At 43.6% G+C, this 72,089-nt stretch overlaps 1 long non-coding RNA gene across 1 annotated transcript; it reads left to right on the top strand.

Annotated features, from left to right (window-relative positions):
* The first annotated feature begins 17,659 nt into the window (after positions 1–17,659).
* On the top strand, positions 17,660–60,721 carry LOC146833230 (uncharacterized). The gene is made up of 3 exons (XR_014960545.1): positions 17,660–17,760; positions 26,276–26,402; positions 60,597–60,721. It is a non-coding gene; the product is annotated as an uncharacterized LOC146833230 (long non-coding RNA).
* Positions 60,722–72,089: the final 11,368 nt, after the last annotated feature.

Below are 72,089 nucleotides of genomic sequence, written 5' to 3'. Positions count from 1 at the left end.
ACAATGGCTGGAAATTAGAGTCCCACCCCCGGGCACAAGTTCTGGGGTGCCACCTCCAATTTCCAGAGAGGGCAGTCCTGTTGTTTCACAGCAGCCAATACCAACAACAATTTTACCGGTAACAACAATAACAACTGGATTACAACAATCAGCCAGAACTCGGGAATTGTGTTGGTTTCAATATGCAGATCTTAAGTCCAGTGCAGAGGCTAAGACAAAAGAGGTCGAGAAAGTGGCAGCACCAATGGCCATTCAGAGGATTTTCCAGGGCTATCTGGATGACCCAAGAGAGGTCTATGGGGAAAAAAAACCACTGGTGTATTGGTATGGGACGATGTGCCAATGGCGAGAGCTAAGGAGGCCGGCAATAAAGTATCGGACTTGTTGGTAGCCAGTGTGTTTGCTGAGCATGTGTTCAGTGCAACTAGTGCAGTTGTCACAGTGAGGAGGACCTGTCCCTCCCCTCAACATGTGGAGAACATTGACGATGACTAAAACCAACTCTTTATAGCACACAACTTCACCTTTCCTGAAATACCACAGGAGGAGGATGAGGGTGATTGGTCATACTCAAGTGTGTTGGATCATGATTACCAACTTCTGTGTGAACCACCTGAGCTTGAGGATGAACTCTACTTCCTTGACTGAGAGTATGCTACCCCTGAAATGTTTAATTATTTATTGTCAAACTACACTGTCCAAAAAAAAGATACAGCGAGTAGAACATTGTTTGTGTCTGACTTATGCAGCCCCACCATTTTTAGGCAGATGTATGGCCGGATTGGAGTTGGACTAGTGTGCAATAAAGAATCCTTCCCATTTTTCTTTCAGAACATTGGGCTGCCCCAATAAAGATCATTTCATTTACGAGACTGCCAACTTCCAATGTTTTGCTTGCATCGAAGAGAAGATACAGTTGTGTACCTACTACCGAGCTTGGATTGGAACAGGTAACTAACTATTGCACCAATGACGGATATATTACTGAGTGTTTGCTAGTGATGATTCATGTAGTGGCAGACATTGAGAGAGGGTGTTTAACTAATAATTTGTAAACTTGATTTAGAGGGTCTGTCATGTTTGGGGCCTGATTGGGGATAATTTGTTCTGAAGGTGATTTGCCCTTTCATACTTAGAGAGATTTACTTGTAGGGTCCACTCCTTTTTTCTGGTTCTTGAGAGACCAGAACAGTCACTTTAGTTAACAAACACAAATCTACACACAAAAATCAGATTCTGTTTATCTTCTTGTTCTTAAACAGAAGTGCACTACAGGTCTTGGGACGGAGATGGACCAATTTGTTACTCTGAGTCAGGAGGAGGGTGGAAGGACTCAGGGCTGGACGGACTCGGGGCTTGACTACCTCAACAGCCAGAAGAAGGAAGATATCAAGTCTATCAACTTCAAAGGGAAACCAACATGATGATGACTCTGAGGCCTACTAAGCTCTATGAACTGGAGAGAGGGTGCATTGATTTGGGAAATGCTGCTGGGTGTGTGTGCTGGCTCAAATGTGATACTCCTCTTATGTGATTGTGATCGGGGGCTGTTGCTTGTAACTAGAGACAGACTTGTGATACCACATCATCATCACATGATGCACGGCCTCTGCTAAATGTTATAATAACAGTTGTGAGATTGATCAGCCCCGTACATGCAGTTACTTGTTTGTGATTGTAAATTACTCCCACTTCTCAGCTAATCAATCTGCCATGGCTTATCAAAATAATTGATTGCAACAGCCTATGATCTTGCTGTGTCTTTGAGTCTTGGTAGTCGGTACACTCATGAAGCTTACCTTTTGCCTTTCTCCTTGACTCTGCAATATCGTTTCTGTTTTACAATCTGCAGGCCTCTTCTCCTACATGAAAGGCGAAAGCTCCATAACACTCCTGCTTACTGGACCGGTTCAGCCAGGCACCCAAGACAGACATTCCAACAAGAATGCAGATCCACCGCCTAATGTGGCAATACAGTATCATTTTTCTTTCAACAAACACAATTTTTAGAACTGTATAGGCTCACTAATTATAGAGGGAGCCATGCTGCACACATTTTTGCAAGGGTTGTACAGTAAACTTTAACAGTGACTTTTTGAACCCCCCATCTGTGGTGCCAGGTCCAAAATCCTCATACCTTTGTGACTCTGACTCCTTTTTTGACCTCTCAGAACACCCATCTCCTTGCTTCTCAAATGTTTCCTCCTAGTACGCCAACTTTGTTAGTTCACCAACCCATTTTCAAGCCTTCTGAGTGACCACAAACACTGTTCCTATTTGGTCTCCTTTTGCATTCTCTCAGTCACCTAAGTGCTTCTGTCAGTGTTTAGTATCAAGTGGCTGGTTGAATGCACAGTGGTGGGGTATCCAGGCACTTATAACTCTGTACGGCCCCTCTCAGCACACCCAGACTACACACCTCCATAATTTATATTTTTCAAAACTAGATGACAGAACATTTAGATCTATAATAACTTGGATCTCTGTGGCTGAAGGGCTGTTTGCCATGGATTTCAGTGAACTGTGCAATACTCATTTCTTCCTTTCCTTCCACAACAGATTGATGTTGATGTGCTGCTCATCGTCGCCATGATGAATATTGTTGTTGTGGAGAGTTTTTCTGTCACACCTTTCCCAAAATCCCCTTTCCCATCCATTCATCAGCTCCCTAACTCTCTTGCCGTGGGCTGTGTGATTTATTGAGGTGACTAAATATACACCGTAAATGGATCACACACTTGGTGGGACGGATGTGGTGAAAGCAACACCAACTCAATCTGGAACCTTTTATTAGCTTCGAAATATACCCCAGCCCAGCCCCCCACCCATGCATAAAAGGGGCTTCGATGTAGAACATCATTGGTCAACATTATCACTTAGACCTTGTGTTGCATAAACGCGAAACCTTGTTTATCTTTTTTTTTTTTTATATATCCTCATTCGCCACCAATCTCACTTCACATGCACACTCAAGTTGTCTATACCCACACTCAGCAAGCTGAGAGGCGTAGGCGCCTGGAAATGGAGAAACCCGCCTACCGGTACGAGAAATCTTGCTTGGGTGCAAATGAAGAAGCCAGCTGAGATAACTCTTTTACCAAGCTCCAGGAGCTAGATGGCCCTCGTCTTAAAACTACCAGTACCAGACTGGAGATATCCAACATAGCCCAAAGAGTATTGAGGCAGCATAATCATAGGACTCAGAGGGGGGAAAAAAACCCTCAAACAATTGACTCTGGGCCCCATCTCGTTTGCAGAATATTCCAGAATGTTCTCTTCTCCTTGCTGGCTGATATCATAAGACCCAGCTTGGAGACTGCCAAGACTGAAGTCTGCCATTCTAAGAAGGGGGGGGGGGGAAGGGTCTGTCCATTTTATACAAATTTGTCTCCTAGCTAGGAGGATGGCGTAGAAAAGCAGCTTTGTTGCAGGGCCTTTCACATTATCTGTCAAGCCAAGCCAAAAATAATCACTGGTAAATCTATGGTGACAGGGCTCCCCAGAGTATCAGCTAGAAATTTTCCAATGCTGTACCAAAAAGATACCAAGGCTGGACACTCTTTGAATATGTGGATATCAGAAGCTGAGGACAGCCCTCATTTCTTGCAACAGACAGGTGAGCCTTTGTTGATTTTGTAAAGTTTTAGTGGGGAGAAGTAAGCCCTACGAATAGTAAACAGGTGATTCCTTTTTAACCATGCCGATTTTACTATTTCATATAAGATCTTAAATGAGCTCTGCCATAATGTATCGCAGTCCTCTGCTGGTAAAGAGCCTCCCCACACTTCCTCGGCAAGTTTGAATTCGCCGTCCACTGCTTCCAATATGGCTTGATACAAAAAAGAAACTTCATTCTTCCTAGAGGGCCTGGTCACAAGCTGCTGTTCCAGGAAATAATCTCCTCCTAGTAAGCTTCCACTGGTTGTTTGTGAGTGTGACTGAACCCAGCTTACCAACTGAAGATATTTGAATTTAGAGTGACCCACACCAACCCTATCCCTAAGTTGCTCCTATGCTACAACAGTGCCACCAGGGGTCAAATCCCCCCAGACTGCCAGACCGGCTTCCCAACTTATCCCTCAGACATTCTGTAGCGCCAGGGGAGTCCCAGAGCGGGGCCAGGCTGGAGAAGTACCCAAGAGTAGCTGCACTCCTTAATTTTGCCCATGTTTTGCCTAGACCCTGGAGAACCTTTAACTTAACTTTTTTTTTTTAAACTTGGAATCGCCAAATTTGAACAAAAAACCCTCCACCGGTAAATGTGCACCCCTAAGCATAGCTAAAAACATCCCTCCTGCGCCAGTGTTAACCGGCATTTTCAAAAACATGCGTGAGTGTGAAAGTTGGAAGGCCCATGCATAAAGCTGGATATCTGGCAAAGCGAGACCTTCCTTCTCTCTCCTGTACCTTAGCTTTTTCCAAGCAGTCCTAGAAGATTTGTATCCCCAAACAAACGAGTTGATATTCCTCTGAATTTTATCAATGAAGGATTTCTCAAAATGGAGGGGAATACAATTAAAAACAAAAGAAATTTTCGGGAGTATTGACATTTTGACCAAATTAACTCTGCCAATGATAGACAATGGGAGTGAGGCCCAAGATTTCATTAGCCTCTGACACTCCCTTGCCACCATAGTCAGATTGGTCTCAGCGATCTTAGTAATGTCATGCAAAATATTTACCCCCAAATACCTCATTCTAGGACTTATCTGGTGCTGATCCTGGGTTACCTCCAGATTCCAGACCATGACCTCCATCTTTGCAGCATTGATTTCATAGCCCGAAACCAGTCCGAACTCCTGAGCTAGACTGATGACAGCTGGAAATGCTGTATTTAAGTTAGCTGTAAGGATTAAGATGTCATCAGCATAGAGGGCTACCTTCCTCTCCCACTCTCCGTATTTGAAAGACTGGATGTTAGGGTCGTCCCTGAGCCATTGAGCGAATGACTCAATATATAAATCAAAAAGGAGAGGGGAGAGTGGGCAGCCCTGTCTAGTCCCCGTAGAGATCTTAAAGGAGCCAGTGATATTGCCATTTACAAGAAGTCTGGCTGATCGATTCTGGTAGATAGACTGTATTGTGCAACAGAATTTTTCGCCAAGGTTACATTTTTTCAAGACCTCCGACATGTAGATCCAGTTCACTCTGTTGAAGGCCTTGGTGGCATCCAGGGTCATAGCTGCCAGCGGGATAGAGTATGCAGAAGCCAAATCGATTGCACCGATTAAATCATATGTAAGGGGTGAAACCTGTCGACCATTGACAAAACCTTTCTGATCTAAATGCAATAAGTCTCCTGCCACAAGTCCCAAACTTGCTGCCAGATTTGAAGTGAAGATTTTATAATCTGCATTCAGGAGAGATATGGATCTATACGACTCACAATTAGATGGCGCTTTCCCTGATTTCAAGATCAGGACTATAGTGGCATCGTTCCAAGAAGCTGGAAGATTTAGACCTTCTTGTAATAACTGATTGATGAGGGACGTCATAATGGGGACAATCTTGCCACTCATCCCTCTATATATCACGGCTGGGAGCCCATCCGGACCCGCAGCCTTCCCATTCCTACAGCATGAGATAGCGTCCCTTACCTCAGCCTCAGAGAAAGCCCGATCTTGATGTTGCTGCTGATCTGGGTTAAGGGAGGGAAGAGGACTACCTCCAAGCCACCTCTGTGCGTTATGGCTGTCAACTCAGCCATCCTCATGATAGATATCTTGGAAAAAGACATGAAAGTCATCGCGAATTCCCTCCTCCGTAGAATGAGTACCATCGTCGTTTATGATTTCCTTAATATATCTCCTTGCTCGGTCTGATTTGCGCTTCCATGCGAGGAGCTTACCTGCCCCTTCCCCATACTCGAAGTGGGAGATCTTACTAACCTCCCATCTTTGAGTAAGCCTAATGTTCAGGATATTTTCTAACTGGGCCTTTAAGCTGTTGACCTTGGCCTGTTGCTGTTGCTGGATTTCAATGGAAACTTGACTCGATAAATCCACTTCCGCATCTTTCAACCCGATTTCAATATCCGAGATCTCTTCTTTGTATTTTTTATTTCTATAACCGGACCTGCTGGTGATTTGACCTCGCAAGAACGCTTTTAGAGAATCCCAAACTATGGTTATTGGAGATGTGCCAGAGTTCACTTCCAAAAACCATTCCACTTCTTGTGAGAGAAAGGAGATCTCCTCTTCCTCTAAAAGTAGGGCACGGTCAGAAGACCATGTCCTAATGGAACTGGATACTGAACATTCCAACCCCAGAAGAACTCCAAAGTGGTCTGAGAGATGGGGTGCCAAGTATGAAATATTCTTAACCTTACCTCTCAGCGAATAGCTGATCAGAACAAAATCTATTCTTGATTGGTGTCGGTATTTATAGTTTCGGTATGAGACACCTAGCTGCTGACCTTATCTGTTTCTCCAGATATCCGATAAAGTAAACTTCTTCATTGCTCCAATTAAATTATCCCGAGATTTAGACAGGACCAAGACTCGATTATTTGTAGTTTTATCCAGTGCAGGATTCAAAACGATATTAAAATCTCCTGCCAGAACCATCGGTTCCAGGAAGTCTAGCAAAAGAGAGAAAATAAACTTAAGACTAGAGGGGTCATCGTGATTGGGACCATAATATCCAACCAAGGTGAGCAAGGTCTCCATTATAACAACTTTAAACAGGGACCCACCTAGCTGAGATAAGATCTGAGCCCTGGCTGATTTCTTAAATAAAATTAAGACCCCTCTAATATTTGCTGACTGACTAGTGCATGCATACGAGCCAACCCAAATTAGGCGTTTGAAAAGAGAGGTTGTCTCTTCCTCAAGTAGATGGGTTTCCTGGCGGACAACGACCTGCGCAGGAGAATCCCGTAAATATTGTATAATCTTGTCTCTTCTCAGTCTAGTGCGCAGGCCGTTGACGTTCCAGGAAAGAATCTTGATAGAGCTCATGGTGGCTAGGAACTTCGCCTATCCATAAAAAAAAAAATTGAAACACCAGCATCAGCACCCAGATCGTCACCATTCCAGCGCCCTAATCATTCAAGTTAAAATTGGTGACATCAAAAATAGTGGGAATGAGGATTATTTTTATTTTTTCCGCCTGCTGCACCCACCCCCACCCCTTGTGCCCCTGCCAACTCACCCCCCACCCTTGAGGAACCCTGACCCCAATCATCCGGACAGATGGAGTCCAGATAGTTGGACCCCGGAGGTACCCGCCCACCCTTCTCCTTCCTTACGAAAAGGAAAAAAGCAAAAAATACTAAGATAAAAGGGAAAAACCTATCCTATCCTAACTGAACTGCAACCAAATGAGAAGGGGGTGAAAGGTTATATTGGCCTAAAAAATGTAAATTTTCCCCTTTTAACCCATATTATGTGTATATATATATTTTTTTGCTATATAAACGGTTTCCCCATTTTTTAATTTTTTAATATGCAAACTCTAACTTTGTCTAACCATAACAGTAAATATGCCACTCCAGATTCCCCGCTGAGCCATGCCCAATCATTCTGCTGCTGTTCTGCCTCCCATACTCATGCTCCAAACCGTCTCCTATGCGGCCCTTTGCTGGTGCTACTCAACCACTAAGCAACTCAACCTTCGAACAATCTGATATTTCCTGTAAGCTAGAAGGAGTAAGCTTAGGGAAAACTAGGGAAGCCAAAAGAGGCACACAGAAGGGGATCCCTGACCAACTCACTAAGCCTCACCCTTCTCCATATTGGCAAGCAATTCCTCTGCCTCCTGCACTGATCTCACGTTATGCATTTTATTTTTAAACATAATCCTCAGCGAGGCGGGAAATTTAAGTTAGGCCACGGCCCCTAGCCTCTTAAAATCCTCCAGCTTCCTACCCAGCTTCCATTTCCTGTCTAGCGTTGCTCGAGCCAGGTCTGATCGAATTTGAAATAAAAAGTTTTTTGCCTTCAGCGACTTATACTTGAGAGATTAAGAATTTTCTCCTTCAGCGACTAAGTATGAAAGTTTATAAGGATCTTCCTTGGTTTGGGTCTGTTCGGGTTCCTTCTAAAAGGATCTCTATGTATTCTCTGAATGTCTCTCCTCAGCAGCGCGTCCTACCTGGGACTGAAGCTGGGGACCCCCGCAGACCGCGAAACCATCTTGAGCCTGAGCCTGCTCCGGCACCTGCCCCTGGGACTCAGGAGACTCTGGTTCCCCCTGCAAACGCACTCTGGGGGTTTCCTCCTCGCCACCCCTGTCGCTTCCAGAAGCGCCTTGGAACATGGCTCCACAACTAGTGCTGCCTCTTCCCCAGTTGACCCGGAGGAGACCGCGAGCCGCTGCTCTGCGGCCCCTCCGAATCCATTGCTGCCGCCTCCCACCGCGACGGACGGGAAGCCGAAACTGGGCTGGGACCGAGGCTGGGTCCAAAACACATCCGCGGCGAGGCGCGATTGGAACGATGAAACCAGCAGAAATTAGACGAGGCAAGCGGGGCAGCTCAACACATCGGACCGGAAAAGAAAATCCTTTCTAAAACCAGCAAGAAGGCATAGAGGCGAACGGGACCTCTGCGTGCAGCGGCAGCTCAGCAAGCTGCTGCCATGTTCTCCTCTCCACTGGACTCCACTCCTGACTGAGTCCACTTTTCTGACTCAATGATTTCGTAACTTTAGATTTAATTAAGTAGCTCCCCATTGCTCCTGAGAAGCTACTATTGCTTGTTTTTGTTATAATATCAGGTATTCTTTTCTTTGTTGTGTCATGGTAGTATTAGTTTGGTCTCAGTCTGTGTAAAGCTATGATATAAATATGTAACACATTAACTCTGTTCTTTTTTCCATTTAGTTGCCTGTGATGGATAATCCTTTTTGTTAATCCTACAGATGGAACTCACCTAGGTAGGAGTGGGCCCTCGCTTGTTGTGATGCCTTCCCTGTTAGTGTACTAGCCTTCTACTACTACCACCACCAATAAAAAGGCACCTTGGGTAACCCTGCAGTTAGTTTTGGAAGCTATAAAGAGGTATCAGCCATTGGTTTATCTATTCAGTTAGAAGAACTATTGAGTGCATTGAACTAGTTTAGTTAGAAAATAAGGAGCTTCTATTGAGATTTTACTTTCCTTCCCTGTTTATCTAGGTTGTTGTAGGCAATATAGGCAATGGCAGCAAATCCTACTCCCTAATGGTCAATATTATAGTTACAGGGGGCAGTTTGATATGGGTATAACTAACTACAAATAACTGGTATGCTTATACGGTGATAAGAAAGATTAAAAAATAGGCTGCTTAAAATACCCAGCAGTGAAAAGTAAAACACAAAAAAAGGCAATGTACAATACCTTTTCCCTTTACTTGTTTTTGAGAATAAAATCCCACCCTCTCTACCCTCAACAACCCCTCTCTCCGAAAAAATCCCCCCATCTCCAACCAATTTCCAAAGTAAACTCAAAGTCCAAAGTAACTCCCAGCTTCCTCCCCAATCCCCACCATCTCCTCCCACAACAAAAGTCTCTTGCACCAAAATAAAAAGTAAAGAAGAGCTAGAAGAGGGTTTCTTCAAGCGGGTCCCGAGCTAATCAAGCTTTTTCTCCATGTGTGCCATCCTACGGCCCAGGTGCGCCGATTGCTTCAGGGCACTGTGCTGAAAATGGCAGTCTGAGCGGGTGGGCGTGACAGTAGTGGTTGTTGGACAGGCTGCTGCAGCCGGCAGTGGCAATGTTGCAGGGAGGCTCGAGGTACTTGGCTACTGGCTGTAGGAACTGGGGCCCGGGGAAGCGGAAGATGTCTCAGGCTCCTTCTCCTCTTTCTCTGGAGCCACCGGCCGTTAATATTCTAGACGGTTGGCCTCCAACCTCTGCTGCCGCAGCTGGGCTGCACTGTCCTGGCATCTGGGTGGTCCTGCAGTAGTAGCTATCAAGAAGAAAAGACAAATTGTAAACAGTGCTCTTTGCAAACACTTGTTTAAAATCATAGTGGCACAGTAGCAGTACATTGCAGGCCCCTTTGGGTCACTGGAAATTGTTGTGATTACTAATCACAGTGATATATTTTATCCACAAATGCCTCACATAAAAGCAATGTCTGCCTGAAACCAATTAAGGCAGACTAACAGCACACCAGATTTAAAAAATCTGTTATTTTCCTTTTAACTGATTTCCTAGTAAAAAAGTAAACAGACACTGTGTGGAAAATAAAAATTTCCTCTCATTAATGAGAAAGGTATTATGCACTACGGAGTGCAAGTGTTCCTGTGCTAAATTAATGCAGGCATACTAGCAAGCTCTCTGTAGTCTGCAGCTGGGGCAGCTTTAATGGAGATGTATCTTATCTTAATTCCAAAGGCCCTGCTCTTCTTCAAATGCCTTTCAATTCTACCCTCACTGTAAAGAGGCAGGTGAATAATAATGATGGTACGTCACACATGTCTCGTATAAAATGCGGATACCCTGTCTGCTGTAAGTAGATAATGGGAAAAAAGATGCACTGCAGCACAGAAAAGGGAACAAGATGTATAGATTGCATTTGTCACGTTCATCCCAGAGTATCCCATCCACAAAACTTGAAATCGGGCACTTAGTCCTACTTTACTCCCTGGCCTTGACCACTGCCACAAACTATTTCCAACAAATGTGTTTGCTTGGCAGTCAGGAAAGGAACCCTAAATTACTCTCTATTGCACAGTAAGTTAGAGGGATTAGGCAGGGTAGGTAGAGGTTTTGCTATAGAATGGTGGAGTGTCACTTATCATTATCATGTATCTAAGCTTTGGCATATTCAGTCTCTGTACTTTAGGAATGTTGAAAGGGAAAAATTTGAAGTCATAAATCCATTAAAGTCCGGGCCCCTTCATATACCGCCATAAAAAATGGTTGCCCAGAGATTTTTTATTTGTGTATCATTAGAGAAGTAATTTAGCTTGGGTAGACATTGCTAATCCGGGCCAAATTTTTCTGGATGACATTTTTAAAATGGTGGCTGTGTTGCAGTGATGATGTAATATTTCAGGAACCATAAGACCTATTTACTTAATTTTAGTATTAAAACATTGGTTTTGGGGGTCAAGTAGTCTTCTAGAAACAGAAATCACTCTTTAGAGCAACCCTGCCATCATTTTTCAAAATGGCAGCTCTATAATGTGCTTTATCCATCATATTGATAATTTATTTCGATATTGTTTTTGTTTCAGGTTTTCCGTAGATTCAAATTCGTAAACATGAGCGAAGCAGGTGGTAGCAGAAGATTTTTACCTCCTGACAGTTTTGCAAACTGCAAAATCTGAGTGTTCCAATATTTTACCATTGTAACAAGTACTACAAGTCATATACAATTTAAAAAAATAACAAAGGCATGAAAAAAATTCCTAAAAAAAATAACAGAAACCCAGTGAATCATAAGACTGAGTCTTAAGAGAACGGTACGACAACCAAACCCAATACCCATCTACTTAGCAGATTGATGGCTACCCCTCATCCACCACCAACTGATCAGAAAGCAGAGCATCTTCAATGTTCTGTGGTTTAGCCAGAACAAGGGCCAAAGGAATTGACGAAAGAACATTGTACAGAGTGTAGGAAAGTGCCTCTTTTTGCATGGTTACCCCACCACATTTTGGCTGAGATCTGATGCAACCTGACTTGATGTGCCCTGGGTCCCTGCTAATCAGGTTCCCAGAGCCTGTGTTCTTTCCCAAGACTGTACCTTTGAAAGCACAGTTGGCACATTTCTGACCACAGGTAAGCCCTTTGTAAAAGGTACCAAGTGCACTGTGACCAGGGAAGCCCTCTAAGGGCTGCAGCATTTTTGTGCCGCCCTTAGAGGCCCTGTAGCTTAAAACCCACACACTGCCTTGGTAGGCGGTGTGTTTTGATGCAGAGAAAAGTGAAGTCGACATGGCACACATCACTGTGTGCCATGCCTGGAACCCACTGCCTGAGGTCTAGGTAAGTCACCACTCTAGCAGGGTGCACTAGCCCTAAGGTGAGGGTAGAGTTGCATGAGCCTTGTACCCCTACAGTGTCTAAGACCATTCTTAGACATTGTAAGTGTAGTAAATCCATAAAGAGTATATGGTCTGGGATTTGGTCATTAAGAACTCCAAAGCTCCATAATGGCTTTACTAAACATTAAGAAGTTTGGTAGCAAACGTATCAGCACATTAAACCCACACTGATGCCAATGTTGGATTTTATGTAAAATGCACTCAGAGGGTATCTTAGAGATGCCCCCTGAAAATCAACCAGCCCTAGTGTGGTGCCTGAATGGCCGCCCGCCATTTTCCACCACCAGACAGGTTTCTGGACCCCCTCCGCTCTCTGGGTCCAGAAACAAAGCCCATCCTGGGCAGAGGTGTCATGCCTCCTCCCCAGGATGGGCTGGGTCCATGAAAGGGGAAGCTTCAAAGGCCAGTCACCTTTGGAAGCTGCCCCCTGCAACTGGCTCTACCGGTTCTGGCCCCCACTTTGGATGGGAGAATCTATGGGAAAACCAAGCTAGGAAGAGAGATGTGCCCACCTTTGCCATCCCAACCCCTGAGTTGGGGAGGCGAGGTGAAGCACACATCTCAGTCCCCTCCATCTTGATGATGAGAGGACACAGCCAATTTGGAAGAGGCTCATGCCTCCTCCCACTGGAGGGTGGTGTAATAGGAGGTATAGTCACCCCAAGGAAGGGACCTATTGGCCCCGAATGGTAAACAACGTTTACCGTGAAACTTTGTCCCCTCAAGGAATCACAACGCGGTCATTACAATGACCGCATACCATTACTCCGCATACCATTACTCCGCAAGTCGGAACAACGACTTGGGGGGGGGGGGGGGTTGGGGGGGGGAGAATGTGTCCGCAAAGACTTGAGTTGGAATAGTAAATTATACTATTCCAACATCCAGCGCCCCCCTGCGCAAGTCGTTGTTCAGACTTGCGGAGTAATGGTATGCGGAATCACAACGTGGTCGTTGTAACGACCGCGTTGTGATTCCCTGCGGGGAAAAAGACTGCGGGATCACGAGATAGATTCACCCCGAACTGCTCACCACTTTAACACCTCTAAATCTAGTATTTAGGGGACACCCTGACCCTTGCCTCCTCAGACTCCAGGAAGGACCGAAGAGCCATGCTGACCAAGGAAGAAGAAAAGGACACCAACTGCTTTGGCCTCAGCCCTACCGGCCTGTCCCGTCTACGACCTACCTACAGCAAGAACACTGGCGAGTGCAGCAGCTAGCAACACCCAGAACCTGGAGGACCTGCCCTGCAACCATCTTACCGAATGTCTTCTGTGAGCACTGGATTTGCTCAAACAATGGCTTACCTCCAAAATCCGGATTCCGGCGAGACTGCTATTCTGCACTACTCTGCACCCAACGCCCGAGTTTGAGAGGCCCAAAACCACAAGGATGTCTCCCCATCTATCCTGACTTGTGATCACAACCTCCCTCAAGCCTTCAAACGACGCCTGCAGCCTCAACTTGTAGGGTCCCCCCCGACTGCAACCTGAGCTGGTAAAAAAAAACAAAAAAACAGACGACAGAAGACACCCTTGCACCCGACACCCCATGGCCTTGGGTGGCCTAACCAATGGTGTCAATACATCCCCCTAGATTCCAACACACCTGTCCAGCTGGTAGTCTCCTTCAGTAGGTCTCCCTTGCCGAGCCTGCAGCAGCTTTGCAAAACCGAAGGTCTCCACTGAAAAGCACAGGGTCCCCCACATCCTCTTTGCACCCTGCACCCGGCCGCCCAAGTGCCGCTGGTGGTGCAGTTCCTGTGCTCGTCCTTGGCCCCTGCAGTGCTGACCTTAACCCCCAGGAGCTTTGCTCCCACACCCGACTTGCCTGCTTGCCTGCAGTCCCTAAGCGAAGGCCCCTTGGCCCCTTTGGCTAACAGTGGGCCCTTGCACTCTGCACCCGGCCGCCCCAGTGCCACTGGTGGTGCAATTTGAGTGTTTACCTGGACCTTAGGGAATCTTGGTCCTAACCCCTGAAACTCAAACATGTAAGTCATTTAGTTAACTGTAAACCATTTAAAAAAAAATGTTGCCATAGGAACCAATGTTACAAGTTTTGTTCCTAAAAAATGTCTGTTGACTTACTGTTTTGTATGAAAAGAAAGTAACTATGCTTTAACCTACGAATTGTCGTACTTAACTGTAAGTGACCAACTCTAGTATATGATATCTCAGCATATCACCAAGTACTGAAAATAATGGGAAAGTAATCTTTCTGTATTTTGAACTGCACTCACACATTATGCAGTCGTAATTGCAACAAGATAGACTGGTTTAAGTGTTAAAGGCCTGAAGGAACAGCTGTGCATAATCTCAAAGGACATGTACATAGGAAATGTCAAGACTAAGCCCAAATCCCATTGGGGTGTAACAAGTGGCTCCAGGGGAAGCATGAGCCAAATCTTTTATAAAACGCATCACAACCAGTAAATTAAAGACTGTTGGTTCACCAAATACACGAAGGCCAAAAGGGTCATTAAATAAGCTTTTACTGTGCCACTGCAAGGTACAAACAAAAGAACATCTGAACACCTGGCTCAGATGGAGTATGTTGGGCTGTGTACCAGGCAACTTATTTGTGCAAAGGATTCTGGCAGCTGCATGGATGAAATCCCCCTCATTTGGCAAGTCAAAAGCATTCAATTTCTAACCATAAGTCAGCCAAATATCCTGTACTCTCTCTCTCAATATCTAAACGAAGTTGGAGAGGCATTGCTAATGCTGGGCTTCCTGGGGTCTGAGATTCCACTAAAATCAACTGGGGTCGCTTTGGTGGCAGGAAGGCGTTGAAAGTCACTACATCAGTACCAATGAAGGGAATTTTCTGTGTGGGGAAAAGTGGCGTTTTCGCTCATTGAAAATCCCAAGGAGTTCCGGAGTATAGCCGGAGGTGGTGTTTGACTGCGGCAAAGCCTACCTGTAGGACCCAGTCATTGAGGTGTGTAAATGTGTGAATCCCTAACCAGTACTTTAATGAACATCCAAGAGGCAGAGGTGAGTCCGAAAGGGAGCTAAGTAAATTGAAAAGTGTTCTTGGCCTACCTTGAATCACAGATATATCTGCAGGACTGGCTTATGGAAATACATGTTCTGCAATTCCTTGGTCCAGAGTTGGAAGGACCTCAAGTATCTGATAGTACTGGTGTCATTGCAGAGGTATAGATGTATTAGGTGGCATAACAAACAGTTGCACCTTTGTTATTTCCTAGCACAACCTGGGCCTGGAGCGGGCCACTTTAGGTTTGGGGGTCAGAGACTGGCATCTGGACCAAATCCTGAGCCAGTTGATTTGGTGTTAGCAGGGAAGGAACCAGCATGCATTTTGGTGCCAGTGTAGAACCCAGGAATAGTGCTAGGGTTACACAGCAGGTCCTGAGCAGGGCCAGTGGCATTGAGGGTGAATTCCCCACCTGAAGTCCAATATGAGATCCCTGTCATTCCATGGGGCCTGTAGGTGCACGGAGGAAGCTGGAATATTGAGATCTGTAGCACGACATCTTTGAAGGATTATAACAGCTCAAGGAATTTGCTGGGATTGGGTCAGATTTTGGCAACGTCCCGTGCAATCTTGGGCTTGTTGCCCTTGTGGATTCTTGCTAGATTTTGAGTAGAGATGGGGTTCGGTTCTGCCTGACCGCCTTGCGCTTATGTCTAGACTTTGACTCACTACAAGACTTCCACGGGGACAATGACCTATAAGGGATGTGTTTTGGTACCTAAAATGGCACTTCATCAGTCTCCTTTCCCATGACCATATTGTTACATTCGGCCCTTTTTAATGGCTGGTGCCTCTCTTGGACACTATTACTCTACATTATGCAAACAAACCCTCCCTGATATTTGCTGGAGTCAATCATACCCACTATGCTATAGCTTGGGTGATTACAGGGTACCCTTCAAGCCATAGCCTTTTTTTCCTAGTGCAAGCAATCTCCACTGGGCTCCGAAAGTTAGAGGGGGTCCTTCCTCATGCCCCTACTTGTTTCCTCACAAACCACTCCAAGGTCCCTCTCTATTCCCCTTGACAATCTACATCATACTAGAGCTCTGCTGCTCACAGTGAGCCCTTAAAGACCTGATTACTTCTTTCCTAGCCTAGAGTCAGGGACCTTTGCTTCTTTCCTAGTCTAGAGTCCGGTATCTTTGCTTCTTTCCTAGCCTAGAGTCAGGGACCTTCCCTAGTCTCTTTTTACCATGGATCTACCTCCGTGCCCTTGCCTGTTTCATTCGACTGTCGAAATGTCACACCTAGGGCTGTAGTGATTGCACTGACTCTCAACATGAACCTCCCCTTTGTCTCGCAAAACTAGTCACTTTCTAGACCTGTATGATTGCACTGAGCTGTAAAGGCACCTCTCCCTTATCTGCCACGTTCAACAATCTGCACTCCATTAGGGCTCCCAAACTACACTGGTCCCTCCATGCCAATGATCTGTTTTGTCCTAATGTTAACAGTCTCCACCAGGGCCTCATTATTTTCAATTATCCCATCTCAATTGCCCCTGCCTCTTCATCCATGTAGTCTGTATTCATTACTTGTCTCTAGCGGTTACACTGACCCCTCCTTGTCCATCTTCTTTCTCCCCGCAATCACATTTTGGCATTTTTGATTCCATTAGGGCGGCCCTTCGACATCTTTCATCTGCCTGAGTCAACCAGCTCCTCCATGGCTCTGCTGGTGACACACTACATCCTCTGCAGTCTTCTTTTTCCCTGCTCTTATCTGCCTTTCCCAGGCACTTGCAGGAGACATATAGTCCTAGAAGACCACATGCTGTCTCAGTTACAGAATGGGTGGAGTTCCTCCGGCTTCCATTTAAACCTCACACAGAACAGAACAACACATTCCTCTTCCATGGAGCGGGGTGTTGTCTCTGATCCTATTGCTGATACTGTCCCTACCTGACCTTTTTATAAAGAGCTCGACATGGTCCCTCTGCTCTTCTGGTGGTGCAGCTACAGGCTGTATACATAGGAAAGGAAACCGCAGTACAATTAACCCCTGTAGACAAGGGCATTTTCCTGCTTCTCCTGTGGGCAGCTGAAGCTCTTCTAACAGGATTAAAGGTTCTGTACTCTCCTCCACTAGAGTCAGAGTATTGTGTCTCTGCTCCTCTGGATGCTACTCTCAATTCTCAAGTAGACCACAAGGTTCCTAGACAGTCATTTCCCTTAGGGTTGCCATGTTGCATTGTGTTAAGATTGGAACATCCCACTTGCGCCACAGAAGTGATCAACTTTTCTTGATTTGATTGAGGAAGATTCTTTGGTTGGAAAGGTTGGGATTCACATGTTGTTGGAGAAGTTTTGAGTAACACAGCTTGAGAAGATGCTCTCTTGAAAGTAAATAAACCTGTCGGAGTAAATCAATGCTTCAGATTACTGTAAATGTCAACAAGATTGAGACAAAATATGTTTTACCTCAAGGTGTGAATCTATGGGCCGCATACTTACCACTAATCGGGGTCTTCTTTTTGTCTGCATGTTACTTCCAGTGGCCCACAAATTTTGTCCTGGTGCCTGTGTACACTGCTGGACTGAAGAAGTCAGAACTTTGAAAAAGTATGCAGAGCTTAGGGGCACTGATCAACCTGGCTCCCCACCCTAAAATGAGAATTTGCGAAGGGCTGCAGTGCACGAGGAATGGATGTGGAGGTGCACAGTTTCTATTTGTCTTCTTTTAGTCCAAATAGAATGCATCCAAAAGAAAAGAAAGAATTTCAGGAAGGGCCTGGATATCGGAAACCCTTCAGCTTTGCAAATATGCAGTATTAACAGTAAGGAACATCCAAATGCACAATGTGTCAATCACCCACTGAGTATGGTATTTAGATTTTAATATTTTAAAATTATTGGCCACATACCCACCTTGGTATTCACAATGTTACCTTATTAGGCACCTACTGTATGACAGATTACTTGTGAATGGGATTTGTCATACCTAGTAGAGGGAAGAAGGAGGAAACTATTCCAAATCTTTGGTGCCAGATATATATCAGTTCTCCCATTCTATTGCTGCATCTTCTTTACATTATACTCTGTTGTAAAGGAAAGTTGTATGTTGCATTAATACTTGATCCAGCTGCACATGGGTGGCATGAAGCAAATATCCTGTGCACTGTTGGGTACTATTTTGGAAGGCTAAGATTCATTTGATGCGTGGATGGTTATGTGAGCACCACCTGAAATGAGAAGATGCTGTCCTCTTCCTTTATATTATTCCCATTCTCTGAGAAATTACTAGGTAACATTTCCTCTCTCATTAAGCATGAGGATACAGAAAGGGAGGATGTAAGACACCCACATGCACACCCACACACTATCACCCTGAAATCTCATACCACTGTGCCATGGCCCCCTTCTTGGCTGCAAACTGACACCTCTTGGCGATGCCGGGCAACCCATATGTAGACACTCTCTCCAAGATTCCCCAGCTACTGCTGCACATGCCTAATTTCCAGAACGGGGGCACACTGTACACAGTGCATACAAGAATGCCTTTACTAAGCAATCTCCCAAGTCATTGAGATTGCACAGGCCACTTTGACAAGCCAATTTATAATGGCCAAGCCTGTGCCTGGATAGCACGTCTCGATTGATCCCTGAAATGCTATTAAATTCTGGAGTGAATTTGTTAAACAAATGTTATAGCTTAAGATATACATTCCTAGTGCCCACTTTGTCCGTATTTATACTCTTTATTAATGGTCCTAGGATGGTAGCTGTATTACTATATAGATTAATTTATTGAATGTACTGAACCGAGGCTGTAAATGTTAAAAATAACCTCTTTTCTTCACCTTAAGGAGTTTGTAATTCTCTGTGTTTAGTTATGCTACCTTCAATAACTTAAGAGCAATATTAAGGGACAATATAGGTTGCTAAATAGTTATCTTTGTATTTCTCTCATGTTAAATTTGTATATTTAAATATAAAAAGGCAAAATGGTGGCAGACAAATGGTAACATAACGTGCATTTGTAAAGCGCACATTCACCCAGAGGCATCTTGGTGCTGAATAACAGATGTTCAGTGTTGCCCAACTCAGTGGTACTAGTTTTATCAACCTCAGATGGATGAAAGGCTGAGTGTACCGATTGGGATTTGAACCTGTGACCATGAGATCAAACACAGGCCCTTGCAGTTGCAGTGCTGAATAACAGATGTTCAGTGTTACCCAACTCAGTGGTACTAGTTTTATCAACCTCAGATGGATGAAAGGCTGAGTGGACCGATTGGGATTTGAACCTGTGACCATGAGATCGAACACAGGCCCCTGCAGTGGACGCATTAGTCCACTGAGCCACCAGACCCTGCAGTAATGTGTGACCACAAAGTGAGTGCAGCTATAATAAAGTTGAAAGAGAGGGGACCAGGGACACAACTTTATGATAGGAGAGAAAGGAACAAGGCTGTAATGAGAAGGAAGCAGCATGCAAGCCGAATTAGAGGATGGAGCGAGAATAAAGCTGAACAAGAAAGAGAAGTGAAACACCCTCTGGGTGACAACTAGGTGGGAGGTGCAGGATGGTTGTGATCAGGCAGCAAGGACCCAAGAGGAAGAGGGAGTGCCTTCCTACACACTAAGTGAGAAGGGATAAAGGTACAGTATATATGAGCGTGACCAAGTCACAAGCCAGTTAACAGAGAAGCAAAGCACAGATCAGTTGAAAATGGACAAGTAAAGGATGATGAGAGAAGTACTAATAGATAACTGATGTGAAAGTGTCACAAACCACAAGATGTTTGCAAAATTAGAGGGAAGCTTGGTGGTAAACTTAAAAAAAGGTTCTTGAAGGATAAGGAAGGGAACAGGCGAAAGAAAGAAGACTGGGACAGACAATAGGGTATTTGAGGAGAGCCTGGGCAAGATGGATGAGAGAGAAGCAGTAAAGTATAAGCCAGAACATAGAGAAGATTGAATTGACACAAAAAGCTTTGTGCTAGCCAGAGCTGAGAGCCAGATGAGAGAGTGGAGCAAAGCATGTGCTAGATGAGCTAGGAAGCCAAGGCCAAAGTCAGATGAGAGAGGGGCATGAGGCACAAATAAAGAGGATTGATAGAGATGAGGACTAAGAGAAAGGGGCACAGTTAAACATAGTCGACAGAATGAAACAAGGTGCAAGCAGAATGAGGGAGGGAAGTGAGACTGTAAAAGAAGGGATAAAGAGACCAGCCATAAGAAATTAAGGATCAATGCCAAAGCCAGGTGAGAAAGCCGATCAAAGTTCAGAATGGATGAGAGGGGGAGAATCAAGGCACAAAGTGGAAGAAATATTGAACAGAGACATGGTCTGGATTTGTGAAGGTAGTTAGGCACAAGTCAGATGAAAAAATTGAGTCAACCATGAAGCAGATGAGGGCAGCAATCCACTAGTTGAACTACAGAGGAACATCAAAGAGGTTCAAGGATGGGTTGGTGTGTGGCACTATAATGATGAGTGCCATGAAGCATAAGGTGGATGAGCGAATTGCAAGGCACAAGTCAGATGACCAGGTGAAATGAGACCAGAAAAGGATGGGTGAAGTGATTAAGGGTCAATGCGGATGAGAGCAAAACAAGGTACACGATTGATGTGAGAGAGGATCAGGCTTAAGGCAGGTAAAAGTGAGTAGCCAAAAAAAGAGGGAAGACTAAGATGAGATTGAGACGATATAGGCACAAACCAGATGACATGCACAAAATGGTCGTGCTCAGAAGTGGGGGTCAAGGGATTTGGACACCCCTGACACCTCCTCTGGAGCATCACCACCCATACTGAAGTTATCCTGCCCCTCAGGATTTCGCAGGTCATCCTGCAGGAGCATCTCTAAGAGATGCTCTTTGGTGGGGTTGCTACCAGTCTTCAGCTTCCTAGATGCACACTGGGTCCTAAGTTCCTGGAACCGAAGACCACTGTATCTAGAGGGCTGAGCCCCACTGGACTCACCCACCTGAGACATGTTACTAGGTGTAGTGTAGTGTGGTGTAGTGCACCTACCCACCCTAGTGGTCCTAAACTTCCAAAGATTGGAGAAAGGGTTGTGCGAAGACCCTTGATAACAAAACCAAGAAGTTCAGTAGAACTTACTTGATAAAGTATTTATATGTGCCTAGCTAGTGATGGTTTCTCATGTAACCTTCACTTGATTAAGTGGGAAAACAGTGCAGGCTTTAATCCTAACCACTGCACACAAATGTAGGAGGCTGCCTTAGTATATTGTGCACACTTAAGAGTGATGCAGCTTGCACTAATCCAGGCAAAACGTATGGTGACTTTAGTGGTCTTTGATAACCATAGGCCGTCAAGGTGGTAGTTGGGGAGAGCAGCCTTCAGGCTTATCTTAAAGGAATGTAAAGCAGCTTGGTTTATCTCAGGTAATCAACAGTGTAGATTTAATGAAAAGGAAACACACAGTTTTTATCAAAAATAAGGCTATTTATTACACAACATAGTTACTATCACATTGGTATATCTCCTCCCCAGAAATATCAACCGTACACATTAAAATATTTCAAAGAAGTCAGATACTTGGCACTGATATACACTGCTCTGCAGGGGGAAGTCAAACCATATTCTAAAGAAGTGGAATGCGAACTGTAAGTAAGAACGGGACTGGTACCAAAGGACTCGGAGGAGCTGGGCGAACCTGGAACCACCCAAGGTAAGTAACAAGGAACCCAATGGAGGCTGTGTGCAGAGTGGAATCACAGCTATGTGCCTAATGGAAGTCAATAGAGAAGTCGCAATTAGTTTTGAAGAAAAATTACCCTTCCCAAAGAAACCCTTTGGAGGACGGAAGGTTGAAGAGCCACCACACCCCTGGTGCCCCAGGAACCAGATTACCTGCACCAGGGAAGCCGGAGGTTAAGTGGTGTCAGAACCACTGGTAGACTACAATGGAAGACTTGGGAAGAAAGGTCTCTGAAGAAGTCTCTGAAAATCTCTGGTGGAATCCAAGAGTGAATTCTTGAAGAGGAGAACCTGCAAGCAGAGGGAACAGTCATTGCCACTCGGAGGTGACTAGGATGCACGGAAGCACAATGCCCACCCTTGGCAGGGAGCTCAGGATAGTTGACAAACGTTTTGGTGCAGCTGTGGGGACCAGGCGATGCTGAGGAAGACCAGGAGCTGCACACGAGCTTTCCCACGTCGGATGTCCGTGTCTAGGTGCTCGGTGTCTGGCGGGAGCGCCAATAAGCCTTGGTAGCCGCAACTGGTGTGGATGACCAGATGCAATTGTTGGAATCAGCAAGGTCAAAGGGAATCCCTAAGTGCAGGAGAGTCAGAGCAGGCCCTGAGAAAGCAGGAGAAGACCTTCGAGAGGACCCCCAGGTCGAAAGCACTGGAGTCGCAGGAGGACCTCAGGCAGCTCACCAAAGATAGAGGCCCCCTGCAAGGGATACAGTGAGGATGCTGGTCTTCAAGGGATGAAGTGGTGGATGCTGGCGCTTCTTGTAGCCCAAAGATCGCTGGAGTGCAGAGCCAGCAAGCCTTGGGCAACAGAAAGTCGACTCAGTGTGCGGGGGTTTGGTCCAAGTGGCTCTGACAAGGGATACTGTCCTCCAAATTGCAGGGAAGACAGGTCAGACCTTTGGAGAGCCACAGGACTACCACCTGTGTTGCTGGGCCTCTGGAAGTCCGTAGGATGACATAAGCCACAGACCGTTCAGCTTTGTTGCGGTGCCTGCAAATGCAGGGTAGTGACTTCTTCACTCCAAGGGAGATTTCTTTGCATGTCCTTGATGCCCACTGGTCTTCTTGGTAAACTGAGCAAAGCACAGTCACAGACGAGGCAGAAGACTTGCTCAACAGTGAGACCAGGAGCAGCAAGGGTCTTCCTTGATGCAGTATTGTTTCACTGCGAAGCCCAACAAAGTCCAAGTGTCTAGTTAGTCAAAGAATGTCATGGTTTTAGATGTGTGTCTTGTTCCATGATGAATCTGAGGACCCACCCATGGGGGAGCCCTTAAATATCCAAGGTAAGGGTTGGAACAACTCAGGGAACCCTCCCAGAGGAGGGGCTGTCCTTAATTCAGTTTTGCGTCAGAGCGGGTACCAAGGATTCCTGAGCTGGCTCAAACTGGTGTATTCAAGGAGGGCACCCAATGAGCCATTCAATGCATTGTCCGGTGGCGCTGCCTAACACCCCACCCTAACTCCTGTCTAAATTGTGGTCACACCTCCCTGTGTCAGGAAACCTATTGTTCTACCTTCCCCTGCTCGGCTCAGCTCTGCGGCAGGAGGAGGGCAGAATAGTGTCTGTGGTTTACAACAGCACTAGCTTGCTGGCAGACCCTGAAAGGATCTAACCAGGAGAACATGGGCTCCCCAGTACATGTGATCATACTTCCTTCAGCGGAATCTGTGTTGGGGTATTAGTCCAACATGTTTGATACCAAGCAAGACCAGGTTCAGCGCAGCAAATATATAGTTAGACATTTCGTAATGACTGATGTTAGCTATATTTCTTAAATGGCTAACCGCACTTACAAAGCCTGGAGAATCAACTCTGGGGTTAGTAGGGGAGTCCTGCTCATACAGGGGCACCCTAACACCCAGGCACCCTGCCTTCAGGACTGAAGAGCCTACCATAGGGGTTTTAAGTGTAGTGACCTCAAATATAAGAAAACGTATAACTGTTGTGAGAGGTGCAAGCACCACCTCCTACAGGCTTCAATGTCAGGTCTGTAGTCTGAGTTTAAGTGGACTCCCATGGGTGGCACAATACATGGTGCAGCCCATGGGATACCCCTGGTGTACCTATGCCCTTGGTGCCATATATTAGGGACTTATAAGGGTACACCAGTAGCCAATTGTGGTGGTACAAATATACTTACCAGAGCCATTGTGGGAGAGAGCACAGATGCTGGATTCCGACTTAGCAGGATCTCAGCAAACTACAGTCAAAACATACTGACACCAGGCAAAAAGTAGGGATGACCACAAAAGCAGATCCTACTTTCCTACAACATGTATGTTCCAGGCACTAATATTCTCAGCTGGATGCATGCATTTGATCTCACATGTAAGGCTCTCAGCCAGGACAGGAGTCTAAGGGGAACAGGGCCTCTAGTCAGCACCAGAAAGGGAAAGGAGGGAAGGGTGCTTTCATTCCCAAGGTGATTAAATGCTATAAGTGTCACAGAGAGGGACACTTAAAGACGGATTGCCCAGTAAAGGGCTTGATGCAAGTGGCACCTGTGATAGCAAGTATGCTTTCATTGGAGGCAGACATGAAAGAAGACTTAACTGAGTTTAACTTAATCTCCAGGGACATCCGGGAACTAGACCTAGAACCCCTTAAGCATAATAACCCTAACTCAGGAGGGTATATGAGTGTGGCAAGCATCAATGGAAGGAAGCTTCCTGCCATGAGGGATACTGGTACCCACAGGACTGTGGTTAAACGGAAAGATCTCGAACCCAAGGAGATCATCCCTGGTTCCAACAGTTATGGACTTGTAGCTACAGGTCATGACATGGAGTACCTTCTTGCCAGAGTGGAGGTAGAGATGAATGGCAAGAAGGCCATAGTTAACGTGGGGTGCAAGAGAATCTTTGCGGTTTCTGGAGAATGATCTGGTTGAACCCAGGTTAGTACCAGGACCTGAGGCCTATATGGCCTGGATTTCATCAGCTGTTTTCAATAGGGCCCAGATGGTAAAACCACTTCATAGTGAGGTGGGGGACACTCTAGTAGAAGAGACGCTAGAGAGGAATAGGCTGGAACAAAAACCAAGGACTGATTCTGAGAAAGCACCTGTCCTGGTCAGTTGGAGAGGAGGGTTAGCATCCAGAGCCTGGGTCCTTGCCAGAGTTACTGTAGCTGGTGGTGGCAGGAGGACCGTCCCATTGGGAGTTTTTTAAGGCACAGGCTGAGGGCCCTACACTTGTTGGCCTGTGGAAGGCTGGTCAGAAACTGGTCTCTACTGGAGTAGTCAGAAAGCGCAGGGTGGCTTAAGAAGATGGACTCCTTTACAGTGAGCCCACTGACCCAGAGCCAGGAGCCAGCCAAAAGGTGGTGGTTCTTCAGGTGAGGTACCCTTAGCTGGACACGTTGGCATCAAAAAGACGAAGGGCAGGTTATCGCCTGTTTTACTGGCCAAGAGTTGGTCTGGATGTGGAGACGTTTTACTGTACCTGTCTAGTCTGTCAGGCTAGTGGCAAGTCTGGTAGCAAGACGAAAGCCCCCTTCGGGCCCCTACCTGTTGTGGGGGTTCCCTTTTGAAGACGTTGGGGATTGATATAGTTGGTCCGTTGGAACCTCCATCCTCCTCAAGCAACCCTTACATTCTTGTTGTGGTGGATTATGCCACCTGGTGTTACGACAAGCCACTCCCCTGAACTCCAGGTTGTTCCGCTTTGGTGACAACTATTCCCTAATCCCAATGAGAACTGACGGAATGGCAGTTTAGCTAAACAAACTGCCACTAGAAGTTCTCAGGGGGAAAGGGGATTGGGATAAGAGACTAGAGGAAAGACAATTAGAAATACAGAGTCTCTTGATGTGCTGGACAGGACGGTTTCACGGGGATTCAGGGCGAGCTTTTGGCATTTAGGATGCGGGTTCTGGATGTGAACTAGCTTCTTCAGGAGAAGGGGTTTTTCTACTGTGTTCCACTTTAGTTTTATTCAGTTACTGGAATAAAAGCACATGCATTACCAAACTATAATTCCCAGAGTGCATCAAACTCTTCTGAAACATATCCTACTTAGATTTGCGAAATAAGGCCTTTAACAGTGGGAAGTCTGTTCTGTTCTGAAAGGTTCTCACTAGGCTAGTAAACATTGAGACAGTTTTTTAAGGTATCATGAGAACACTGTGAACAGAATATAAGCATTAGTAAACTTTAGCAATATAGTCCTATTGTGACATCATTCAACACGTAAGTTTTTATACATGTACTGTACCTAAAATAATTCTGCTAGGCACTTCTCGAAGTCACTAATAAAGAGAAAAATATAAAGGAAAATACAATGCGAGAAAATGTCTTAATCATACAATATTTTTGCCAATAACTATTGTGCTCTATAACTATTGTGCTCAAAAGTGAACACGAGTTCAATGATAGTCTTTTGCCTTTGTCCTGCTTGTCGGAAATTTACGGTTTTCCTCTCCACTGTAAATTCTAGCTTATTTTCTGTGAGTTGGTGACCAATTAATAGTTACTCTCTTGTGCACATTTCCTTAAAAGTGAGGGATAACAAATCGAATTTGAGCTCGCCGTTTTTTTTGTCTTCTGGTTTGTTTTTACCTTGAAGAGACTGTTCTGCTTCTGATGTTTCTTTTGGTTGTGCTTCTATTACAGGATCTGCGGTATAAGTTACTGGAGCGTAAGGCAGCGAAGGACGGGTCCAGGGGCCACCAAGAGATGCCGGTTACAGGAGGAGTAATGCCGAAAGAAGCCGCCAGGGAAGCTGAGGAACCGGAGTCAGGTAAGTGCTGTGCTTGGCAGTTTACACACCGTAACGGTAACCGTTTACACGTGTATCTAGAACTGCCAGTTTTGGAAGAGGGAAACGTGTATATTATTTACATATTTGTACATGTGTTTAAGTAAAATACAACGGTTTCGATGATCATGATTACATCCTTTATACAGTAATAACAAGAACATGTACTTTAGGAATTAAAAAGTTGTGATAGACATTGCACTTAATCAATCTTTTATCCAGCATTTTAATGAATGTGAGTTCACAACACTCTACTTGGGGGTGGGGTGTGCAAAGATTTGGTGGTGCTCATAACAGTTCTCCCCCCGCCCCCCCCCCCCCCAGGCCTCCTCACCGGATGAGGTTTGTCAGGATGAAGAGCATGACAGCATTGTACAAGACGGTGGGCTTGCAAATATGATGCTGGTTCCCATGATCTTTCAGATGGGTCATAACCTTTCCAATCCAGTAGATAGTACAATTTACCTTAAATCTGTTTAGCATCTAAAATGCGCTGTGCTTCGTATTCTGGATGATCACCCACTATTACTGGAGGTGGAGAGTTATTACGTGTCAATGGATGGTAAGGTTTTATGAGTGATACATGTAATAATGGATGTATTGAATATTCATCTGATAATTGCAACCATACAGTAACTGGATTTAAGATTTGTGTAATAGATAAAGGACCAATAAATTGTGGTTGTAATTTTTGGGGACCGTCTAGATGAATGTTGCGTGGAGATAGCCAAACTAATTCACCGACTTTATATGTTGTTTCTGGAGCTATGTGTTTATCAGCTTGTATTTTTGGACTGACTTTATTTTGCCCTAAACTTTTTCATGCTTTTTCCTGTATGAGTTGTAACTGTTCGAATCTGTCTGATACAGAGGGCATGACACAAGATTGTGATGGGAGTGAAGTTGGAAAAGAACGAGGATGGTGACCAGTAAGGAAGAAAAAGGGGGAGCAACCTTGTGCAGCATGAGTCATGTTTTTGTAAGAGAATTCAGCAAGAGGAAGAGCTTTATCCAATTGGGAAGTCAACGTGGATGTTAACGTAGATTGTGCTCTAGATACTGGTTGACTTTTTCTGTTTGTCTGTCTGATTGGGGATGGAAAGCAGATGATAATGCTACTTTTAGTCCCAATTTTGAACATAAAGTTTTCTAGAATTTTGAAGTGAACTGGGAGCCCCTGTCAGAAACAATTTTGCTTGGAAGCCCATGTAACTTTACGATTTGTTGTAAAAAGATGTCCCTAAATTCAGTAGCTGTGGGTAGTTTTTTTAATGGAATAAAAGAACTCATTTTGGATAGCATGTCCACCACTACTAGAATAGTAGTGTAATTGTTTGATTTTGGCAAATCAGTAATAACATCTACACTTTGGTATGCCAAGGTGTAGACAGAACAGGTAATGGTTGCAATAGTCCAGTTGGAGCTATATTTTGTGTATCTGATAGACATCTAGCCGCAGATTCCTTAACTTAGAATATCCCCAGGCGTCAGACTGGTTCCGGAAAATCTTCAGCCGCCCCTGGAGACATTGTTGCGTGACTCCGTCTTGACGTCGTCCACGGATATGATGCCAATGGAGCCATACAAGTCCTTCCCGGTGCGTTGACATCAGTTTCCTTCTTTTCTGTGTCCCATTGCGGATCTGGAGAAGCGGATACCTCTAGCCTGGTTTCTGTTTTCAGGCCTTCTCAATGCCTTTGGCGTATGAGAACAGTGTGCGATGCCTTCGGGCTTCAAGGCGTGTCAGTCCTGTATGCGGCAGATGTTGGCGACGGATCCACGTGCGATCTGTATGTGGTGCATGGGTGAGCCCCACGACTCCAAGAAGTGCGACGCCTGCTAGCAGCTGAAGCCGAAGTCCCTGCGGGAACGTCGCATGAAGTTTTTGACCGCCCGGATGTCCAGTTCGGAGTCCTCACGCCATAGTCTCCCTTTCGTACTGGGGCGTCGGTTCAGGACCGGTCACGGAGTTGTTCCCGCGGACGTCGCTCTCCTGCTGCAGGTACGCATAAGAAAAAGTCAGAGGTCGTCAGCTTCACACAAACGTGACGTCGGGCCTGCTGCTCCCGGTCTCCGCCGGACAAGGGGGCCTCAGGAGTCGACCCCTGCCTACCCACCATTTCCTCGGTTGGGGGCGACTAGGACTCAGATGGAGGCCTATTCTCTGGCCTTACTAGCCATCATTGGGTCACCCCTTCTCCCTGGCGTGCCTTTGGGCCCCACAGAGCGGGTTCGCCCTCAGCGCTGGTCAAGTACCCTGACTCCGGAGTCGCTGCGACATCGGGACACGCCCGGATGGACATCCTATTTGCACGTCCAAGCCTTCTATGTCTCCGCACAGCTCTGTGAGGCTCCCTGCGCTGACGTCGGCTGAGGCTGCAGCACAATTCTCGACTCCGTTCCTCTCCACAGGTTCCCATCTCGGTGGAGGTTGAGTCGACCCCGGTCCGACGCCTGCCAGCCAGGGCTCCTTCGGGGGCCATCGATGTTGAGGAGACGCCGTCTCGACATTGATCGACGCCGGTGTCATCCACAGCAGTTCCTCAGTTGGTGGAAGCTGAGGAGGCCGAAAATGAGGAGGCCCCTATGGGTTTGACACCCCCAGGATTGTTTCACTGTCCCTTAAGGCAGGAACCCATGCACCGGCAGGGCCTTGGTTGTCCTCGGGCTATGTGACCCCCACGGTTTGGGGTGGATTAGCCTCCTGCCGTCCCCTATGGATGACTTATGCCCTTTGGGATTCAGTTGAGGGCGTCCTTCCCTCTCTTCCAGAGGGCCCTTGGACGGATCTGGGTCGGTTTATTCATGATGGCCGGGAAATGGCACAGTTTTCCTTTTGGTCGGCCATGGACACCACTGATTCGGTGGGTCGGGCTATGGCCTGGTCAGTTGTTCTGTGCCGCAATGCCTGGCTGAGCGATAGCTGTTTCCCTGCATATGTTCAGGAGCATCTTAGGGATTTACCCTTTGATGGGGTCACCCTGTTCGACAGACATGCGGACTCAGCGGTTCAACGTCTTAATGTCTGGGTTTCCATGAATACCGTGGTTTCTAGACCTTGTTGCAGAGTTTGGCTTTTAGTTGCAGTATTTTCACTGCTTTTTCTGGTAATCGTCTATGGATTCAAGATGTTATTTCCCGGATAGACTGTACGGCTATTTCGCCATCTTTATCCTTCTTTTGCTCAAGCTGGCCGGCTGTTTCTGCATTTCATTTTGAGAAATAAACCTCTGCCTATGAGCTTGTGCTAGAGCAGAGTTTTCAGTTTGAAAATAACTGGGTTTTGAAGCTCTGGTATGTCTATTTTTTATATTAATTTACTAATTATTAATTATTAATTATTTGTCTTGTGTAAGTGTTTATACTTACTAATCAACTCGTTTGTTTTAACGAGAGAATTACACGTGGGAATGCATAAGTGTGCTATTTAACAATAATGTGCATGTTTTCATGTTTAAACGTTGCTGAGTGCTGTTTATTTTTAAGCACGAAACGCTTTTCGAATTAATGCTTTTCTATGTTGCAAGAGCTAGATAATTGCATACACATAAGGGTATTAGTGGGGTTAACACTGTTCAATCACTATGCTGTGGTAACGTTGTTTTTGTCTCTTTTAATTAAGATGGTCTATTGTGGCCTATTGTGGCCTAAATAAAGATGGCCGATACATAAAGCCTGGCCTCGAGTAGAATTCGTGACGAGAGAGAGCCTTGCTGAATATGGTCCTGAAGTCAGCTGACCACAGTCCTTGCTTTGCCTGATTGAAATTTTCCGTGAGGACAGCAGCAGTTTTGGGCGATCTCCAAATGAAATGAAGCGTCCTTGGCAGCTTTGGGAAACAAAGGAGCTTTAAAGAAAGACTCTGAACTGTGATCTCATTGCCGAGGAGACGTGGAAGTTATAAGATACAAATGTATTTTTTGGTTCCTGTTCCGTTATGTTTATTTTGTGATTTTTCCTGAGCGGAGATTTTTAAATGTAGCGATGCTACATCCTTTCCTTCTCGCTTTGCTCAGAGGTTTGACGGAAGAAGTTAATTACAAATTATGTTTTTCTTTGTTCGACTTGCTATAAGAATTGTTAGCCTAGAGAGGGCTTTGCCACTTGCCATTTGCCTTTTGCCGCGTTCCGAATCTGCGTTGGTGAGGATCGTTGCTGAGAGGACTTCGTCTTGAGAGACTTTACCGAGAGACTTGTCCTGACCCGTTCTGACATTTAGCTAGAATAGGTAACTATGAGAAAAATGATTTATTCTGATTGATTTTCTTTGACTAATTTTAGATAAAGCAATATAATTTGAATATGGTGTTGTTGGTTATTATTTCTTGTCAATTATTGAGTATCCTATTTTGATTATTATTGTATGGATTGTTTAGATTATGTTTAAGGGCAGTCTCAATAACCAGATCTTATCGACCCCGATATAGATGCAGGGTGTTTAGGAGTTTTTCTTTCCACAGGTTATTGCTGGTAGAGTATTTGAGCGTATGTTAGTGAAATGGGCCCTAGTGTATGAAGAATGTATGTGCGTGTAACTGTGAGATTACTCTATCTGTGGAAGTAGGGATATTATATACACCCTGATCTCTATCAATTTCCTGGTAGCAGAGTAGGATGGTTATTGATGATTGTCTTGATCTGATTAGATTACATATTGATTATTGATTATTGATGTTGGTATATGTACTAATACTATATGTTGGAGTTGTCATGTTGAGTTATATGTAGTGCTTCTGGAATTTGGAAGCTGGTAGCAGTTCCGTAGTAGGGCAGAGGGAAGTATATGCTGCTCTCGGGAAAGACGGGATTGTTGGTCCTGTATGTATGCAGGAAAATTCACATTGTCTGGGTTCGGAATCAGTGACATTATTGTATGTTACTATTAGAATATATTTCTGGTATATAAGGAGTGTGTATGATAGTGAAGGTTATCTGTGAAACTCTGGTCTTAAGTCCCAGGGATCCGTAAGGTTTACCGTTAAAGCTTATCGCGGGAGGAGTAATAGGTATTCTCTGAGCTTGTTTGAGGAACTGGGCAGGGTAAACTGCTTGGTTAATGTGTGTTATAATTCTGTAGTGGAGCAGATTGTTTGCTGTTCTCGGGAAGCAGGATTCTGTGTGTATGTACTATATTTTCTTGTATGAATGTGCGTGAATGCATATACATTTAGTTGATTGTAAGACTCTTTGGATAAGTCCTAGAGGAAACAGTTAATGAATGTATGTTAGAAGGGCAGAGTAGAGGGAAGTGCTACTGTGTCAACGAGAGGTTCTTGTGAAATAGATTTCTTTTACTATTCTGTGGTTAGCGAAGCAGACAATGGAGATGTTTATATGTCGTAACTAATAGATTTTGTAGAAATTTTGACACGAAGTCTACTGAAAAGATTTTGTAAAGGAGGGGTAGACGAGTGACCGGAGACAAGCGACTGCAGCGACTGCTGACGTCAGGAAGACCGCGCTCTGATTGGATAATAGATCAGAATAGTGTTCGCGCTGGGATTGGTGCGTTGGTGTGAGCCGCGCAAGGATTGGAAGAGCTATTCTAGTGACGTAGACGCTCCAGGATTGGTGCGTTAGTGTGAGTTGCGCTATTATTGGTTGAAAATCTGTATTGTATATTTATAATACGGAAAAGAGTAGAGAGCTTTGGTAAAAACTAAAATGTATTACCAAGAAGAGAAAAAGAAGAAAACATTCTTTGGAAAAATTAAAAAGTGGTTTAACAAGGATAAAGATGTTAAGACGAGAGAGGGTGAATTGTTACCTCCACCGAAAACACCTGCATCCTACATGGCTGCAAGATATGGGTATCATACCTGTATATGGTTGGAGAATTGGGTTAGGTATACTAAAGAGGATGGTGTTCTAGCATTTCCAGAACATGGTTCATTTAATTTGGCCGTGTTGAGAAAAAAGATGTTATGTCTTGACCCGAAACCAAGACCTACACAGTTTGAGGCTTTAGTGGAATGGAAAGAGGAAGTACATGAGCGAGAAAGACAGATCTGGAGGACAGTACCGGTACATGTTTGGGAGGAGACATGATCGTGAGACTCATCATGATCGAATGAAAAGGTGGCGAGATGCTAGTATGTCAGAGGGATTATATCCAATGAGAACAGTTGAAGAAGGAGCAGAGAGGGTTCCTGAGTCAGAAATGAGAAGATATGGAGTTAATGAATATGAAGATGAAGTCTTGAATGACATGATTTACAAAAGGCCACCTCCATATAGACCAGAACCAGAAGAGAGTACACCAGTTGTTTCTCCAATAAGAGATACAGTTTGTATCATTGAGACAGAAAATGTGACACCTGAATCAAGAAATGGTAATTCTTTCAGGGAGAAAGTAAATCGAAGTGGTGACGAAAATGCAAGAGAATTAGCTAGAACTACAACAGAGCTGACTGAAAAGATTAGGGAGTTAACGAAAAATCTAGAAGCTGTTACGGTGCCTGTAACAATAGGTCCGGTTATGCCTGTGTTTGACAAGCAGAGAATAGGTGAAAATGGTTTAGTGATTCCATATGTTGGGAATAATTTGATAAGTTCAGTTGGTCCTTCAGGAGATTCAGGGAAAAAGACAGAAAGTAGTGACCTGAGACAGTCCAGACATGATACATGTAGTGAAATATTAGATGCTAGTGAAGCTAGTTGTTCAGGGATGCCAATTTTAGAACCGCAAAAGAGAGTGGTTCCAGTGAGAAAAACTACTGCAATAACAGCTGAAGATTTGAATGATTGGATGAAAGTTCTTCCGAAAAAGGATAAAGATTCGCAAGCAATTGATGTGGCTAGGTTACGGGTAGAATTAGAAGAGCTTGTTACAGGGACAGTTCCAACAGAAATTCTTAAAAGTCATCATGATGGTGAACTAATGTTTATGTGTAAAAATATTACCTGGAGAGCGAGAAATACACATGACAGGTTAAGAGCAATAGCGAATGAGCAGGGAGTTGACATTGATAAGGTTAAAGCTTTGCAAAAAACCTACAGGATGGATTTTTCAGAAAAGGACATTGAAAATTTGAATGCAACTGGTAGAACAGGACAGATTAAAGAAATGGTTGCATTATTGCGAAGATGGGGAGATGTAGAAAAATGGAAGGATAGGTGGTATAAGAAAAGAGAGGAATCTGAAGATAGAATAACTTATTCAGCTTTTCCAGTGAGAGAAAAAGAGAAATCAGTGGATAATTATCCTATGAGAGAAATACCTGGAGGAGGATATGTACATGTTCCATGGACCAGACAGGATATTTTATCATTTACGAATGATTTTCCTCGATTGAGAGAAAAGCCCGTCGAGTGGTATAGGCAGGTAGATAGGTTTGTGAAATTGTCAAAAGTGCTGTGGATTGACCTGAATAGTCTGTTTGACATAATTGTTCCAGCAGATTTGTGGACTGAGTGTAAAATAGTTGTGAGTTGGCCTACTGAGGAATATCCAAGAGATCCAAGAACAGGAGCACCAGATCCAGAGGTAATGAGAAAGTACGATCAGGTGATGGTATACCTGAAGAGTAAAGTACCTGCAAAAGAGACAGACTGGGTAAAAATAGATAGAACACAACAGGAAGCAAAAGAATCAGTTCATGCTTTTTACGAGAGGCTGATACTGGCGTTTAAACAATTCAGTGGAGATGAACACCTGGGTGACAAAGATTTGAGTCATTTTGTATACAGATTTGTATATGGTCTCAGACCTGAAATTGGTGAGAGAATTCGTGAGCATACAGTGGATTGGCAGAGTAAGAAAATAGATGAAATTCTGAGACATGCTAAATACTTCAGTGATGAAATTGAAGCAAAACAAAGAAAGCTGAAAGAGAAAGCAATGTGGGCACAAGTGAAAGTTGCAGAAAGACAGGAAGCACAGTTGATGGAACAGGCGAATAATCAAGGAAATAATGCAGGGAATAGACCTAGATATGCAGGGAAAGGAAGGGGGAATCTTGAGGAAGCGAAAAAAAAGTTTCCTTGTCACAACTGTGGCCAATTGGGACATTGGAGGAATGATTGTACCAATCCACCATTAGTGAATATTGAGGGTAAAACCTTGAATCAACAGGTGCAGAACGAGGGGAATAATCAACAGCAGCAACAGGAAAAAGTTGTGAGACAGCAGAGTCAAGAGCCAAAACCGCCCTTGCCGCAGAATAGAGGAGCACAAAAGTATAATCAGGATTCGGGATTCTACAATGATGAGCAGGTAAACAAACCAAGGCGTTCTAATCAGGTACAACAGTACTTGTTAAAGAATGAAGGGAGTGAATCTGAGGGTGATTATTGACGGTGCCGAAGAGAGGAGGAAGAGTGCATACTTGGTGCAACTCTAGAAATAGACCAGGCAGGACCATTTGTGGATGGGAAAATAAATGAAGAAAGTGTTACTTTTTTGGTAGACACAGGTGCAACAAGATCAACTGTCAGGTCAACAGATATTAGAAATCTTCCTCTCTCGGATGAAGCAATCCAATTAGTTGGTGTAGCCAATACACAAATCAGAACACGTCTTACGGAACCAGTAAGAGTACAGATAGGGAACTTTTCAGACATGCATAGATTTATTGTCTGTGACACGAGTCCAGTGAACCTGTTAGGTAGGGATCTGTTATGCAAGATGAATTGCACAATTTTCTGTACACCGGATGGAATAGCTTTTGAAACACCAGATGAGGATGTTTTGTACCGAGTGACTCTAGAAAACAGGGAAAGTGAGTTAATTGGTGCATTTGCTGTTTTTGATCCAGAGGATTTGCCTCGAGAGCTGAGGGACACAGTGAAAAGGACAGTTTGGGATTTTACTGGAGAGGATGTGGGATTGATGAATAATGTAGATCCAGTGAAAATTGCAGTGAAAGAGGGAATTGCATATCCTAACATTCCTCAGTACAAAATGACACCAGAAATAATTGAGGGAATAACTCCTATAATTGAGAAAATGATTCAGCAGGGAGTCCTGAGAGAACTACTGAGTAGTCCGTGTAATTCACCGATAATGGGGCTAAAGAAGCCTAATGGGAAATTTAGGATCGTACAGGATCTGAGGAAAGTTAATCAAATTGTGGTGGCATGTTGTCCTATTGTGCCAAATCCATCAGTGATCCTGTATCAGATTCCACATGATGCTGAGTGGTATACAGTGATTGATTTGTGTCATGCGTTCTTTTCAATTCCATTGCATCATGACAGCCAGCCGATTTTTGCATTTAGGTTTGGCCAGCGTATTTTAGCATGGTGTCGAATCCCACAGGGGTATACAGAGAGTCCTTCGATATTTAATCAGTTGTTGAAAAAATCGTTGGAGAGTTTGATCATGCCTGAAAGTTCAGTACTAGTGCAATATATTGATGACCTACTTGTGGCATCAAAGACACGAGAAGCTTGTGAAGTAGATACCATAGCTTTACTGAATCATCTGGCAGATGGAGGGTTAAAGGTATCTCCAGCCAAATTGCAATTTTGCAAGAAAGAGGTGCATTATCTTGGACATAATATTGAAAAAGGTCTGAGAAAAGTGACTGATGACAGAATCAGAATCATCAGGGAAATGAAAGCTCCAAAGACCCAGAGAGAAGTGAGGATGTTTCTGGGGATGGTGGGTTATTGTCGTCAGTGGATAATTAATTTTTCGCTGATAGCAAAGCCACTGATTAAACTGACAAAAAGTGAGATGACAGACCCATTGGAACTAGATGGGGAACAAATGGCAGCATTTGAAGAGCTTAAAAATAAAATGTGTGAGGCTCCAGCTTTGGGTATGCCTGATTACGAAAAGGAGTTTGAATTGTACTGCAGTGAGAGAAATGGATGTGCACTTTCAGTGTTAATTCAGAAGCATGGATTACTGAGAAGGCCTATTGCGTACTTCTCATCGACACTTGACCCTGTAGCTGTGGGTTTACCAGGTTGTCTAAAATCTGTGGCTGCAACATGCAGGAGTCTGGAACAGAGTGAGGGAATCATAATGGGATATCCTGTAAGGGTATTCGTACCTCACAATGTGGCAATTCTTTTGACAAGAAGCAGAACTCAGTACATGTCACATAGTCGGTTGACTAAATATGAGAAAGTGATTCTAGGAGCATCAAATGTGACACTTGAGAGGTGTGTAAATGTGAATCCAGCGACACTTTTGCCGGATATTGAAAATGTGGGTGTGAAAACAGAAGATGATCATGATTGTTTGGATGTGCTTGAGTACTGTACAAAACCGAGACCAGACATAAGGGATCTTCCCTTACATGAAAGTGATCATGTGTTGTTTGTGGATGGTTCATGCCTGAGAAATGATGATGGTGTGCTATGTGCAGCATATGCGGTGTGCAAAGTTTCAGAGGTTATGGAAGCATCACCATTGAAAGGAGTGAAATCTGCACAGGTTGCTGAATTGGTGGCATTGACAAGAGCTTGTGAAATTGGGAAAGATTTGAGGACGACTGTGATGACTGATAGTCAGTATGGATTTGGAGTGGTGCATGATTTTGGCCAGCTTTGGCTACAAAGAGGTTTCTTGACATAGAGTGGAACTCCAATAAAGAATGCTGAAGCAATTGGGAAATTACTTGAGGCGATACAGCTGCCTAAGGAGTTAGCAGTTGTAAAGTGTGCTGCCCATGGACAAGGGGAGGATTTTATCACGGTTGGAAACCGGTATGCAAATGACATTGCTCAATACTGTGCAAAATCGAATCAGTCAATTAATAGGGAACGAAAGGGGGAAATGTCTTTTTGCTCTGTGATGTTTACTAATGCCTTAGAGACATGGGATGAAGTGAAGCAGTTGCAGGATGAGGCAGGAGAGGAAGAGAAAAAAGATTGGATTAAGGCAGGATGTGCCCCAAGAGAAAAAGACCATGTTTGTGTCTACAGGGATGGCAGACCAGTAATGCCCAACTCCATTTTGTCGTCAATGGCAAGGATGTATCATGGCCAGGGACATTTGGGGAGGGATGCGATGATAAGGTCGTTCAAGCAGACCTGGTACAATGCAAAGTTCAGGACAATTGCAGAGAGCATCTGTCAAAGGTGTTTGATTTGTCAATTTAACACTGGGAAAAAGACAGTGGTGAGTCTGGGAACAATAGGCAGAGAAGGAGGTCTTTTTACAAGAATGCAGATTGATTTCATTGAAATGCCCCAAGTGAACAGACTGAGATATGTACTAGTTGTAGTCTGTTTGTTTTCAAGATGGGTTGAGGCTTATCCGACTAGGAGAAATGATGGAGTGACAGTGGCAAAATTACTGTTAAGGGAGTTGATTCCTAGGTACGGGTTTCCAGTGACGATTGAGTCTGATAGAGGTGGACACTTCTATAATGAACTCATGAGTTTGATTTGTGAAGCATTAAGCATACAGCAGAAGCTACATTGTGCATACAGACCAGAGGCTTCTGGTGTGGTTGAGCAGATAAACGGCACAATCAAAAATAGGATTGGTAAAATGTGCTTAGCCACTGGCATGAAATGGCCGGACGTCTTGCCTCTAGTGCTAATGACTATTAGATCTACTCCAGATAGAACTACTGGTTTAAGTCCGCACGAGATAATCATGGGACGTGCAATGCGCCATGCATTTGTACCTGTCAATAAGTTGATGACAATAACTGATGACATGATTTTGGATTACTGTAAAGGCCTGGCTGACGCAGTTCATTCTGTGTTTCACCAGGTTGGAGAAGAAGCTACCACACTTGAGAAGAAGCAAGCTCATGATCTGAGTCCAGGAGACTGGGTGAGGATTAAGGTGCACAGAAGAAGAAATTGCTTAGTTCCAAGGTGGGGAAGACCGAGACAAGTTATTCTAACAACGACAACTGCAGTGAAGTGTGCTGGTGTGAAAAACTGGGTGCATGCGAGTCATACTCTGAGAGTTCCAAACCCAAAAGAGGGAACTGGTAAAGAGTATTTTGAAGAATCAGATTCCAGTGATGATGAAGACCCAGAACCAGTGAGAAAAGAAGCAGAAAAAACTCCAAGAGAACCATTGGGAGTCTCAGAAAGGAGATCAGATTCTGTAAGAGAGCCGGAAATTTCAAAAAGCAGTGAAGGAAAAAGAAAAGAGCAATTCCACAGAGATTACTCCTGAATCAGAAGAGGAGGAGACTGAAGAACCACTTGAGATTATACTTGAAGAAGCAGGGTCAGAAGAAGATAGAGAGGGACAGATTACGGAAGACCCCCGAGGAGGTGTAGGGAACTCTTCTAATAAGCTAGGTGAAGGGACAAGTAGACAGCAAGAAGATTGCGTGTCGGAGACCCGAGGAGGGACAGGAGTAGGGAAGTCTCAAATAGTGGTGAAAGAAACTGTGGAGGAAAAGAAAACTGCTAGAAAACGAAAACAGAAGGCACTTGAAACAGAATTGGATGAGAATGAGAATGAACAAACAGAGGGTCGAGTTCTGAGAAAGAGAACTTGGATTGGATAAAGAAACAATAAAGAAATTAGGCCGAAGAAGGTGATAAAAGGAGATCGTTGGCCTAACAACAGAGTAAAGAGATTGAGATACAGAGTAATAAGAACAAATACATCAAATGCTGAACAAGTGAATGAAGTATAGAGTCAAAATGAAGTGAAAAGAAAGGAGCAAGAAGAATCAGGAGAACCTGAGGAAATAAAAAGAATAAGAAGACCCAACCAAAAGTACAGATCACCGGAATGGTCTTATGTGGCACTGTCTGAAGAAGGAGAAGAAGAAACAGTGACTCGAGATAATCCGGAGGGGATCTTGAGAAAAGTGGTTGAGGAAAAAGAAGGAATCTTAAAAGTTATTCTGACTGACATTGGAGAAGAGTCAGATGCACAAGATGTTGTTGATGATCTGATACAATTTGATGTTGCTGAAGAAGAAGGAGTGAAAACTGACGAATATCCAAATTGAGTGAACTGAAAAATCACTTGGAGGAAAAGTGAAAAGAGAAAGTCTGAAATTCAGTTGTCTGAAGTAATCCAAAGCATAACAGTAGTGGAGTAGTAGAGGCTAAGTCAAAAGACAAGGTCAAAGTAATAAAATGGCTAACATAAAGGATAATCAAAGTAGATGTGCCTTCTTTAAAAGATGGTGTAGAATGTGCTGCTGCTGTACTGGATTATTAATGCTACTATGGGGAGTTTTAGTTTTATTAGTTACTTTTAAAGTTACATTTGAGATGCATACAGAAAATATGACAGATATAGAGAAGAATTCGCAAAAAAAAGTTTTGAATAGAATTAGTAATACTTACATACACAAAGATAGGTCAATTAATAATTTTTCTAGTAATGTTTTTTCGAAGTTGTTGTACGAATATGTGAAAACAATGGAAGTAAGGGATTGCTACGTTTGTATGCAATTACCTGCATCCGTTTCAGAGGGTGTTACTTATCATTATTTGCCAGCTACATATGGTATTTCATGTAGTATATTAAGTAGTGTTTTTTATTTGTTAGGGAAAGTAGATTATAAGATGTCTAACAGAGATAGTATTTTTGGGCATTTGCCAATGAACAAAGAGCTGAATCCAGCTAAAGAAGCTAACACTTTTGGTGAAATTTTTATTGAAGAAAAAGGATTAACATTAGATTACATTTTTAAGAATAATTTAACTTGCAGTCTGAAAGAAGAGGAGAAAGCTTTCCTGGATATGGTAGAGGAAAGGAGATTGAACATGCATGAGAAAGCAGGGAAATATGAAGTGAGTGAAACAATTTGGGACATTGAGATGGGAAAAGAATTGAGAAATGGGGCTAGTCCAACTTTAGCTCTAGATGTACCACAAAAGGGTAAACTATGCATTACAAGAAGGAAATCCCAATATGATACATATTTTGTTGGGACTAGTGAGTGCCATGATACATACTTCATTGCAACAGGTTGGGGTTTCAGAGGTGGAGAAGATACAGTTTTCCCAGGAGTGTATTATGTTTGTGGGAACAAGGCTTATTACAAGTTGCCTGACCATTGGTATGGCACGTGTTATGTGGGTTTGGTCTTTCCAAAGATTTTTCATATAGATAAAATAACAGATGTAGAACATATTAATTTACTAATGCGTTTCAAGAGAGAAACCTGGTCTGAAATTGTGGGTGATATTTTTGGGGTTTTAATTCCAGCAGTGGGAATTTCTTTAAATGCTTATGGAATTCGGAAACTGTCAACAGTGGTGGATCGCTTATCGACAAATACCGCTGGGGGGTTTCTTTTAGTGAATACGGAATTAAGTGCCGTACGTGCCATGTCAATGCAAAATCGACTTGCCCTTGATATTTTATTGGCCAAGGAGGGTGGAGTTTGCGGAATGCTGAAAGTTCAACATTGTTGCACTTACATTCCAGATGAAAGCAAAGACCTGAAGGTCTATATCAAAAATATTACTGATTTGCATGAAGAATTAGTACCACTTGAAGCTGAGTTTATGGACTAAAATAGCTAATAAAGTGATAGCTGTTAAAGATTTTATTGCAAAAATAGGTAGTACTATTATAGGTAGAATATTGTTTCTTTTAACTTGCATAATTATTGCTTTATTGATACTGAGATTAGTGTGTGTGTGTTGTAAAAACAGGGGAGGGAAGAAATTGGATAAAGAGAAGAAAAACAAAAGGTTGAAAAGAGAACCACAAGAAATTGAATTAGAAGAATTGAGGGAGAGTGTTTATTTGGAAACAAAGAGGGATGATGAAAGAGTGACTGGTGTGTAGTGTTGTGTAATGAGAAAAAGACATTTCCGATTTCTCCTAAAACGGGACTAAATTTTCACGAATTTTTTTTTGGGTTTATTTGGTGATAAAATCACCAAAGGGGGGATTGCTAGAGCAGAGTTTTCAGTTTGAAAATAACTGGGTTTTGAAGCTCTGGTATGTCTATTTGTTATATTAATTTACTAATTATTAATTATTATTTGTCTTGTGTAAGTGTTTATACTTACTAATCAATTGTTTTAACAAGAGAGAATTACACGTGGGAATGCATAAGTGTGCTATTTAACAATAATGTGCATGTTTTCATGTTTAAACGTTGCTGAGTGCTGTTTATTTTTAAGCACGAAACGCTTTTCGAATTAATGCTTTTCTATGTTGCAAGAGCTAGATAATTGCATACACATAAGGGTATTAGTGGGGTTAACACTGTTCAATCACTGTGCTGTGGTAACGTTGTTTTTGTCTCTTTTAATTAAGATCGTCTATTGTGGCCTATTGTGGCCTAAATAAAGATGGCCGATACATAAAGCCTGGCCTCGAGTAGAATTCGTGACGAGAGAGAGCCTTGCTGAATATGGTCCTGAAGTCAGCTGACCACAGTCCTTGCTTTGCCTGATTGAAATTTTCCGTGAGGACAGCAGCAGTTTTGGGCGATCTCCAAATGAAATGAAGCGTCCTTGGCAGCTTTGGGAAACAAAGGAGCCTTAAAGAAAGACTCTGAACTGTGATCTCATTGCCGAGGAGACGTGGAAGTTATAAGATACAAATGTATTTTTTGGTTCCTGTTCCGTTATGTTTATTTTGTGATTTTTCCTGAGCGGAGATTTTTAAATGTAGCGATGCTACATCCTTTCCTTCTCGCTTTGCTCAGAGGTTTGACGGAAGAAGTTAATTACAAATTATGTTTTTCTTTGTTCGACTTGCTATAAGAATTGTTAGCCTAGAGAGGGCTTTGCCACTTGCCATTTGCCTTTTGCCGCGTTCCGAATCTGCGTTGGTGAGGATCGTTGCTGAGAGGACTTCGTCTTGAGAGACTTTACCAAGAGACTTGTCCTGACCCGTTCTGACATTTAGCTAGAATAGGTAACTATGAGAAAAATGATTTATTCTGATTGATTTTCTTTGACTAATTTTAGATAAGGCAATATAATTTGAATATGGTGTTGTTGGTTATTATTTCTTGTCAATTATTGAGTATCCTATTTTGATTATTATTGTATGGATTGTTTAGATTATGTTTAAGGGCAGTCTCAATAACCAGATCTTATCGACCCCGATATAGATGCAGGGTGTTTAGGAGTTTTTCTTTCCACAGGTTATTGCTGGTAGAGTATTTGAGCGTATGTTAGTGAAATGGGCCCTAGTGTATGAAGAATGTATGTGCGTGTAACTGTGAGATTACTCTATCTGTGGAAGTAGGGATATTATATACACCCTGATCTCTATCACTTGTCTCAAGAGGTGTCCTTTGCTTTATAGGGAAGTGCCATACCCTATGTGGGGTACTTGATGGCTGTTGTATAGCTGCTTTTCCTTGCACGAGAAGTTTCGTAGGCTCCCGCTGAGTCTTTTTCGAATCATTGTCTTCTGTCCCTCTGGGCCATACTGCATGCCGCCCACTTTGTCCCACTTTTCCTACTGTTGTAGGATGTCCTCTCTGGTGAGACCCACAGGGTTGGTGTGGTTCTCAGCTAGAGCTTCCACGCTGTTGTCTATGGTTGATCCGTAGCGCTCTCCTGCCTCTGTGGAGGCCCACTTCTCCACAGTGTTATTGGGTTTCTACCTGACTCTCCATGGCGTGCACTTTACGCTTTGGCTGTGTTCTTTCTTCTTGCGTTGCCTGTCTTATTAGTAGCACGTATCCCTTGGGGGCATGTTGCTCTATTCCGTTCATGAACAGTGTCTTCCATTCTCTGTGTGAGTACACACAGGATTTATTCGCTGGCACAGGGTGCCGGCGGTATACCTTGCGCCCCTGTCTTGAATGCGTTCTATCCCGGTGGTGTTGCCTGCTCTCCATTCCTGGTGTGGGGAAGTGCTTACGTCTTCTCTCATGGCTCAAGCCCTGTGGGTCTTTGCCTCTGGCCAGTGAAATGACCGCCAGCTACGTTTCTGCTGAGCTTGCCTTGTCCCTATTTCCCTATGCGCATCCCTGGCAGGGACTGTGGTCCCTTGCTTCTTGCCGTGCAGGGGTTCAGGTACTGCTGCTCCTGGTCTCTGCTGCTGTATTATGCTCACTGTGGTCTAGTGGTTACGGTCTTTGACTTTTACTCCAAAGGTTGTGTGTTCAACTCCAGGTGTTTTCACTGGTTGCGAGTTCTCATTCAACACTAAAGGCACTGTTGCCTTCTTTTCTGAATGCTTACGGTAGCAAGTCTTCTTCAGGATAGTCCTTGTCATTATACAGTGTCTGTATATGGCTGTATATACCCCTTTCTGCCAGACCTGTGTCTGTGTATTTCTCACTCATCCCTTCCCCGTCGGGGAGATTCTGTCGCTTGTTATGTGTCTTGACATTGTTCTGTCCCGCTATACTTAACACCGGTGCCGTTGGTACCTATTGTGTGGCCTCCTTTCTTTGGGGCATGTTCTTTGAGTTTTTCCCCTTGCTTTTTCACTGTTTGTTTGTATATACGTTTTGTCTATATTTATATATGTCCTGATATATACACGCAGCTCTAGTATCGGGGGTTTTGCCCCAGTGTCTGTCTGTCTCTCTCCCTCTCCCTCTCCCTCCCTCCCATATGGGAGTGAGCCCTCTGTGTGTCCCTGGCTTTGCCAGTTTTCCTTCACCGTTTGTACCTCGGGGTACGGTTGGCTGGTTGACTACCTGGTGCTGCGTCCGTCTCTCTTTCCCAACGCATGCTTGCCATTGTTGCTCTCATTCCTTGGGCTTTTGCATAGGTGTGGTGTAGTTCTCACGGTAAACACTGTCCCCTTGTGTGTATCCTGTCATCCACATACATTTATCTCCTGGTAGTCCTGGTTCTGTATATTTCTGCATGGTGACATCTGTCCCTTGACATTCCCCTTTTGGCAATTACTGTGGTGTATGTTGAGTTCAGTATCCCGTGCTCTCCATGCCACTGGCATTTGTCACCCCGAGTGGGACGGGTATGCTCAGACGTGAGTTCCGTGCTCTCCATGCCACTGGTCATTTGTTCAGTTGTGTGCTCTGAAGCTGTAATACTGTCTTGTCCCTTCTCTGGGACTATGTCTCTTGCAGATCCGTGGGATCTGGTGCTCAATTTAACTTCTTTTTGGAGACGTTTATACACTTCTTCTATTATGCACTGACCTTTCTGGTTCTGTGTTTCCTTTTGTCCCTGCCTGGATGAGGGAGGTCTCGTACCGTCCTCTGACGGGTTGTGGTGCCTTTGCCTCTCCTCCTTGCAGCTCCCTTACAGAGCTTCATAGATCTGGTGTCAGCCGTGCTGGCATTTGCTGTCCCTACCGTGCTTCAGTCAATGTTGTTGACGGATTAGTTCTCTTTGGAACTTGGTGGGGTTCAGTCGCAGACCCTCCTCTAATGGGGTATGGCTTTGGTATCTATTCTAAGTTAAGGAATCTGCTACTAGAAGTCACTATCAGATGAACGAGTTACTTACCTCTGGTAACTATGTATCTGGTAGACACAGTCTAGACGCAGATTCCTTAACGCCCACCCATCCTCCTTGTTCTGCAAGGAGCTTTTCAGGTTGGGCTTTACCCCCCCCCCCCCCTCTTTACAGGTAGCCTTTGTCTTCCTGCAGGGTGGTCTACTTCATCTCCCTCCAGGGGCAGGATGTCTTATTTTGTTTGTTCTCCACCCTTTCTCGTAACGAGGTGGTATGTTTCCATGTCCTCCATGCTCCTCCACCCTGCTTCTCCCAGTGTGGGGGTTACTCATGTTCTCCTACCCCCCCTTCCACCCTCGTTTTGACTATGCCACAGTCAATTAGTTTGGGGGTCTATTTGCCTGTGCTACAGTCAATAGGTCATTGATTGAGTGTATGGTTGCACATTCTCTGAGGTTGCTGAAATATGGTCACTGACCGCGAGTCATGTTATTCCACTCTTGTTGCCCTGGCAGTTATGTCCTGTGGTTGTGGTCTGCCCATGGTTGTTATGCTATTACTTTCCATTGCTCTTTTTGCCTCATAGGAGGGCATGGATTGTCGCTTCTGCGAGACTTTTTTGAGGGACAGGTACTCTGTTCTTTCCCTTCAGTCCCTTACAGTGTACAGTACTCTGTCATACAGGGTGATGTTTCTCCTCATTCTCTGTTCCTTGCCATTGTTGTTTAAAAGATTTTTGATCTTTTTTGGCACACTGTTCCCACACTCTCACAGTTTTTGTAGTGGCTCCGCTTTGTGGCGCGTAAAAGTTTCACAGTAGAAAACTGACGTCAGCACGCCGGGAGGGACGTATATGGCTCCATTGCCAACATATCGGTGGACGACAATCGGACAGAGCCACGCAGCGCCATCCCCCGGTGCGCAGGGGTACTGCTGAAGATTTTCTGGATCCAGTCTGACACCTGGGGATATTCTAAGTTAAGGAATCTGCAGCTAGACTGTGTCTCTACCAGATACATCGTTACTAAAGGTAAATAACTTGTTCTGTATTACAAGAACAAACAGGACATGCCTTAACATATTCCTACACATCTTTGAGAATGGTGTCCCACCAGAAATTTCTTAGGCATAATTCAAAGGTTTTGAGCATACAGGGATGTCGAGCTATACCTGAATCATGCCGCCATGCCAGGATTTGTTGTCTCTGTGCTTCTTGTGGAATTAATAGTTTGTTTCCATGAAAGATATCCATCTTTCATTGTGTTCTGGGGTTTTTGTAACTAGACTTGGTTGTTTACATTTTTCAACATTCAATAAAAAGGTGTCATCTTGAGTTATGGCTATAACATTGTCAGAGGGAACGATGCTTTTAGGCAATTGTCTTTATTTTTGCCTTCAACTAGTCTAGATAAGGTTTCAGATTGTATTTGTTTAAGTCCAAGACGGTGAAGCAAGTGACCCGTAAAGGGCCACTCCGGTCACCACTGACCACCTCTCAGTCTTCCGTACCAAATGAAGAGTCGAGAAGACAGTGGAGAATATATACCAATAACTGTTTATTCATATACGCTCAGAGCAGGGCCCCGTCTGCAGTCTTGAGAGAGTGCTACAGAGGGAACTTACTAATAGTAAGCATGGAGATACATTATGTACATTTCATGGTTAGATAAAAACATGCCCACAGTGGAATTTTCCAAGCAGATGTAACTGGACAGTGAAAGACAAAAAATGGTGTCTGCTTTTGTATCTTACACAACCCGGCACAGTCCAAGGCCGTTTACCCTGGACTGCAATCAAAATGCCAGACAGGTGGAAGAGGGCTTTATCTAGTGGGAAAGCTGTGCACTTGCACTAACAGTTCTTCATTGCAGAAACAAAACGTAGCAAAGGGCATTTCTCAGAACTAAGAAAGATTAGTTTCTATCAGCATACAAAAAGGAGTCTAAAAAGAAAATAGTGCAGCAAATGCCGACTAAAACTTGACATATCATAAGCATCAACAAGCCTAATCTAATAAACCCTCCTTTTAGCATGAGCTAAAAACTTTTTCTAAACTGGAAAAGAGTGATAGATGGGTCGCATTATTAGAACAGCATAAACTCATCAGAAGTTAACGGAGCCTTGAAATCGAGAAATGTAAGCAGAGTGAAACTATGGGCACTCCTTACAATCAGCATTAGAAAGGGTAACAGCAAGGGAGAGGAATTCTCAAATTCTCTCGTCAATATTTGAGATGATCAATGTCTTCCTGGAGCATCACAGCGGCATTTGTAACATGGGCTTATATTTTTTGTTTGGGTGTAAAAACAGAGGCATGATAAGAACAACAGCAAGGAAGGCATTGAATGAGGATGCAAGAAAGCACCAACGCCGCTATAAGATAAATAATTTCCTTAAGAATCCAACCTCAGCTGCTAAAAAGGGGCCAGGTCCGATTCCCACTTTCCATCCCCTTAACATTGTCAATGATATCCATGATGTGTTGCGTTATATTGTTTTCCATAATTTTTACACCAACCACACACTGGTCGCCAATCACTGCGCATACACCACCACTCTTAGCCAAGATAAAATTCACTGCTTATGTAGTTTTCTCCGAATACACCTGCATACTTTCTGAGTAGTGATGTTGAGCAGAGCCACCACTGTAGTATTGGATAGAATGTACAGCTTACACCCAAAATATTCTTTAGCTTTCTCACCCCTGGCCATAGCAGTACCATCCGGTGTGAAAATGGAGGAGAGGATGTATCCAAATGTAATACCATTACTATAGCTATTTACTTCCAAATATGTTACTCCTTCACAGAATTCTTTCGTTAATGTATTTTTTTACCCATCTTGTTTTGGGTCAAACATATTTACATGGCACACCCAAAGGCAGAATCATTCCAAGAGCCACATCATCAGTGCCAATATGGATGTTGGAATAAGTCCCATTAGACAAAATGTAAAACCCTGGATGTGCCTATATCGGCCCGCATAATCCACTGCAGCATATCTAGCTTCTTTTTATTGACTAGAGCAAAGATGTGTTTATATAGTATCATCCCTGAACAGTTGAAGTACAAAAAGGTATCCAAACTATTCACTATGGGGAAACAAGCAGGATAATAGCCAGCGTCTCGAGGTACTGTCAATGCCCTGTAATGCCAAACCACCAGCGTTGAATTCTGCGCTTCCATATAGAAATTATCACAATATGTATTGTCACAACCCGGATAACCCATCCACTTGGGTTTGTTATAATACCGACATGGCCCAGGATAACCAAATCTAAACATTCCCTTTACCTCGGCAAACTGATGTTGTCTAGGGTACGTGTAATTCACAAGTGATAGTGGGTATGCAGTCCAAAGACTAGTAACAGATCGAGTGGGATAGCAAGCAGTCCCTTTCCCAAAGAATCTCCTATGGGTCTCCACAAACACATTACTCGAAACAGCCCTTTTATAATACCCAGGGGAGGTGCCTTCACTCTTAGAATGTGTGGGTATACTATGTACATTCTCCTAAAATCACGATACCTCACATATTATTGCTATCATTGTTATAAAAAAATACCATATGCAATTTTACTCCAAAGGAACCAAGTCATACTACGTTGTATAGTGACAATTGGCTGCTCCTCCTCATTACCCTTCCTGCCAAAAGGATGCATAGCGAATTAAAGGAAGAAGATGCAAAGGAAATATGAATGTTCCCAGTGTCCGTCAGAGCCTCACTGTACAGGCTCCTATTGTCCATCAATTAGTTGGTGCTCTTGAGCACCGGCGGTGGAGCTTGCTCTGTCCTTATCTCTTTCCTAATCTATCCCACGCTGATAAAGGTGGTATACTCTGAGTATACTTCTCTAACTAATGTTCAAATGACAAAAGCAGATGCAGAATTTTCACTTGTTTCGATCCCTCGTTGGTACTGCTACTCAGTACTTTCCTACCTTTGTACAGTCCATCCCTAATCTTTTTTCTCCTTAGGCTTGATGGACCTCGTCCGAGGACATACATTTTACCTGGCAGCTCCAGGCACTGCATGATTACTGAACAGAGAGCCCTGGATAGCTTGTATTTCTGGTAGGACAGCCTTCTTCAAAACATCGTCATTTTCCTTGTCTGGTTGGGTCCAGATTAGTTGTGTGTTGCTAAAAGTCACAGATCTGGGCACTTGCTCACATTCGTCTCCTATTCCCTTCTTGACCCACTGGTCATAAGGCAAAGGTATTCTTTTGCAGTGGGTTGCATGAACCCAGTTCGTCCAACTAGCAACCTTTACAGCCGTCTGTATAACCAATAAAACCTTCTCAGGACATTTCCATCTGGGCTCCAAACTTTTCTTCCTCTAGAAATTTTTCACCAGCACATAATCCCCAGGCAGAATGTTGTGGCCAGGTCCCTCTGGGCTTGGAGGTAAGGAGTCTCGCACCTGTAGGTGAATGGAACGCAAACTTTCTGTTAACTATCCATGGTAATCAAGCAACACAGGATATTCAAGATCTGAAAAATTCTTAGGCCTCGGGACACCCCAGACATTTGCTGGGCATCCAAACACAACCTCAAATGGGGATAACCCAGTTCTAGAATGAGCTGTAGTTCTAGTTGACAAAAGAGCTAACAGAAGAGCATCTGGACATTTTAACCTTGTCGTTTCCTGAATCTTTGCCAATTTCAGTTTGAGCGTAGCATTGTACTTCTCAACAAGACCCGCTGACTATGGGTGATTGGCAGCATGACATTTCTGTTTAATGTGTAAACATTCACAGATTAACCTAATCACTTTCCCATTAAAATGAGACCCGTTGTCACTCCAGATAATTCGGGGCATTCCGAAGCGAGGAAAATACTCTTTAAGGAGTACTTTCACAGTTGTGGTGGCCTTATTGTCCTTAGTGGGATAAGCCTCCACTCATTTACTGAACGTGCATATAACCACGAAGAAATACTTGAGATTGTTACAACGTTCCAGCTAAATAAACTCCATTCGAATGGGAATGTAGGTTGTGCAAAATTACTGGATGGTGTAGGGATACCCTTTCCTGGATTGTGCTTCATGCAAAACATACAACTTTTCACCAAATGTGCAGCAGTTTTGGAAGTGTTATCATTACACCAAACCGGGGCCAATAGTTTACAAATGCCGTTTGCACTAATATGAGCCGGACTATGAGCCATTGTAATCACAGGAAGCACCTACCCATCAGGTAACCTCCATTTCTGCTCTGCAGACTTGTCAATCCAACACCCTTCTTCATTTAACTGTGCTGTACTTGCCTGCCATGCCGCTAATTCTACCATTGTGGCCTCACTTTGTATTTCTTTCACACTCAAACGTATTTCCAAACATGGCGTTCTTGGGGACCCATCTAGCTGGACCTGCAACAAATATTCTCTTCATCTTATTTTGAGCAGTTTCCTTAGCTACCTGATCTGCGAATGCATTCCCTCTAACCACATCATCTGTCACTTTTCTATGGGCGCTGCACTTCACAATCGCTATTCTCTTAGAGATTGTTAGTGCAGATAACAATTGCAGTTTGAGATGTCCATGTTGTATCTTAGTGCTATGGGAAGTAAGGAACCCTCTCTCTGCCCACAGTTGCCCAAAATTATGTGCGATCCCAAATGCATATTGGCTGTCTGTATAAATACTGACAACCAATTCTTCACTCAATTCACAAGATCGTTAAAGGGCAACAAGATCTGTGGCTTGAGCTGACTGATAGGAGACTTGTGATATCTCTACCACTGTGCGCAACGTAGTGATAGCATGAGCTGCAGTAGTGGTGCCATCTGGTAATTTAAAAAAGAGCCATCAACGTATTGTTCTCCTTGGGGGTCAGATAAGGGGACATCAGTCAAGTCTACCCGTCCTTTCGTCTATTCCTCTGTTCGGAAAATACTATCATGTTTGTCAACTGCATCATTCTCGGAAAGGGAGGGGTAGTATCGTGGCTGGATTCAGAGTGGCACATCTTTTGATTGTGATATGCTTAGTAAACAACGTCAATTCATAGTCGGTAACACTTGCACTGTGAGGTGCTGTGTCCTTGTCTTATTCAAAAGTGTGTCCACAGCATGGGGTACCATGACTGTGAGATCAGTATCGAGTACGAGTCCAGCCGGTTGTCTGATGGAAGTGGCCAGGATTAATTAGGAATTCACTGTCAACAGTAGAAAGTAATGCCTTTAAAAGCGCGCACATCCTTTTGAGTTTGTGGAAGGGGCATTTTAATGATGGTGCTAATGCTATCTGGTGTTGACCTTCTAGCTTCTTTCGACAGTAGGTGACCTAAATAGGTAACCTCTTGTCAACAGTACTGGAATTTCGAAAGAGAGACCTTATGTCCATGATGTGCCAAATGCAACAATAATTTCACCGTACTGTTCTTACAACCTTGTTCTGTTACAGAAGCAATTAACAAATCATTGACATACTGTACCAATACATTACCTGGAGAAGGTGAGCGCGAATCCAACTGACTTTTTAATGCTTGGCTATAAATACTAGGACTTTCAGTATAGCCTTGAGGAGCATGACAATCTGAAACCTCTGCCAGCTAGTGTAAATCCAAACAAATACCTACTATCTGGATGTATAGGAATGCTAAAGAATGCATTTTTCAAATCAATGACTGAGAAAAACTTAACGGTAGATGGAATCATAGTTAAAAGTGTGGTGATATTAGGAACCACTGGGAATTGCAGGACGACTATTGTATTAACCTCTCGTAAATCAATCACAGAACGATGTACATCATCAGCGTTATCAGAGGAATCTGAGTGTGCCTTTTTTAGGACCGGAAGAATAGGACTATTACACACGTTGCCTGTAGTTTCTTAAACAACTCCCTTGCATATTAAATCCTGGACAATCTGAAGAAGGGCTCATTCTCCTGCCGGTGGTATTTTATTCTGAGGAATGCGAGGCAATGCAACATTATCCTTGACCTGTATAGAAACAGACGTTATATGCAATAAGCCTACAGTGGTGTCACCGGTGGCCCATAACGTAGGCGGTATTTGATTAAATTCAGGCGGAAGTGGGGCATCTTTAGATAGACACTTTCTAGTACCCACGTCCGGACCCATTGTAATATAAACAGCATCAGGGGAACAATAAATAGTAGCGTGCACCTTCTTTATTAAGTCCAAGCCCATCAAATTCTCACCAAAATTAGAAGTCAAAAGAAATGGAGAGTCCACAGTATAAGGACCAATGGTAAGAGCAAGGGGGCACGAGATAGGTCTTACAACCGGTACTCCTGAAAAACATTGTTATGACCAGTCAGGGCCGCCCCATGGACCATATGTCGGGATACAGAACTCTTTATAGCACCTGTGTCCACCAAAAATGCCTTCGTCTATCCTTGTAAATCTACCTTGACATAAGGGCCACGCTGATCTACAGGTATGTGAACTGGTCCTTTACCTTGTCCCTTGCTGAGCTAGCTATGAGGCATGCCTCTCGCATCATCAGTCATAGTCGTCATTGTAGTACTGTTCGTCCCTAGGGTCATCAAAATAATTGTCAAAACGGCCCACAGAGGCCGTATTGTTTTACTGTCTGTCAGTCCCACGACCCCTATTTCCAGAACCCCTTCTTCTAGTGGACGAAACTTTTGAAAAGTACGGGGCACTGACTGCACCAGTGACCTTCCTCTGTCCAATAAGCACACTGATTCTGTTCCAAAGGTGTCATTGGAGGCTGTCTAGTACATGGGAGTTGTCGTTGGGTTCCCCGTCCTCTAGTGTTACATATGCCTGCTGCAATAATACCTTTGTCTTCAGATCCTTATGCTTCTGGTCATTTTTGTCTTTTTCTTCATTGTCTCTATGCTCGTAATATTGGGCCATATTTAAAATAACAGAAGGAGAGGACATGGACCAGGTGCTTTCAGATGCTTGAAGTCTAGACATTATTTTGGGGAGGAGATTAGTGACAAACCTGTTAACGAAGAAACGGACTCCCCATTCCGTAGACATATCCTACCCACTGTAATCCAGGAACGTTTCTTCAAACCTGGTGAAGAAATTAGACACATTTTCAACTTTCTTCTGGCGACAGGCAGTTAATCTTTCGCCACTAACTTTCTTAAGCGGAATAAGAGTATGCATGTATACCATTATACGACCAGGCAAGGCAAGTAACTCAGCACGTTGTTTATCTCCCGCCTTCCTATCCCGGTCATAGAATTATTTTGATATTGGACACTATAATATTCACTGTCCACTGCTAATCTCGTCCCATAATGCTTTGTAGGGCCTTTGGTTGGCATTGTATTTTTGCCCATAACTGTGCTTGGGGTGGTCCTAGGAGGAAGGGACCTCCACTGAATCGTTCACCAGCATGATATGGTCGTTGTGTTCAAGGCATCTGCTTGGTCCTCCCCCTAGGTTAGGGGGGACCCCAAAATCATCACCTCTCTCATTGCCTCATAGTTTCATTCTCAAAGTTCACTTTTGTGAATTGGTTCTATGCTTTTTAGCATGTAAAATTGCTTAATCAAAGAATTTGTGGGTGGTGTTGATTTTGCTGCTACGCTACTTGTTTTAGCACAGTTTTTGCACTGTGCCACGTGCATAGTAGCACAAACTATGCATGCTTCGTGGGCGTAGTGTAGTATTACGCCCAGGGTTATTTTCCACTCACCTTCTGTTACACGTATGAGATGGTAAGCACCAACGAGATCCAGTTTGGTGTAAATGGTAGCCTTATTCATTGCGCGGTAGTGAAGGCTAAGATAGCCATTTATTTTGCTACAGAAGAGAGGAGAGGAGACAGGCGAGGTTGAATGACTAATAAATGCTATCTCTAGCATTTCGTCCAATTATTTTCTTAAGTACAGTCTCTCTGGTTCAGTGAGACCATAGATTCTACTGCATAGTAGTACAGCACCTGGAATCATATAAAATCTTCAATCATACACCCTGTGAGGTGGTAACTGGGTGTCTTGAACTGGATCAAAGACGTCAGAGAAGTCATGATATTCTTTTGGCAACTGAGCAGAAGGTGCTATCTGTGTGCTCGCACAATGTAATGGGGTAATGGGATCTTGAACCTCTTGGTAGCAATGTTTCCTACAAAATTATGAATAAAAGGTGACAGTTCATTGCACCCAGTTGATCTTGGAACTGTGTAATTCTAACCATGGAACACCAAGTATAACCCTAAATGTTGGTGTATCTATGAGGTCAAAGAGAGTCTGTTCCATATGACCGTTTTCACTAACGAAAGTTAATGGTCTAGTATGAAAACGAATAAGCCCTGACGAAAGAGCAGAAGCATTGACCACTCTTACTGGGGTTCACTGATGGAATATTGATGGCAAAAATATTGATGTTCAAAATATGGAAAAAAATAAATAGACTCCAAAAATATCGACTCCTATTCCTACACAGGTAGGTACAAACATATTGAATCCAAAATAGATGTAAAAAAATGTCGATTTATATATATATATATATATATATATATATATATTTATTACCTACTGGCGGTCGCCAGTAGGTAGTTATAGTTAGTACCACGTTTCCATAGGAAATCCGCAACATTCTATTTTGAATAACTTTTGCGCTGGTAGACGAATCCTCGCGAATTTTTCAAAATAGGTGGGGCGCTCCGCTCCGCTCCGCTCCTACCCTGAAAGTCTCGGGGGGGATTCGTCAAGCGCGGGCTGAGATAAAAGGGGGGTCCCAAAACGCGTTTTTCCCATGCATTTTTCCATAGGACCTTTAGACACAGCTACAGCCCGAACGGCTGAACAGAATTACTTGAAATTTGGCAGAGAGGTAGACCTCAGGTCAAGGAAGTGCCTTTTGTAGGTTTGGTGTAAATCTGTTTAGTAGATTCTGAGAAAATAGCCTTTAAATCAATATATATATCTGAGCCAGCTTACGGTGCGTTTACGGTGCGCTTACCGTACGCGTACGGTGACGTGCGCGAGCGCGATTCTGATTGGCTCTTAGATCTTAGTAAACATTCGATTCGGCCGAAACCAGGAAGCGGCGGCCGCCATTTTCTCTCTCGCACTCTGAGTGGGGCAGCATAAATGAAGCCCAAAAATGTGTAAAGGGGCAGTTTATTGAGATAATATTCACCCAGCAGTGGTATACGGGCCCCCAAACAACCCCCAAGGCCAAAAAACAATTTTTTTTTTTTTTCGAAAAATCGCCGATTACGCTTACCGTACGCGTACGGTAAAAATTGGTTTAAAAAAAAAAAAAATTATCCACACTCTCCCCACCCCAAGTGCAAATGGTGCCCTAAGGGCACCATTTGTGCATGGCATATCAAACAAATGAAAATAATAAACAAAACATTTCACAACGATGCGCATAATATGTCCCCCATGTGCGCACCGTGCGCGAAGCGCGTCGTGCGTACATGGCCCATCCCGCATAATGTGGGCGCGCACCGCGTGACCACCGTGCGTGCATGGCGCTAACTGCGTAAAGTGGGCGCGCGGTGCGTGAAGCGCACCGCGTGCTCACTGTGCGCGCACGGTGCGCGAAGCGCACCGTGCGCGCACGGAACGAACTGCGTTAACTGGGCGCGCACGCCACGAATGGCGTAAAGTAAGTTAGCATTTAAAAAAACGTACAAATTCACTGAAAAAACCATAGGTTTCACACACGTTATAGTTAGGAATTAGCATTTAAAAAACCTTGCAAATTCACTGAAAAAACCATAGGTTTCACACATGTTATAGTTAGCTGTACATTTTACTGATAAAAAACCAATGAAATTCCCCCGTTATAGTTACTGTAGGCAACTATAACTCACGCGACCGTAATCCTCTGCTGATGACATATGTGTCTTTATGAAAAAAAAATATTTGTAATATATGTATAGCTAAAATTTAATGGAAGAAGACATGGGCAAATAAGTGTCTAAATACAGTATTAGCATCAGCAGAGGATTACGGTCGCGTGAGTTATAGTTGCCTACAGTAACTATAACGGGGGAATTTCATTGGTTTTTTATCAGTAAAATGTACAGCTAACTATAACATGTGTGAAACCTATGGTTTTTTCAGTGAATATATATATATATATATATATATATATATATATATATATATATATATATATATATATATTGATCCCAAGTTTGCACCAAAGGCCAGGTCACTCGCAGGCGGGTGCTATCTCGTGGCGGTGCTCCACGTACAAATACTCCAGCTTCCCAAACTTTGTTATTGTTGACAAAGTCAAGCACTCACGGAGGGGGTTTGTATCGGCTCTTGTTTAATTAGCAGATGAACCAAACAGAAAAACAGACGCGTTTCAGAGATTCCTTCATCAGTGTCACTGATGAAGGAATCTCTGAAACGCGTCTGTTTTTCTGTTTGGTTCATCTGCTAATTAAACAAGAGCCGATACAAACCCCCTCCGTGAGTGCTTGACTTTGTCAACAATAACAAAGTTTGGGAAGCTGGAATATATATATATATATATATATATATATATATATATATATTATACCAAATGAATTGCGGTTCTGCTGGCGTGCTGCCAGATCGCTGGTGGTGCACACAAGGTAGCGCTACCGCCAGCGCTAGAAATGTAAATAAATATCTCCAAAACCTTCTATAGTAAAGGAGCCGGCACTAGTCATCATGGGTTTGCTCCCGTTTATTATGTCAATCACATTGGACACAAGAAACAGAACAGGCACTGGAGGGACGCGTTTCGGCAGACACGCTGCCTTTCTCAACCTAAAATGCGCCATATTGATGCTCATTTTAAAATCTCCATGACACTAAAAATAGATGATGCACTATTGTCTCCAAGAGCGTGCTGCTCGACAACAAGCTCAATGTTGAATATAAATATCCAAATGAAAAAAGGAGAAAGGGGCTCACAAGGGCGTTTGTTTTCATGCTATATATATATATATAATAAAATATTATATATTAAATATTAATAATTTTAGCGAGATAAATTAAATGTAATATAGATTAACAAAATATAACAAACTTAATTTGAAAAAGTTACACAAACATAATAATTTATACATATATACTTAATGTAAAATAATTAATAAACTATTCTTTAATTTGTTTTACAACTTTAAAATTATATTAAAAAATGCATATATCAATAATTTAAATTATTTAAAAAAAACATTCTATAATTAATTAAAACATTAAACTATTTAAAATTATTTAAACTTATATTTCCCAATACAATCAGTGCAACAGTAGGGAAAATGTTGGATGGTAAAATAATTACATTTACTATTCCAACTCCAGTGAGTGCAAAAATAGGGAAAGTGTTGGATAGCGAAGGGGCACAAATTACTATTGCCACTCCAGTGAGAGCAACAGTAGGGAAAGTGTTGGATAGCGAAGTGGTAAAAAATACTATTCCAACTCCAGTGAGAGCAACAGTAGGGAAAGTGTTAGATAGTGAAGAGACAAAAATTACTATGCGGACTCAGTTAAAACAAAAATAAAAATGATTAAAAATTATAAAAAATATCATACAAAATAAACAATATTTAGAAATGAAAAATCAAATATATTAAATATATTGAAAACTATGATGATTAAATATAAAAAAGCTACAAACAATATACAATATAAAATGATAAATACATTTTATTAAAACAAATCTTTTAAACAGAAAAATATTTACAAATGAATACATAAATATATTTATTATATTTCCTACCCTATAACACAACACCAATAACAAAATACTTTTAATTACATTTTTCTAAAATTAACATAATTATTCATCAAATTTAAAAAAAGGTTAATAAAAAACGAATAAGCATTAACTTACTACACGCACTTTAACTCTATAATATCCACAACACACACACAAATGAAACATCTAAAGTAATAAAACACAATTAAAACGTATTTATAAATTAAAAACTATTACTATTAACAGCTAAAAATGAAGTCATTAAAATGTATTTAATACCCACCCTTTACCCCTTTAAAAGTAAAAACGGACAAAATAATAAACAATTATCCAAAATACATATCAAATAATTACCATTAATTATATATTAATAAATTAAATACAAATTACTTTCCACCCTTTACTACTATAAACACCAAAACGCACACCTAAAATTAATTACACAATTTCCATAATTAAGAATTACTTAATTAAAATTAACAGCCAATTATTAATCCATCATCTAAAAATAAATTACTTACCACCCTTAACACCACAACACACACCTAAAATGAATTAGTTACCAGAATTAATGACCAATTAATTAAATTAACCAATTATTAATTAAATAATAAATTACTTTACGCAGTTAACACTATAACATCTCAATTAAACAAATATCTTAAGAAATAAAAAATAATCAATAAATGTAATATAATTAAATTACTTCCCACCCTATTTCCCTATAAACCCACAACCTGCTACGGAACTAAAAACGCAAAATTCAAATCAAAAACTACAACTAAAAATTTAACACGCACATTAAATATACAAACAATTCTTACACAAACCATACAATACATACATATAAAATATATACTAAAATACATAACATTAATAAACAATATTTTTAACAAATATATTTTTGCAAATGATATTAAACACTTAGATATTTTAAAATCAATATTACTTGCCTTAAGTCGATAATCTTGACCACGATAGTCTTGCTGTCGATATTTCTGACCCACGATGTTTGAAACTCGATATTTTTGATTCGATGATTTGTCTCTGCACCTCTTACTGGTTCAGGTTCTGCCTTGGTCACATGTGGTATTCCTAACCATTTTGCTAAACTCAAATCAAGGAAATTACCAGTGGCACCAGAATTGATCAAGACAAAGACTGTCTCTGTTGTGCAGAAATAATAAAGGTAATCCTGATGGCCATGTGTCGTAGTATGTGATTGACAACTTTGGTGAGATCTGGGACTCTCTTACTCTCAAAGGGACGATCTTAACTCCCTCAGAGAATTAGTTTCCCGGTTCTAACTAGTTGGTCTATGTTTGCTACTATCTTTTTCTTTTTGGGTTTTATTGAACGTTCTCTAGCAAAATGCCAAGACTTGCCTCAATATAAACAAAGGTTCCCTGTGCAACGTTGTTCTCTTTCTTCAGGAGACAATATACCTTTTAGTCCTCCAATTTGCATGGGGTCAGAACCATTTTATCATCAGTTTCTTTTTTATCTGCTTTCACAATGACCACTCTTGGTTTTCCTCGTGTCTTATATTTTCTCTATCCTAACCTATGATCCAATTGTACCACAAAATCCATGAATTCTGTATAGTCTTCAGGCAAATCTACGATATGGGCTAGTGAATTTTTTAGATCATCCCTAAGTTTTCTATAGAAAAAAGAGGTATGCTTCTCTTCTGGCCAACGTGTTTCAGAGATTAATCAGTTAAAATTTGTTATATAGGTAAGGAGACCCTTGGAACCCTGACATAAGGTTAACAACTCGTTCTCACTAGATTGGATGAAAACGTGACATACTGAAAGACGTGTCATAGCATTCCTAAAAGCAACAACATTATTCAAAAGGATGTCATTATTTTCAATCAAAAGCATCTACCAATTTGCAGCTACACCACCTAGATAGGAAATAATGAAGGCAATTTTGGCTCCATCAGTAGTACAAATTTGGGGCTTGCAGAGGAAATGTAATTGACATTGACTCATAAATTAGGCAAATCGAGTACTATCCAAAGTAAAACGTTCGGGATCGGCCAGAGGAACTGTATTGGGTGTTACTACAGTCACTTGAAGATTTAGCTCAGGACTTTGGGTAGAAGAGACTCGGGGAGCAAAGGTAGTGGGACCAAACTTCGGTGGAGCTAAAATGGGACGAGGTTCTTGCACCTTTGTTTCTCTCCATTGAGTGAACTCTGACCTACTTTTTATTTCCTCCCTAAGTGTGAAATTAACTTGTTTTAATTGTTGTGTTTCTAAATATAATGTGCAAATTATTTCAGTTAGATGTGTGGTGTGGGAGGAGTCTTGAGAGAGATTTGTGTCTTTAGTCATTGCCAAGAAAGAGCCAATTATTGTGGCTTAGCCTTCTGTTATGACAAGCCACTCACATGAACTCCAGGTTGTTTCGCTTTGGTGACGACTATTCCCTAATCCCAATGTGAACTGATGGAATGGCAGTTTAGATAAACACACTGCCGCTCCAAAAGTTCTCAGGGGGAAAGGGAATTGGGATGAGAGACAATAGAAAAGAAAGGGAGAAATACCGGAGTCTCTTGTTGTGCTGGACAGGACAGTCTCACTGAGATTCTGGAGGAGCTTTTGGCATTCTGGGTGTGAACTAGCTTCTACAGGAGATGTTTTTTCTCTATTGTGTTCCACTTTGGTTTTATTTGGTTACTGGATTAAAAGCACATGCATTACCAAACTAAAATACCCGGAGTACCTCAAACACTTATGTAACATATCCTACCTAGATTTGCGAAATAAGGCTTTTAACAGTGGGAAGTCTGTTTGTTCTGAGAAGTTCGCACTAGACTAGCAAACATTGAGGCAGTTTTTTAAGGTATCATAAGAATAATGTGAACAGAATATATGCATTAGTAAACTTTAGCAATATATTCCCATTGTGACATCATTAAACACAACAAGTTTTTATACACGTACTGTACCTAAAATAGTTCTGCTAGGCACTTTTGCGAAGTCATTAATAAAGATAGAAATATAAGAGAATACAATGTGAGAAATTGTCTTAATAGTACAATATTTTTGCTTGCATCAATAACTATTGTGCTCAATAACTATTGTGTTCAGAGTGCACATGAGTTCAATGATAGTCTATTGACTTGTCCTGCTTGTCGCAAATTTACGGATTTCATCTTCACCACAAATTCTAGCTTGTTTTGAGCTCACTGGGTTTTTGTCCTCTGGTTTGTTTTTACCTTGAAGAAACTGTTCTGCTGCTGATGTTCCTTTTGGTTGTGTTTCTATTACAGGTTCTGCGGTAGAAGTCACAGGTGTGGAAGGCAGTGAAGAACAGGTTCAGAGGCCGCCAAGAGACGTCCGGTCGCGGAGGCGGAACGCCGAAAGGAGCTGTCAGGGGAGCCGAGGAACCGGAGTCAGGTAAGTGCTTCAATTCAGCAAGGCTAAGCATCCGTGCGGGGAGCATTTTAAATACCCTCACCACTAATTTCCCTACACGTGTTGCACATTGCAGTGCTTGACAGTTTACACGCCATTACGGTAACAGTTTACTAATGTATCTAGAACTGCTGGTTTGGGAGAGGGAAGCATGTATCTTATTTACATACTTTTACATGTGCCTAAGTGAAATACAGTGGTTTAGATGATCATGATTACATCCTTTATACAGTAATAACAAGAACATATACTTAAGGAATTTAACAGTTGTGATAGACATTGCACTTAATCAATCTTTTCTCCAGCATTTTCTTTTAATGAATGTGAGTTCACAACACTCTACTTCGGGGTGGGGTGTGTAAAGATTTGGTAGTGCCCATAACACCAGGTACCATGAAGTGATGGTTTTAAGGAACACTACTGCCAAAGTGGTAGCTAGTGATCTTTCCCAGGATTGGATTCCAGCAGACAGTGGTTCTGTCCGATCCCCTCAAGTGGAAGTGGGATCTCCTCTTGCCATACTTATTGTTTGCTTACAGGGCGATACTGCAGAAAGGAGTAGGGTTCAGTCCCTTTGAACATTTTTGGGCTTCCTGTCTGAGGTCCACTGACTGTGGTCAGGGAGGCTGGGAGGGCAAACCTAAGTCCCCTACCTATGATTTGGTGAACTATGTCCTGGGTCTCCGTAGAGTGATGGCCCAGCTCATGAGTAAAGCACAGAATAATCTTCAAGCCAGTCAGGAGCTGATGGATTGATAAGGCGAGAAGGGTATGCTGGACCTGGAAGTGTGGGTACTAAAGCCGATTTGTCACCTGGCTCTGGAGGACAAGTGGTATGGCCCCTTCAAAGTTGTTAGGAAGATTCCTGGTGTCATCTATTAAGTTGACATAGGTGCAGCAAGGGAGCCCCATAGGGTGTTCCATGTTAATCCGCTAAAGCTGCCTCTTCAAAGGGAATACAAGTTTTCTTTGCATGCAATGGCTGAAGAAGTGGAAGCGGAGAGTGAGCCGCTCCCTGACTTATTGCAAGGTGATGAGAAGGATTGTTCAGTTGAGAGTGTTAAGCTTGCCTATGAACTGACACCTGAATAGCAGGTGGAGGGTAAAGAGCTGCTGGGGAGACTTTACTATTTCTTTCCACTTACCCCTGGGCTGACGCTTGTTTGGGGTCATGGCATAGACAAATGGAACACCCTGCCTGTTAAAAGCAAGACATACAGGATGTCAGACCAGGTCCAAGAGTGCATCAAGACTGAAATGGTCAAGATGTTGGACATGAGTATTTTTTAGCCCTCCCATAGTCTCTGGGCCAGCCAATTTGTGTTGAGCCTAAGCAAAGGGTCAGCTCACCTGCGCTTCTGTGTGGACTATTGCGGTCTAAGCACTGACAAAAACTGATGCGCATCCTATTCCCTGACCTGATGAGCTTGTGGATAGGTTGGGTTTCGCAAAGTTCCTTGGTACTTTTGATCTGCCAGCTGTTACTGGCAGATTGCCTTAACCCCTCATGCCAAGGAGAAAACAACATTTTCAACCCCAGGGGGGTTGGATTGAAGAATGCTCCTGCCAATTACCAGCGCCTAGGCAACCATGTATTGTCAGGTCTTGAAGATGTCTGTGTTGTGTACCTGGATGACATTGCTGTGCACAGTACCTCTTGGGATGACCACATGAAACACCTGAGGTAGGTGTTGGTAGGTAGGTGCTGATGAGGATGCAGGGGGCCAAACTGACCATCAAGACAACCAAGTGTCAAGTTGGGCAGTCCTTTGTTCATCTTGAGCATCACGTGGATAATGGAAAGGTTGCTAAAGCCCAGGCGGTGTTGAACTGGGAGATTTCCACTACCCAGACCCAGGTAAGGGCTTTACTGCTTGTTATTGGAACTTTGTAGCAAAATACGGGACCATAATTGCTCCATTAACAGCCCTGACCTCTAAGAAGCAGCCCAGGAAGGTGATCTGAACTGAAGAATGTCAGAGGGCATTTGATGAATTGAAGGCACTATGCAATGCATCTGTGTTGAAGGGCCATGATTACAGTCAGACCTTCATTGTGCAGACAGATGCTTCAGACAAGGGATTTGGGGCAGTTCTTGCCGAGCTCAATGGGAAGAAAAGAGAAAATCTGGTGGCCTTAATTAGCCCCTGACTATTCCCCAGGGAACAGAACTGGTCTGCTGTGGAAAAGACTGTTTTGCCATAGTGTGGGCACTTTGAAGATTCAGGCCTTAATTGTTTGACGCAAGGTTTGTGGTACAGACAGATCACAAGCCCCTCACGTGGCTCATAGCAATGAAGGGCGAGGTAGTCAGGAGGTCCATATCTCTACAGGGACTAGATTTCACTGTGCAACATAAGGCAAGCTTACTGCACATTAATGAAGATGGCATTTCCTGCCAGTTTACCTTACAAGATGATTGGTCTTCTCCCACTGGGGAGCAATTACCGGCCATTCTGATCTGGGGGTGGGCATATGTTGGGATGGGGGGTTGTCTGCATTTCTCTGGACAGCGTGCTTTCCCTGCCTTAAGCTGATCTCCAGCCAAGTAACCTCAAAAGTTACTGTATGTTTTCTAGATCCATACCTCAGTGAGCATGACAATCACCTGTTTACATAGATTGAGACCCTAGAGCTTGGCTCTGAGGTCGAGGGGGGCATGTATTGTGCACCCCTATTTCACAGAGAGTGGCTACTGCCCTCCCTACCCAGGCTGTGGTAGACTGACAGTGGTGGCAGTAATAAATCTATAGCCGGGTATCCCTGTTTTCTAAGAAGCGTGGGTTACTAGCCACCCTCCTAATCAAGCCTGTGCAGTCTCCCTTGTCTACCTGGAATTGGGGAGGGGATGTAGCTTAACGGCTAGAGCAGGTTATCTCGGAGTTGGGGATCCGGATTAGAGCCTTGGCAAGGACGCTCAACATCCTGTTTCTCTAGGCAAATTACTTAATCTCCCCATGCCTAACAAAATAAATGTGTCCATCTGCTACGCAACTGGTGCTCATATCAAGTGCTCTGATAGCTACGGTTTTTGTTAGCTCTATATAAACAGGAAAAAAAAAGTTTGAGAGCCAGTGGGTGTAGTGGGGAAGGATGGTGAGTTGAGACATTGTGTGTAGTATGAGCTGTTCTTCTGTAGATGCGAGCTCCCTGTGCCCTTTCCCGATTCCTTGAAGAAGCCCAGTGGGCTGGAGGTAGGACACTCAATCTTATCTCTGTTCAGCTACATTAACTCTGCTAGGAGGGACCCTACCCCCTTTCTGTTGAGTGATAGCCATGGCCTCCTGGACTGGAATTATTTGAAATTCCTCCCTTGGGAGTAGCCCAGACTGGTGCAATGGAAGATAGTAGGTCATCCTTTGCATACCTTGGACGGCAGTGAACATGCCACAAATGTATCTCACGATTGGAAAAGCACCAAGGATTCAAAAGTAGCAGACCCTCTGATTGGATCAGCCTACCAATCGGAGGTGATTAAAGTCTGGCCTTAGTAGTCAGGTGTTTGTTGACGACTGGTCTACTTATGAAGGCGATCCACACAGTGTCCGTCCAAGGAAGCCAGCCAGGACTCGTGGTGTGAAGGTAAGATAATAAGCTTGCTCACCACGTCTGACAATCTGAAAGCCCCTTGATAAGTGTTGAACTTGAAGAGGTTTTCTCTGTCACTGATGGAATATGCTGCAGAGGAATTTGCCAGTTTGATGAGGAGAATCAGTCAGCAGCATCGGTCAAAGACCCGGCTGTTTCTATGAGGCTTGTGGAGCTGGTGATTTGAACAAGGAAATTGCAGACAGCTGCTGAAGATAAGGAAGCTTGCAGCACTTCAACGGAGACTGAGGGAGACGGAGAATCTTAATCCCATTCCTTGAAGGTGAGATCACTTTGCCCAGACCCCTCACCTATGCTGTTGGAGCCTGTGTGGTACTTCCAGTTACAACCTTTGTTGGCAAAGAGTGTCCTGTGGTACAGCCCCCACCTTCCTTTTTCTGACAACTGGGGGGTATTAGGGTGTCCTGGTACCCTGGCCAGTCACTGCTCTCCTACAGCTAGCCAGTGGCCACTGGACTAGTGTGACTCCAGTAAACTGTGCCAAGACATCAGGCACATGTGATCGTATCCCTGATACCGCTAGAGCAGTGTTCTCACTCAGGACGGGAGGTCGCTTCCGTTTCTTTAGGTGGCGGGTTAAGAGCTCAACAATAAAATTTAAAATGCTGAAGCAATATAATTTCAATACAAGGATTGGTATCCTGTCTCTAGTGAATGAGGTGTGGTGCAGCGGCCACGGTGGCTGACTCTGAAACACAGGGACTTACGGTTCGACCCCCGGTGCCGGCGGCCGGTTAGTCCAGCAGCTTGTGATCTGGCAATAGCTTGCTAAATCTTCCTGACTGCCCCCAGCGCCGGGACACCTCTTCGGAGGTAGCTGTGTGCTTCACAAATGCTGGTATTTATTTATTATTATTAATGAGAGCAACCCTGTGCAACTGTAATATGCAATGCTAATTGTGTGTCTCCATGTTAACTGTGTTTTTATAGTGCTTAGCGTCTAGGCTCCATAATACTGTTTGGGGTCCGAACTCCGGCCCAGAGGGTTGCAGCGACATCTGGTTTTCACTGTTTATCCTTGTTTTATGTGTAGTATATTTCTGTTGTGTGTATTAAATAAGTTTTCTTTTTGAAAAGTAAAGCACTGACTGAACATTGGCTTTATCAGCTGACATTACTGTGTGAACTGTATTCTGAATGTTTAAACCCACCTCACCTCCTTGATTAAGCCTTGGACTTCTCTGACCCTGAGAGAGTCAAGTGCTGGAGATGAGTACTTGGTTAACCAGTTGTTGGTCCCCAGGTACCAAGGCCCCAGGACACCAGCTGGGAACACTCCAGTTGATGCGATTGGAGCATAGAGACCCCTGGTGCACAGGAAGCCGGGTCTAACAGTCTTATTCAGATTAAAGACACCACTTTATCGAGAATATGATCTCAGAGCAGAGACTGATCTAGCCACGTAAGAGCTTTTTTTTTTTTACAGTTTTACAAAGAGCAAATTCGACCCCCCCCGCAAAAAAGTTATGTAATGGGGAGCCACAGACAAGAGGTCAGAGGAGCCGCTGGTTGGAAAAGTGAAACACTGGCATAATACCTCCCATTATTGAGTTTTAATTATCTCTGACCCTGATTGAATTAGGCCTCTGTAGCACATTCCCATTGAAGACTCTGATAGTTAATCTGCCTGTGGGGTCCAAAGGGATAGGGTTAATCAGTAAAAATGCAAGACTTAATCCTATTGGCCCTTAATCCTGACACCTCAGCAAAGGTGGTTACTACTGCCAACATTGATGGCAAATCTGACATAATGCTCCTAACATAAAACAGTATATCGTCGGAAGATTGTGATGTAATATGTGTAGTTTGCTGTATGTGATATGTGGATTCCTCTATCTTTATTATCACATCTTCTTTGATTTGCCATGCGCTTCATCTTCATAGCAAAAATTAAGGCTGAGAAAGCATACATGGTGAGTTCTCCTCTTTATCTGGTATGACTTTCACACAGTTCACCCTGTCTTAAAGCATGCAAGTGGTGGAGCAAATATGAGAAAGACACATTGCATGATATTAGGCCTGTGTGCTAGTATTCTCCTGACTGCGAAGATAGATCGGAATCCTGTTGTGCCTAAGTCTTATTCCATATCAGTTATGACCACTACCGGCTTTAATATAGTGCAAGAGGTCTTGTCTAGGTTTTGGCAACAACCGAATCATCCCTTTTTTTGTGAGTCAGGTAGCAGTAGTGTATACCTCTACTAGGCTCAGGGCTAGCGCTCCTTCCGTTGATCATTTAAATATCTGCTGATAGTCTATCGGCTACAGGGATTTTGCCCCTGGCCAACTCAATTATCGGTTTTCGTGCCCCTTGGACATTTAATATAGCATCCAGAGCTCCTTTTAAGTTGGTAGCTAAAGGCCACCCATTCTGGGTGAGCTTTCTGGGTGAGCTCAAAGGTTTCTAGAGCCAAGCCAGAAACCTCAGTACTTTCCTCATACCAAGTTGAGAAATAACCAAAAAAACTTGATTAATACCCTTTTGCGCTGGTATCATCTGCACCTGCTTTGTCTCCCTCTGGCTTTCGGTTTGGTCAGTCAGGCCAGTAGCCTCCTGGATTTGTCCCCCTTACTATGCTGTTTAGTCATGTATTCTTTGCCTCTGGAATACCTCCACTGTGGTGGCTTTGGCGCATTTCTCCCTATGTAGAAGTGGCTCTTTTTGTACGTCTGAGTCTCATCAGGGAGCCTCTTCCTGTTCCCTGGGGCAGTGGTCGATCTAGCACAGTCATTTGCTTCTGTAATTCTTTCCTGTCTCTCTATGTCGTACATATGATGTTCCCCTGATGGCCATATTGAAAGCCTACCATTCTATCAGTCCATCGGAGGATGTCCAGCTGTTCTCTGCAAACTAGTGGCAAATCTTTTCACTCATAGTGTCCCCCCCCAAACATGGAGTCGTCCTGTGCAGCATATTGAAGACTCCCAGTAGAGACTGCTGATCTAGGCCTACTTCACCAAATTCCCAACAGTTGGGCATTATAGTCAGAGGAGGACACAATCGACTTATGGCCCTGAAGAAGTGATCTTGTCCAAATGTTCTTCTATTTCTAAAAACAGAAAATAATGGAGATATAAGATGCTCTTTGTATTCATGGCCTTTGCTTTTGAAGTTGTGAACACATTTGAAACTTATACTCTTATAAGGAGGGACCATCACTATATTCAGGACAGGTGACTGGGTGGAAACGGCTCCCTACCACTAACACACCCATGGATAACCTTTAATTACCAACAACCATGTGTTGCAGCATAAAATGGAGTGAAAATATTCAATTTTCCAATTTCTGAATGTTAGATTGGACAGCCTTATGGTGGTCGCCTGTAAAACATTTTGTCTTCTCCCCTCCTGTCTTGCTCTAATTTGCTTTTGTTGGCTTTTGGACTCTTTACACTTTACCAATGATGGCCAGTGCCAAAGTGCTTGTGCTCACTCCTTAAAACATAATGCCATTGGACTACACACGACTGGCACATTTAATTTACTTGAGTCCCCTGTAAAGTGGCATAACATATATCCAGCACTTATTGTGCCACCCACTTAAGTAGCCCTTTCAAACATGTCTCAGGCCTGTCATTGCAGCCTATGCTGAGTTTCAAGCTGCCAATTTGACTTCGCAAAATAACTGTTTGCCCAGCTGAAAACTCCTTGTATTTAAAAAGTTGAACATGTGGTTTGAAGTGTTGTCCTTGCGGTGAAAAAAAAAATCCAAATCTGTTTTTCACTAGCGTTGGGCCTACATCTCCCATGGGATAACATTGGGTTAGTTTAGTACATTTAATAAGTTATTGGGACTGAAAAGTTTTCTACATGGTAAGTGATGTGTACCTCTGCCCCGAGTGCCCTACTGCACTGTTGTCTGAATCCCTAATGCTGATTTCTTTGTCTTAGACAAACACGAATCATGCGTGTGTGCCATGACAAAGGCCTGTCTCACGGATTGCGGCCTTGTTGGAACGGGAGGTGCGCCCAAAGCACTACCCTCATAGTGGTGGAAGGCTTCTACCTTCAAGAGGAGTTGAGCACTTGGCACAAGCGCGGTGGTGACAACATACCGTGTAGTGATCATCATTAGTAGTGAACAGGTGCTGTTTACCCTGTGCTACTGGAGTGAGGCCTACGGCTACTCACCAGTTTAAAAGTTCCCCTGTTGTGTGCTTAACTCACCCTTGGCCTACATCAGCAAGATGTGGAAGTGCTACACAGCGCGGGAGTAGTGCTTCAGTATGTGTGCCTGTAAAGGGTACAGTACAGGGATGGAAAAGTTTTACGCAGTAAATGATTGTTTTGTGCATGCACTTGAATATATTCATGCCAATTGGGGGTACAGTACATAAGAGATGTAATGCTGGGCAGGGAATGCAGAACAAAGGCTCATGCTGAGTCTGTGCGCTTGCATCAAGTACAATACATGAAGGGTGAAGTGTTGTTTATCTCACATGGTGAGTGTGTGTGTGTTATGAAAAACAAAAGTATACACTGGTATAACACATAAAGGCTTCAGTGCTGAATAGTGCACAGGGATTGAATGTGTGTGCTGAATGTGTGTGTGTCTGTAATGGTACACTGAATGGAAGTAGAAGAGCTGTACAGTAAGTGTGCTGCGAAAGCACACTGAGTGCCAATGCGCCTGCAATGGTACATTACATGGAGGACCTTGGGTTCCTTTTTGAGAGGTCCAGGTTTGCCTGGTGACCACTAGGGGTAGGTGGAATGTTGCATTCTGCCCACGGAATTTGGCGAATCTACATTACACTTATAATGCCGAGTTCTGGCCAGATTCCACCAATGGCCGCTTGGCAGTTTTTTCCTGTGAGGCTCCAGAAATGCGAACGAGTTTGGGCCTCTCCTAGCACCATTTTCTAATGAGGGCAGTTGCGGTCAGAGGGCTGCTTCTTAAGTAGATTTCCTGCTGCTCAAGTAGATTTCCTGCTGCTTGAGTGTATTTTCTACTCGAGCAGCAGCAAAATCAACTTGACTGGCTACGTTTTTGTGCACACCGCATGCTGCCATTCGCGCTGATTTTTCAGTGCTTCTCAAGCTACTGGCTCAGTACAAGCAGCGCATAATGTATTTTTTTCTGTTGAATGGAGGAACTCTGCAGAATTCAGCTCAGTTTTTATGTAACTCCTCAGAATTCTTCAGAGTGAAACTCCAAATGTTTTGCCTGCTCCTATTCATGACAGAAGCAGATGAACCCCCCCCCCCCCCCCAAAAGACAGGTTTGTGTATTGCTGCATTCCTGTGAGCTGGCTGGGACACACTGTGTAGGAGAGTAGGATCTGCCTCTTATGGTTACCCCCACTTTTTGCTGATGTATCACTGTTTTTTACTTCAGTCCCTAGTATATGTTACACCATTTACCCAGGGCATAGGTACCCCAGAGTCCCCCCTCCCCCCCCCCCCCCCCGGGGACTGAAGCATGTATTGTGCCACCCCTGAGAGGCTATTCAAACTGACACCACAGGTCTGCTACTGCAGCCTGTGTACGGAGATGCATGCACCCCTTACTTAGATATAGGTTCCCTATATCTATTCTAAAGCACTACACACTTAAACCTATCAGTCATCCCTATGGCAGTCCTTAACAATCCTGAAGGCAGGGTGCTGGGTTTTGTGTGAGAGGGTGCCCCTGCATGAGCAGGGCCCCTCTACAGCCTTCGGAACCTATTCTCCGGGGTTGTCTGTGATGCAGCCAACCATATATACTTAAGTGCATTATAACCTTGCTGTAAATGCTAACTTTAAAACAGCTGCTTAGAAGCATGTTGTGTTTATTGTCAAACACCTTGGAATCATACCTCCCCGCCAGTAACTGGCGGGGGAGGTATGATTCCACCCTCCTAGAAGGACTTATGTGGATCACCGGTATACCAGGTACCAGCTTTCTCGACCTGGGCATCACAAAATGGATGCTGCCAGCCACAGACACGAGTCTGCCCTCCTGCTGCTGAGCCAAGCTCAAACCAGTTCCAGGAGCCATTTTCTTCTGCTCTGGTGCGAAACTGAACAAAGGACCTGGGTGTGGCCACCCCTCTGTTCTGCCCCTTCTCTAGGACGGTCCCCAGAGTCAGTCCAACCCCTTCCCTTGGTATAAAGTGGGATTACAGGTCCTTGTATTTTACCTGGACTAAACTCTGCAACAGAAACCAAGTACTTTGACGGTCTACACTTCGCTGGACGACAGAAGAATCTCACTTGGAGTAAAGGAGTTACTCCCCTGCAGCAGCAGCCACCTAAACGCATCTGACCGGTTTGCATCTCCTGAGGACTCCAAAGATTTCTGCAACACAGGAGGTGGGTTCCCCAGCGTCCCTGAGGTCGATCTGCTCTCTCAGCAATCCTGAGACCAGTATCCCTCGTGGGGACCGTGCAACCCGAACCCCTGTGCACCGTGTACTTTTGCAGCTGCATATGCTTTTTGGCGATCCCAGAGGCTGTGCTTTGGATTACGTGTAGTCCCGACCCCGAGCAGCATTTTCACCGAAGATCTCCGGCCTCCATTCCACGAGTGCTCTGTGGGCTGGTGCTTTGTGAATCCGCTCGAGGTCCCTTCACGATCCCTGGTCCGTTGGCCTGTGGGTCCTGGCGAGGGTCATTTTGATTTTCCTTGGGCTTCCCTGGTTGCTCCAGACGTGCCCTAACTCCCCATAGCTTGGAGAGTCTCCTGGACCTTGCTGGTCCACACTGTAATCCGTTTTCTCTGCCCATGTGGGTTGCCTTGGCCAAGGCTTGTTGGCGTTCAATCCGGACACTGACCCCTCAGCATTCAGCATCCTTCGTGGGACAGCTCACCTCCGGACTTTGGTCATCGTCGACATCTCCTGGTACCCGTTGCTGCAGAGTCGAGCATCGTATCTTCACACCTGAAGCACCCGACATCGGTGGGCATTCGTCTATCGAGCCCCTGGTCACCCTGAAGTGACCCAGACTCTGTCCCCTCTGCTTTCAGGTTCTTCTTACCTCGGATCCAGGCTTGGATTCCACCGGTCACTTTTCATCTTCTCGACAGCAGCACTTCTTTGCATCACGCCATTGAAAACGATGAGGGTTTCCGACACCACATGACCCCGGCTCCTCAGGGATGGCTAACACGGGTACCTCAGTGTTCACAGGGGTGCTGGCCCTAGAACCTTCTATGTTTCAGAGGGTTAGCCTGAAGTCCTCTCTGAAATGTCCTTAAACTGTAATTTTCCAACCATGACTTTCCCATAGAGTTGTACGGAGCACTCATCTGTGTTCCCACACTGCACCCGTTCTCTGTGGGCTCCCTGGGTCACTCCTTTGGGTGGGTCCTTGGGGTCCCAGCGATTCTTCGTGCTCTAGGCCCGGTGTCTATTGAAGTTGTTGTTATACCATTTTTTTCGTATATGGATCGGTCGCCCCCTGGTGCCCGCTGTGTATTGTGCTATTTACTGAAGTGGTATTGATTAAGTATTATGTGCTTTATGTTCTAATCTCGCCTAGCGATTAGTAATAAATACATATTTTTTATATAACACTTGTGTGGTTCTCATTTCATTTGATCACTCAGGAGGTTCTGTGCTGGTAAAACAAGCTGCTTTACATTCCATTAAGACTTAGCCTGAAGGCTGCTCTCCACAGACACCACTAGGATAGCTTTCCACAAAGGTTATCTTTGACCTAATCACCATAAGGGTCTTTTGGACTGGTGCAAGGTGCCCACTTTAATTAGTGGACAGCATATACCAGGCCAACATCTCTCACACTGGAGGAG

This window comes from Triturus cristatus, chromosome 4_2, assembly GCF_964204655.1.
Source record: "Triturus cristatus chromosome 4_2, aTriCri1.1, whole genome shotgun sequence".
Lineage (NCBI taxonomy): Eukaryota > Metazoa > Chordata > Amphibia > Caudata > Salamandridae > Triturus > Triturus cristatus.
This window is presented reverse-complemented; position numbering and strand designations above follow the sequence as displayed.